At 44.0% G+C, this 70541-nt stretch overlaps 7 protein-coding genes across 9 annotated transcripts; 3 read left to right on the top strand and 4 right to left on the bottom strand.

Annotated features, from left to right (window-relative positions):
* The first annotated feature begins 8457 nt into the window (after positions 1-8457).
* On the top strand, positions 8458-13169 carry LOC127314754 (uncharacterized membrane protein At1g16860). Of its 2 annotated transcripts, XM_051345274.2 has the most exons (6): positions 8458-8721; positions 10026-10193; positions 10314-11327; positions 11792-11947; positions 12248-12459; positions 12572-13169. In XM_051345274.2, exons 3-6 carry the CDS (start codon positions 10443-10445, stop codon positions 12762-12764), a joined length of 1446 nt encoding a protein of 481 aa, XP_051201234.1. In that variant the 5' UTR covers positions 8458-8721; positions 10026-10193; positions 10314-10442; the 3' UTR covers positions 12765-13169. The 2 variants fall into 2 exon arrangements, with proteins under 2 accessions (XP_051201234.1, XP_051201233.1); XM_051345273.2 differs by lacking the exon at positions 10026-10193.
* Positions 13170-13457: 288 nt separating this feature from the next.
* On the bottom strand, positions 13458-14441 carry LOC127312538 (BTB/POZ and MATH domain-containing protein 1-like). Its single transcript, XM_071824111.1, has 2 exons — positions 14190-14441; positions 13458-14141 (listed from the first exon to the last, which is right to left on the bottom strand). The coding sequence occupies exons 1-2, from the start codon at positions 14439-14441 to the stop codon at positions 13458-13460; spliced, it is 936 nt and encodes a 311-aa protein (XP_071680212.1).
* Positions 14442-17896: 3455 nt separating this feature from the next.
* Positions 17897-20017, top strand: LOC127315701 (uncharacterized). The gene is made up of 3 exons (XM_051346173.2): positions 17897-18487; positions 19524-19634; positions 19739-20017. Exons 1-3 carry the CDS (start codon positions 18014-18016, stop codon positions 20015-20017), a joined length of 864 nt encoding a protein of 287 aa, XP_051202133.2. The 5' UTR covers positions 17897-18013.
* Positions 20018-28587: 8570 nt separating this feature from the next.
* On the top strand, positions 28588-32225 carry LOC127315700 (uncharacterized). The gene is made up of 11 exons (XM_071824110.1): positions 28588-28688; positions 28804-29287; positions 29388-29543; positions 29638-29865; positions 29948-30506; positions 30585-30805; positions 30890-31090; positions 31188-31316; positions 31396-31508; positions 31590-31665; positions 32220-32225. The coding sequence occupies exons 1-11, from the start codon at positions 28588-28590 to the stop codon at positions 32223-32225; spliced, it is 2274 nt and encodes a 757-aa protein (XP_071680211.1).
* Positions 32226-43147: 10922 nt separating this feature from the next.
* LOC139833767 (protein FAR1-RELATED SEQUENCE 5-like) lies at positions 43148-46230 on the bottom strand. The gene is made up of 5 exons (XM_071824109.1): positions 45460-46230; positions 45295-45366; positions 45066-45188; positions 43475-44973; positions 43148-43169 (listed from the first exon to the last, which is right to left on the bottom strand). Exons 1-5 carry the CDS (start codon positions 45646-45648, stop codon positions 43148-43150), a joined length of 1905 nt encoding a protein of 634 aa, XP_071680210.1. The 5' UTR covers positions 45649-46230.
* A 3412-nt stretch (positions 46231-49642) lies between these two features.
* Positions 49643-50686, bottom strand: LOC127312537 (BTB/POZ and MATH domain-containing protein 2-like). The gene has a single exon (XM_051343060.1). The coding sequence runs from the start codon at positions 50684-50686 to the stop codon at positions 49643-49645; it is 1044 nt and encodes a 347-aa protein (XP_051199020.1).
* A 7297-nt stretch (positions 50687-57983) lies between these two features.
* Positions 57984-65882, bottom strand: LOC127314753 (FACT complex subunit SPT16). Of its 2 annotated transcripts, none has more exons than XM_051345271.2 (2): positions 65626-65882; positions 57984-61659 (listed from the first exon to the last, which is right to left on the bottom strand). In XM_051345271.2, exon 2 carries the CDS (start codon positions 61625-61627, stop codon positions 58289-58291), a length of 3339 nt encoding a protein of 1112 aa, XP_051201231.1. In that variant the 5' UTR covers positions 61628-61659; positions 65626-65882; the 3' UTR covers positions 57984-58288. The 2 variants fall into 2 exon arrangements, with proteins under 2 accessions (XP_051201231.1, XP_051201232.1); XM_051345272.2 differs by lacking the exon at positions 65626-65882 and adding an exon at positions 65383-65529.
* Between the last annotated feature and the right edge of the window lie 4659 nt (positions 65883-70541).

Here is a 70541-nt window from a genome sequence, read left to right as displayed (position 1 = left end):
GGCGGTTCCACAAATAAGTGGAATTCAAATCATTTGCCTTATGGCATTTTAGCGTCAGTGTTATGTATGTGTGTTTCACCATTAAGATTTATAATAACTTATCCATCATACATAGAGTAATGTCATAATTTGAACAACTCATTGTTTTCATTTGACCAGAGCAAAATAACAATTATTAAGTTCTTTATTATAAATTCTAAGGGCTAGATAGAATGCCAACGATGAACATAATAACACTTTATTTTGTTTTAGACGTGCATTCCTATCATATTCATTGTCAGTCACTTAGGCCATTGTATTCTTGTATTGTGTTGTTTTGTATGACACTTCATACCAAACAATATAGTACTAATACCCAAGAATTTCATAGTGTGACCTAACTAGGAATACAACCATAACATGTATATCATTTATATACACCTGAGCTAGACTTTCTAGTCTTTTCTTTCTTTCTGCCAAAATATCTTATGCAGTTTCTCTTTTAGCTTTCCTCATTATTCAGAAAAACACTTCAACATCAATAACTTCTAGGTTTGTTGGTCAAATACCAATAACCTTGAGGTTCTTACTTTAAGTTGATCATCATATGACAAGTGTTTCAGATTTCATTATTAGTAACTTTGTAATATGATGAACAATTTCACTCATAATTTTATCCATTATATCATGACGACTTTCCGAGACCATGTCTGTACATGCTAGGCTCGTAAAGTTTTAACCTTAGTATTCGCATATGCAAATCTGGCTTGCACCCGTTGTATGCACACGTAGAATCTATCACACCCGATCATCACGTGATGCTTCGAAACGACGAGTCATAGCAACGGTGCATACTAAGGACGATTATTTCATGGATATGCGAATATTGTTAGTGCCCCAATAGTTGGAGGATTGGGACGCCTTGCATCTTCAACCTTCGTACATTCCCATAAAACTTATGAGTTTATGTAGTCTCACCAAATTATATTCTATCATCTTGCAATAAGGTCTTAGATATCACATATATCTCATACCTTGATTATTTCTGAAAACTAAATTTTCAGCTCCTTACTTTTCAAACAGATTTGAACTTCAAGTTTCTCGGAGACAAGATAACTTTAGGTACTAATTGAAACCATAGCTCTTTGAATCAACAATGTGAGGTTTACTAAAAGTTTGCAATAGGACTTAATCAATTCTTGATTCTTTAACAATACGGTACCAATCCGTAAAGTTTCTTGTCAGATTTTAACAGTATTTCTATCTCAATAACAAGACTAGCGCATGGTAGAAAACGGATGCCAATACTACAAAATTAATTCAAAATACTACTCAGACTATGTTTATGATAATTAGTTCATGTTTTAATCTAATTACTAATGAACTCCCACTTAATACAACATCCCTCATAGTTGTTAAGTGGTACACGATCCAAATCCACTACACCAAAACCGATCATCACGTGAGATGATGTAGCTTCAATGGTGAACATCAACATGTTGATCATATCATCCATATGACTCGTGTTCAACCTTTCGGTTTCCGTTGTCCCGAGGCCATGTCTGTACATGCTAGGCTCGTCAAGCAAACCCAAGTATTCCGCGTGTGCAACATGGCTTACACCCGTTGTATGTGAACATTGAGTCTATCACATCCGATCATCACGAGATGCTTCGAAACGACGAACTGTACAACGGTGCATACGAGGGGAGAACACTTTATTATCTTGATATTAAAGTGAGGGATCATCTTATAATGCTACCGTCGCGTTCTAAGCAAAATAAGGTGCATAAAGGATTAACATCACATGCAATTCATATGTGATATGATATGGCCCTTTTGTCTTTGCGCCTTTGATCTTCATCTCCAAAGCATGGACATGATCTCCATCATCAACGGGCATGATCTCCATCATCGTTGGCGTAGCGTCAAGGTTCATGGCGCCGTCTTCATGGTTGTTCACCTCATGTAGCAACTATTACAACTACTTTGAAATACTACTCAATATGAAATTTAAAGACAACCATAAGGCTCCTGCCGGTTGCCACAATACAATAATGATCATCTCATACATATTCATCATCACATTATGGCCATATCACATCACCAAACCCTGCAAAAACAAGTTAGACATCTCTAATTTGGTTTGCATATTTTACGTGGTTTAGGGTTTTCGAGAGAGATCTAATCTACCTACGAACATGAACAACAACGGTGATACTAGTGTTGTCAATAGAAGAGTAAATTGAATCTTCATTATAGTAGGAGAGACAGACATCCGCAAAGCCTCTTATGCAATACAAGTTGCATGTCGAACGAGGAACAAGTCTCATGAACGCGGTCATGTAAAGTTAGTCCGAGCCGCTTCATCCCACTATGCCACAAAGATGCAAAGTACTCAAACTAAAGATAACAAGAGCATCAATGCCCACAAAACCATTATGTTCTACTCGTGCAACCATCTATGCATAGACACGGCTCTGATACCACTGTAGGAGAACGTTGCATAGAAAACAAAAATTTTCCTACCGCGAACACGCAATCCAAGCCAAGATGCAATCTAGAAGACGGGAGCAACGAGGGGATGATCAAGACTAACCCTTGAAGAGATTCCAAAGCCTATAAGAATAAGCTCTTATTGCTGCGGTAGACGATCACTTGCCGCTTGCAAAAGCGCGTAGAAGATCTTGATCATGGTGCCACAATCGGGCAGCACCTCCGTACTCGGTCACACGTTCGGTGTTGATGAAGACTACGTCCTTCTCCCCGTTCTAGCGGGCAGCGGAAGTAGTAGATCCTCCTTGAATCCGGCAGCACGACGGCGTGGTGGCGGTGGTGATGGAGATCTCCGGCAGAGCTTCGCTAAGCATATGCGGGAGAGGTGGAGGAGGAGAAGTAGCTAGGGTTTGGGGAGAGAGGGGGGTTGGGCGCCGACCCTCTAAGGGGTGCGGCCAAGGCTGAGGCTTGTAGTGGTCAGCCCCCTCTCCTATGCCCCTCATTATATAGGTGGAAGCCCCAAGAGTTCTAGTCCAAGTCTTCGAATAAGACCCCAACACTAAAACCTCCCATATGTGGGAAACCTACTCAAGGAGGGAGTCCTACCCAAGGTGGGACTCCCACCTTTCCTTGAGGTGGGTTGGCCGGCCACCCTAGGGGAGTCCACCTTGGACTCCTCCCCTTTAGGGTTGGCTGGCCATGCAAGGTGGAGTCCCTCCGGGACTCTACTTTCCATGGTGATTTCTTCCGGACTTTTCTAGAACCTTCTAGAACCTGCCATAAATGCACCAGATCATTTCCAAACTTGGAATATGACTTCCTATATATGAATCTTATTCTCCGGACCATTCCGGAACTCCTCGTGATGTCCGGGATCTCATCCGGGACTCCGAACAAATATTCGAACTCCATTCCATATTCAAGTTCTACCATTTGAACATCAAACCTTAAGTGTGTCACCCTACGGTTCGCGAACTATGCGGACATGGTTGAGTACTCACTCTGACCAATAACCAATAGCGGGATCTGGAGATCCATAATGGCTCCCACATATTCAACGATGACTTCAGTGATCGAATGAACCATTCACATACGATACCAATTCCCTTTGTCACGCGATATTTTACTTGTCCGAGGTTTGATCTTCGGTATCACTCTATACCTTGTTCAACCTCGTCTCCTGACAAGTACTCTTTACTCGTACCGTGATATGTGGTCTCTTATGAACTTATTCATATGCTTGCAAGACATTAGACGACATTTCACCGAGAGGGCCCAGAGTATATCTATCCGTCATCGGGATGGACAAATCCCACTGTTGATCCATATGCCTCAACTCATACTTTCCGGATACTTAATCCCACCTTTATAACCACCCATTTACGCAGTGGCGTTTGGTGTAATCAAAGTACCTTCCCGGTATAAGTGATTTACATGATCTCATGGTCATAAGGACTAGGTAACTATGTATCGAAAAGCTTATAGCAAATAACTTAATGACGAGATCTTATGCTACGCTTAATTGGGTGTGTCCATTACATCATTCATATAATGATATAATCTTGTTATTAATAACATCCAATGTTCATGATTATGAAACTAATCATCCATTAATCAACAAGCTAGTTAAGAGGCATACTAGGGACTTCTTTGTTGTTCACATAACACACATGTATCAATGTTTCGGTTAATACAATTATAGCATGATATATAAACATTTATCATAAACATAAAGATATAAATAATAACCACTTTATTATTGCCTCTAGGGCATATCTCCTTCAGGCGCGGCCAAGGGGGGGCGCCCCCCTAGTGTGTGGGTCCCCTAGGGCCCCTCCGACTCCGCCTCTTCGCCTATAAGACCCCCCGTGACCTAAAACTTCGATACCAATAAGCCACGATACGGAAAACCTTCCAGAGCCGCCGCCATCGCGAAACTCCAATTCGGGGGACATAAGTCTCTGTTCCGGCACGCCGCCGGGACGGGGAATTGCCCCCGGAAGGCATCTCCATCGACACCACCGCCATCTTCACCGCCATCACTGCTTCCATGATGAGGAGGGAGTAGTTCTCCCCTGAGGCTGAGGGCTCTACCGGTAGCTATGTGGTTCATCTCTCTCCCATGTACTTCAATACAATGATCTCATGAGCTGCCTTACATGATTGAGATCCATATGATGAGCTTTGTATCACTATTAATCTATGTGCTACTCTAGTGATGTTATTAAAGTAGTCTATTCCTCCTCCATGATGTAATGTTGACAGTGTGTGCATCATGTAGTACTTGGCATAGGTTATGATTGTAATCTCTTGTAGATTATGAAGTTAACTATTACTATGATAGTATTGATGCGATCTATTCCCCCTTTCATAGCTATTGTTGACAGTGTGTATGCTATGTTAGTACTCGGTCTAAATTGCAACGGTCTATTATGCACTCTAGAGGTTACTTAAATATGAATTCCGAATGTTGTGGAGCTTGTTAACTCCGGCTTGAGGGTGCTCTTGTAGCCCTACACAATGAATGGTGTTTGTTATCCAACAAAAGAGTGCAGAGTAGTTTTATTATGTGATCATTGTTGAGAGTGTCCACTAGTGAAAGTAGGATCCCTAGGACTTATTTCTAAGCATTGAAACACCGTTTATTTACTGTTCCACTGCATGTTTACTCGCTGCCATATTTATTTCAGATTGTTACTACCACTCATATTCATCCATATTACTTGTATTTCACTATCTCTTCGCCGAACTAGGGCACCTATACATCTGACAAGTGTATTAGGTGTGTTGGGGACACAAGAGACTTCTTGTATCGTAATTGCAGGGTTGCTTGAGAGGGATATCTTTGACCTCTACCTCCCTGAGTTCGATAAACCTTGGGTGATTCACTTAAGGGAAACTTGCTGCTGTTCTACAAACCTCTGCTCTTGGAGGCCCAACACTGTCTACAGGAATAAAAGCGTGCGTAGACATCAGGGCACGCCCACGTAGCGCGCACGTTTCGAGTCGGTTACAGATAGCCCACGGTCTGGGAGCGACCTGAACCGACTAACTATGATGCGTCCGTCTAGGACTCTATTCGTTTTCTTGAACTGCAAAAAGAAAGGAAAGTCTCGGCTCGAGGCTCAATCCACTCACCACGAGCGCGGCGCGTGTCGAGTCGAGTCGAGTCGAGTCGAGACGAGCGAGCGAGGAGGAGGAGGAGCGCGCGTGAACCACTCCTATTCTTACTCACTTACTAGTGGTGGAACAACCCACCTTATAAGGAGGTCTAACTTCCTCCCAACTTTCCATGTGGGACTAAACTTCCCACCTCTTGCCACTCCCTAGTGAGCTGCCACCAACTTGGCTCAAACTCACAAGGCTGCCACTATGTGGGCTTTGAGATTTATAGGAAAATCTGAAATCTAGTATGGGCCAATGTGTATGGGCCCAATATTTCAACAATCCACCACCAGATCTCAAATCCCCATTTAGATATTTACCAATACTTGTTGCTTGTTTATATACCAGTATTTCAGCGGAGACTGTTAAGTTGAACTTCCGCCTAGAGACTTAAGCTACATCCATTCACACTTGAACAATGGTTTAAGCCTTGAATTGCAAGTTTTGCGTGAACAGGGTTTCACTCAAAGTCATGACCAGTACATGGCTGCCAGTAGCCTACCCCGCGGGTGAAGCATATGCGTCATACTTCATGGTCTCTTCATGAGTTTACTAGAGATCACCCAAATCTCATAGATTGCGACGTTTAACAATCGGACTCATATAGGTGTGTTATTTAAAGAATGCTCTGTAGGATAACATCTTTGCTAAAATAGCCAACATAAACAAATTAAGGCTTGTTGCCAACCTGCCTTACAACAATTGAGAGTTGTGCATCTTCACATAGAGAGGGTTACATAATATTCTCCTTAATTAAATCACTAGTTTGTTCTTCCCAGGTCCTAATTCACGGGATCTCCGATCACAAAGGTTGGGTTACCACTATGGTGTAATATCAACGGGTCTCAAATCCATCTCCCTCGATGCACTTTCTATCACATTACGTGATAGTCCCTTTGTAAAGGGATCTGCCAGGTTTTTGTCTGTTTGAATATTTGTAACAGTTATTACTCCGGAGTTTCGCAATTTCCTAATAGACTTCAAACGTCTCTTAACGTGTCTTGATGACTTCGTGTTATCCTTAGAATTGTTCACTTTGACAATTACAGTTTGATTGTCACAATTCAAAAGGATTGCCGGTATAGGTTTTTCAACCACAGGCAAGTCCATCAAGAGCTCACGCAACCATTCTGATTCAACAGTGGTTGTGTCCAAAGCAGTAAGTTATGCTTCCATAGTTGACCTTGTTAATATGATTTGCTTGCAAGATCTCCATGACACTGCGCCACCTCCAAAGGTAAATACATACCCGCTAGTGGCGTAGAGATCAGCTACATCAGAGATCCAATTTGAATCACTATATCCTTCAAGCACAACTGGGTGCCCTGAATAGTGAATCCCATAACTCATTGTACCACATAGGTAGCACATGACCCTATCAAATGCATGCCAATGATCAGTACCCGGGTTTGACATGAACCTACTCAACTTGCTAACAGCAAAAGAGATGTCAGATCTAGTCGCGCTCGCTAAGTACATGAGTGAGCCAACGATCTGAGAATATCTCAATTGACCTACGGCAATCCTCCGGTTTTTGCGTAATGTCACACTGGGATCATAAGGTGTTGGAGAAGACCTGCTATCAATATAGCCGAACCGGCTCAAGATCTTCTCAACATAATGGGATTGCGTTAGAGTAATCCCACTCTCGTTCTTAATAAGCTTGATGTTCACAATCACATCAGCTTCTCCCAGATCTTTCATATCAAAACACTTTGACAAGAAAGACTTGACCTCGTGTATTACTTTCATGTTTGTACCAAATATCAGAATATCATCTACATACAAACACAATATAACACCTTCGCCCCCACCATGGCGATAGTAAACGCACTTGTCAGCCTCATTGACAACAAAGCCTACAGAAGTTAAAGTTCTGTCAAACTTCTCATGCCATTGCTTAGGTGCTTGTTTTAGCCCATATAAAGATTTCAACAACTTGCACACCTTTCTTTCTTCACCTTTTACTACAAACCCATCAGGCTGATCCATATAAATTTCCTCTTCCAACTCTCCATTAAGGAAAGTTGTCTTTACGTCCATTTGATGAACGATAAGACCATAGGAGGCAGCCATGGACAGTAGTACTCGAATGGTGGTAAGTCTAGCGACATGTGAATAGGTGTCGAAATAATCTTCGCCTTCTCTCTGTGTGTAGCCTTTAGCTACAAGCCGTGCCTTGTACTTCTCAATAGTACCATCAGGTCTTAGCTTCTTCTTGAACACCCATTTGCAGCCCACAAGCTTGCATCCATAGGGTCGTTCTGATAGTAGTGTAGATATTTTCCGATTGGTGTAAGTTTAGTTACATGAATTTTCTTGTCACATGAAATTTAGCAAATGATACATGCTATAATTTTTTGCTAAGAGTTACTGGGTCAGATGAGTGATTAGTCAATCAAAACATTTCATGTATATATACATTTTTTTTGGAAACGGTTTGATGTATTTCTGGAGCAACATATGGACACGTTTTATATTTATTCCCTCTGTTTTTATTTATCTGGCGGTCCAGGTTTAGTCAAATTCAAATTTTATATACTTTGACAAATATCTATAAAAATATATCAACATTTACGATATAAAATCTATGATATTATATATTTCCATATTATATATATGTTATTATAGAAGTTGATATTTTTCTAAATCTTTAATCAAATTTTATAAAATTTATTTTTGACTAAACTTAGAACCAAGGTAAATAAAAACGGAGGGAGTTTTGAATGAAACATAGAGGAAAAAGTGCAACAGGGCAAACAACCGTCAATCCAGACAACAGAGGCGAGTGGTTTAGGTCCTTGCTGTTGAGGTCCACCAGCAGAGGCAGAGACAGAGACAGACAGACAGGCAGAGAGGAGCTTCCTTTTCCTCACGACGCCGACGGTGTCATCCAACTCCAACCCATCCTCCATCTCCGCCGAACAACCCTCCTCCCCCACTCCTGCCATTCCACCCAACAACGCTAGCCCACCCGCCGCCACACAAGGAGTTCTTTTGGCATTCCTACCCCGTCGCAGCCGGCGTCGCCGACTGCCGTGGAGTGGAGATCCACCCGGGCTGGGAGGACTGGTTTCTTCGGTTGGTGACGAACCCTAACTCGCCTTGATTGCTCTGGTAGTTTTGGCCTTCCGTTCTTGTTTTCTCTGCTGCGAGTGCGAGCAATTTGATTCAAACAGTATTTCTTTCTTAAACTCCCCAATCCCGTCCAGTTTATTTTCTTGCCGTTTTGTTCGTTTGCTACTTGGCGGAGTACTAATGGCCCACGGTATATTTTTCCGAAATGATTTGGGTCTCGTCATAGCTCCGTGCTGGCTAGATCTAGTGTTGGTCTGTATGAGCTTCGCAGGGATTTTTGCGCTCTTGTTCACTGAAAGATTTTCTTGGATCTGGCACTACTGTCTGGATCTGTAGATGCTGGCATTCCTGCTCTCCATGGCTCAACTGAAGCTTGTCAGTGTAGTCAGTAGATAATTTGCACTGGTTTGAGTTCTCTCTCAGTTATGTGTCATACTTATACCCTGCATTCGAGAGAAATGTTCTTTGGTGGAGTGGACTGTAGGTAATACGGTGTGTTGCTTCTTGTCGTAATTAGTATGATGACATGCACCTGACTGTCAGAGTTCTTTGCTGGGGCTTTAAGCTATACTTACTTTGAGATCTTATAGTGTCGGTGGCAAATTTGTTTGATTATTCCGCTTGCGATACTCGCCGAAATCATTAGGAACACCCAGTCATGCTTTTGATGACCATCGCTATCATTTGTTTTTGTGCGAATACTTTACCTTCCTCCACGAATTCTGCATGCTTTAGGGGTCTTGTCTCTACTCTTTAACTTCCTTTTCGAGGGACTAAGAATTACTTTATCACAACAGCGCGCCTTAGCCCAATATTTTGGCGGCAATCTGAAAGAGGCGCTGCTGAAACACAAGATTTACATCAGTGGCCGTTGCTTCTGTCTGGTTGGGGGCTGGGCCGTAATGTTCTGTGAATAAGAGTATAAGACTACGAGCTGGGTGTGTATTGTTAACCTGTTTAAAACTACAAAATGGACACATTTTCTTTACTGCCTTCTTATTGCTAGCTTTACCTGCCCATTATCCCAAAACTACATTTCCAAGTATTGGGCCATTTGTTTGATGGAATATTTTGAGTCGGCCATGAACTAAATCAAATGTTTGTGTGCTTTTATGTAAGAAAAGAGTTAGTTTTTGCTCTGTGCTGTCAACATGATGCTTGCATGGTGAAAACCAGGCAACGTCCTCAAAATGAATATGTCAATTTACTTTTGCTATCTTTGATACGATTTATTACGCAATTAGGGGCACTATGTTCTCCAAGTACCGGAACCTTCTCACAAACTTCAGCCGGTTGTGTTGATGCAGCTTTATGTTATCCGTGTTGGCTGTGACCTCATATATCCCTCTATAGGAGGAAGTTTGGACTATCAGCCCGTTGCCACATTGAACTACTAGAGCTTTTGCGATCTGTCGGGACTCATAAAAGTCTGTGAGAAGGTTCTACATCTAAAGTTCTTCCAAGTCCCATTTCTAGTATGTGCTGGGCGATTCTGTTTCTTAGTTTCTTTTATTCATACTTTGTGCAGATTTTTTTTTCAAGTCGCCTTTTCTGAATAGCATAGTTCTGAACTCTATGTGCATATTCTTTTTCAGGTGCTGATGCAAGGTGTTTGTTGCTGAGAATGCCGACATCGTGCTCCTAAGCCTGCTAGTCTCATTCAATACGTAGTACAACTACTTAAACATACTTGGAAGCCATATTTGAATCTACTGATTCAGAACATGGGTTCCCGGTTTCCATCCCACCAGTTAAGCAGTGGGCTTTATGTCTCTGGGCGACCGGAGCAACCTAAGGAGAAGGCTCCGGTTGTTTGCTCCGCAGCTATGCCATACACTGGGGGGGACATCAAGAAATCTGGCGAACTTGGGAAGATGTTTGATCTCCATGCTGAGAAGTCACGCAAATCTGGCCCTTTGGGCAATCAACCTTCAAGGAATACTTCATTTGGTGGTGCTGCCTCCAACTCTGGACCAGTATCTAGTGCTGTTGGTCGATCCAACTACTCTGGTACCATTTCATCAGCAACTGGCACAGGAGGTTCGGCAAGGGCAAAATCTAATTCTGGACCGCTCAACAAGCACGGAGAACCAACAAAAAGATCGTCTGGACCCCAGTCAGGAGGAGTGACACCAATGGCTCGCCAGAATTCTGGCCCTCTACCTCCTATTCTTCCTACAACCGGGCTGATCACATCAGGACCTATCTCCTCTGGGCCGTTGAACTCGTCGGGTGCTCCAAGAAAAGTATCAGGCCCTCTTGATTCTAATGTATCAATGAAGGTGCGTGCCACCTCTTTTGCTCACAACCAGGCTGTTACAAATCTGAACGTGGAAAATGGTTACTCGATCAAGGCCAGTTTGCCAAAGCCAGTACTCTGGGCGGTCATTTTGCTCTTTGTGATGGGATTCATAGCAGGTGGCTTCATTCTTGGTGCTGTTCATAATGCGATTTTGCTGGTAGTTGTCGTGGTCATATTTGGATTTGTTGCCGCACTCTTGATTTGGAATATTTGCTGGGGGACAAGAGGCGTGACTGGATTTGTCAGTCGTTATCCTGACGCTGATCTTAGAACCGCGAAAGATGGGCAGTATGTGAAGGTTACTGGGGTATGTGTAGTACTGATCACCTTCATATTTGGATTTAGTTTCCTACTTTATGTCATATTTCTGCTTGTTTACAATAGACTGTGAAATAATTCTTAAATTACACTGTTGATTCGTGGCTCAGCCTGCTAGCCATGTTATCAGTATACTCCTGTTAGTTGCGTGACAGTGTGTTTCTGAACTGTTCTATTAACTCATAGTGTATTAATATCACCAACTGTTTCTATATTAAGGCAGTTCGTACTTAGGTTTAACAAAAAACTTCAGATTATTTCCATCAAAAACTGTGGAGAAAGACATTAGCAGATAACATTAGCTACTACATGTAGACTAGCATGTTTATCCTTGTTCCTCCACAAGTTATGTTATTGTCTTGCAGTTAGCTTACAGATATGACGATTTAAGCAGTAGTACTTTATCTATATGAAGTAGTAGTCAGTCCTCATTTGTTATACTGAACTTGACAGGTCGTTACTTGTGGAAATTTCCCCCTCGAGTCCTCCTTTCAAAGAGTCCCAAGATGTGTGTACACTTCCTCCTGCTTGTATGAGTACAAGGGCTGGGACTCGAAAGCTGCCAACACCCAGCATCGCCGATTTACCTGGGGATTACGTTCTATGGAGGTCAGTTTCTTCCTATTATTTTTGATGTCTGAGGAGATGTGATACTAAGTTTGACATGGTGTATGATGACTGAGATACAAGGATTAGGGTGTCAAGTAGGATCCCATCTAAGCCCCACTTGTAGTGTATTTTGCCATTTCTAGTGTAAATTTTGACACTAAACTTTGAACTAGAAAGAGCAAAATACACTATAAGTGAAATCCCACCGGGGGCCAAGCATCTTACTAATTTGGAAGCATTGCAATTCTTATCATCTTAATTTTGTCTCTTACATTTTTCTTTCCTTTGCAACAATCACAGCGTCATGCAGTTGATTTCTACATCTCAGATTTCCAATCTGGGCTTCGAGCACTAGTCAAAACTGGATATGGTGCACGGCTAACTCCGTATGTAGATGAGTCTGTTGTTATCGACGTAAGTCCAGAAAATAAGGACATGTCCCCTGAATTTCTAAGATGGCTACGGGAAAGGAATCTCTCAAGTGATGATCGCGTGATGCGCCTAAAAGAAGGGTATATTATTTCCTTGTTTTTGTTTTTGCATCTGGAGCCATCTTAACTGCGGTCGCAACCTTTTGATTTTTTTTTTTATCTATGCCACTTGACATTGCTGTTCACAATGCAGATACATCAAGGAGGGAAGCACTGTGAGTGTCATTGGGGTTGTTCAAAGGAACGACAATGTGCTGATGATTGTTCCACCGTCTGAATCCTTCTCTACTGGCTGCCATTGGGGCAAGTGTATCCTCCCAACTAGCCTTGATGGACTAGTCTTGAGATGTGAGGATACATCAAACAGTGATGTAATACCAGTTTAGCTACCTCGTTCTTGAAGTTTGCTGGAAGAAAAAGAAGGAAAAAGTTGCATATCAAAATTTGTCCTTGGGTTTGTCTCGTTGGTTGTTAGGGTGGAAAATTTGCAGATGCGGGGTTGTGGTGATGGCTGTGTACAATATCGGTGGTCAGATGCTGGGGGTTTGATTGTGTAGTAGTAACGATTTTTGCTCTTTTTTTTGGTTGGGGCTATGAACCTGTAACATGGATGGCTCAACTACTACGGTATAGTTGTCTGGAGTTCTAGTGGAATCATCAGGTTCATACGTCTCTATTTTATCATTTTGATCTGTGCAATTCCAGCAATCAGGAATCATTCCTCGAATTCCCCTCTCTGTATCTATATTTCTATACATAATTTCATCTCATGGTAGGTATTTTTTCATCAAGATTCAAGAATGAGGATTTGTCGATGTACTTACTAAAGATTTTGTTCATGTGTCTTTTGATCACGGTTTGTGCACATGCTACTAGCGTACAAGGTAATTGCACTCAAGTCAGCTTGTGGTCAAGTCGCATCTTTTCCTTTTCAGAATAAAATTACCCCAAAATACAAAGGAGTAGTTGCAGCAGATGCGAAGAACGAGTGGGTAAGGGCCTAGGCACGCTCCTTTGTGTCAAAAAAAAAAAAGGTGACTATGCTCCTTGCTTGCGACTAACATATCCTCTGTTCTGCTCTATGCGAAGTGTTTGATATATCTGATGCAAGCATCTTTGAGCTTGGTGCAATGATGCTGGTCAGACAGAGCTAATGTGGCGGCGAGGCTCTTGGCGTCGAGGCTCTTGCAGAGGATGCTCTCACACATTAACTTCAACCTTTCCATGGCATACCTATCTGCAGCCACGAGCAAGTGGTTCACAAGCTCCTTGCTATCGTTGTTGTCGAAGTCATCCATTGCAGGCAGTGAATCTGTATATATGAAGTGAAGAAATGCTCGGAAGACAGCGGGCTGCATGTCCTCTATCTCTATGCACTGCTTCTCCTTGTCCCCCATCGGGCCAAAGAGCTCCGCATCGAAGACCGGCGACCGCATCGCGAGCACAATCTTATGAGCATGGAAGACCTCCCCGCCGCTGACCTTGATGGTCAGGTCCGTTCCTTTCTTCCCCTGCAGCAGCTTTGCAAGGTTATCTGACAAGTCCGACGGCGGCACTTGGATCTCGGACGTCTTGTAGGCCGGCAGGACCTGGGTTTCCTTGATGACGGTGACGTCGCACTCGATCACGAGGCAGTCATCGTGCAGGTACGGCGATGCCTCCAGGAGGTCCCTCCTCATGAACCTGGCAGCGCCCCTGGGAGGCTCGTTCTTACAGGAGTTGAACGGCGGGAAGGACGACGGCCGGGAGAAGAGCAAGGACGACTTCCCGGTGGCCTGGTTTGTGAGCCTCAGGTCGTAGAGCGCCCTCACCACTGATTTCTTGCTCTGGAGCTCGACGAGTACCGAGACATAATCCTTGTTCTCGGATCTGTTTCCTTCGGGACAGTAGAGGACGCACCAGTCGTAGCCGCCGACGGTGAAGGTGCCGGACCGGATGAAGTTCCCGACGCCGAGGCCCTTGTGCATCCTGTAGCAGGTGATCGTGAACACGTGCGTGCCCCGCGCCGTGTCCGGTATGCACGTCGACGCCGTGGTCGTTCTCGGCCTCTGCAGTGCTGCCATTGTCGGTAGTATACACAGTAACACAGAGGTAAAACTAGGGCGGTACGGTGTCCGCGGCGGCGTCGGCGTCGGCGGGCGGGCGGCGGGTGGCGGGCGGCGGCTAAGAGCGTTTTCGTCGATCTAGGGCAGGAAGGTGAAAAGGTGAAGATGACTCGATCAGCTGGAAGTTTAAATAAACGCGGAAGCCAATCAACGTGGTCGACTCGGAAGAGATCCACGGAACACGGTTACACGGAGTCCTTTTGAGCCCTGGCGGATTGAGGGTAGTCTTGTTCATATCGAGTCAGGCCGGTACTCAGATACCGGAGTGTATATTTTTTTCGATAAAGGGCGCTTTCATTACTTTTAAAAGTAGCACACCCGGCCTCTACATAACAAGATGCACACAGCCGCACACTCATAAAGTGATATAGTAGTACACACACAAGATAATTAAAAACCCAACACTGAAGGACTAAAACACGTAAGGACAGCTAAGACACAGAGGACTCTATCCTTCGATTACGCCGCCATCCATGTGGGAAACCGGAGTGTATATGGTATCTAGGATTTGCACATACGTTTTCCAGGGATCAATTTGCACATCACGACGGAGGAGTCGGAGTTAGTTGCATTGGAAGATGGCAAAAAAAAAAAAAGCTAGAATGTGCATTGGAAGGCAAAACTATATAAAGCCGTGATTCAGGGTTTTTTAGCGTGTTGGTGATAATGTATAAACAAAAATGATTCTATTTCTTTTCCAGGATAGCATATCGGCTGCTTGATCCGCCAGGGCTAGCTGCATTGGAAAGATATATAGGATCACCGTGTATATATGTGTAATGCAAGACCATGCATAGTACATGAAAAAAATATCTTCAAAAACATGACAACATTGCGCTCCACACAATGACACAAGAGACTGGGATAATGACTAATGTATCGTATACTACCTCCATTCAAAACTTAAGGCTTATATTTTTTTGAAAAGTCAAACCAACTAAAGTTTGATCAAATTTTTAGGACAATTTATTAATAAATATAATATTTTGTAGATACCATACGAAAATATATTTCATTATCTATTTTAATGATATCAATTTTGTATTTTGCATGTTAATGATTTATGGTAAAAGCTTAGTCAAACTTAACAAAGTTTAACTTTCTAAAAATAATATAAGCCTTAAGCTTTGGATGGAGGTAGTACATGAGTATTATTTCGTTACTTTTGTAGGACATGCAGATGTGCATACTTTGGCGGCACTGCATTTTCTTTTCCAACACTATACACATACCACGTGCGAAATTTTGTACAAAACAGATAGAAAGAGCAGTGAATCATATGGAAAGAAGGTCCTCCATAGCACCAAGACAGAAACATCAAAATCTGCTTACACTGCTCTTTTCGAAGGAACACCGAGGTCACCATTTCATATTCCAATTTGGAAATGTGGCCGCTCAAATGTAAAATTTTCGTCTGGCTTGCCACCCTTGATCTCTGTTGGACTGCTCAGCGTAGAATGCGTCACGGCCTCGTCGACGATGACACATGTGCCTTATGCGAGCAGAGTGTGAAACCATTGCCCATATAAATAGCCCCCCTTCCTCCCGTGTCGCTCCTGCTCGGGGCGACACCGGAGGACCCCCAAACCCTAGCCGCCCAGGACCTCCTCCCCCTCCCTCCCCTCCCTTGCCGCCGTCAGAGAACGACCGCCAAAAAGCCGGCGAGCGCCAAGGACGGCAGTGGCGAGGCTGTCGCGGCTCTGCCTCTCTGGCGGAGGGCTTTGGCGTCCGGGGCGGCGGCCTCGTCTGGTGTGGGCGGCGTGGTTCCTGGTGGCAGGAGACGCTCGCCGGTGTTGCTGGCCGCCCTGTCTGGTCGCGCGGGCGGCGAGGGGACGGTGGACGGTGGTTGCTGCTGCGTGGAGGCCACCCCGTTAACCTCCACCGATCTGAAGACGGCGACTCCACACCACGCAGATTCCACCCCTCTGTCTTTGATTTCTTCGGATCTGGAGCCGTCTCGGGACGATGGGGCTGGGCTCTGTCCGGGAGAAATCCCTGGCCGGCGGTGGCGGCCCGACGTTGGCGACGTCTCTGACGCCGTTCTCCTTCTTGGGGGCAATGTCGAGGTACACCCTTTTCCCCTCATTCCTTGTGCCCGGGTGAAAACCCCAAATCCACGGATTGGGCGGCGGCGGCGCTCCGACGTTGTTTTCCCCCTTGGAGGCGCCGTCTTTGGGTCTGCGGAAGGGGATATGTGCTGTGTGTGGTATGGTCGCCTGTGGTGGCGTCTCTCGGAGGAGTTGCTGTGGCGTGCTCGGTCGGATTAAGGTCTGGCCTTCATGGCGGCGCAACTGCCATCTTCTTGCCGTGTCTCCGGTGGTGACATGGTCCTACAGCTTGCGTCTTTCGGTTGATTGGTGCTGAGGTCGACGACGCCGGTCGAGGGAAGCTCGCGTGCAGAGGTGTTCATGCTTGTTGTTCGCTTCCCTGACATTTTGTTCTTGGTTGTGCATCCGCGCTCTCGGGTGAGCTGCTCTGCCTCCCGACGGTACGGCGCCCTTCGAACCAGGGCGAGAAGGCAGGGCCTTCTTCGGAGGTGGAAACGGATGTCTCATGGGCAATGTTGATTTGGAAGTTGGCGAAGGCGGGTTCCTCCGGTGGCGTGCTTGTCTTCACGGTGCTGTCTACTTCGTCTGATCTTTCCGACGGTCGATGGTCTCGAAGCCCAAGTTGTTTTCTTGTTTATCCTCTGTTTGCTTGTTGTTTTGGAACCTATAAGCTGATCTTTCAGCACCATGTACTTGCCGTTAAGACGTTATTAATTTAACGCAGGGCTACGGTCTTCTGTTTAAAAAACCATTGCCTGTATGCTCACACAATCCTTGCTACATCCTTGCTACCAAAAGAATGTGGCATACATTTCTAAACGATTTAATTATTTTAACATTCCATTATAAGTATATACCAGTTTGTGATTGAAGCAGCATAGCAAGTATCCCTTGGGAGCTTCTAACAAGAACGGTGCCACAACGCACACCAATAAATATTATCTAACCATTTTTGGAGAGAATAACCAGAAGAATTTTGACCTGTTGCAAAGATGTCAGTAAATTCGCACTGTACATATGGATGTACATTTGACCTGCATAAGATGGTATAGTTTACAAAGCCATAGCAATCCTTCAGATCTCAGCAATTATCACATCATTAGTTCATACTGTACTTTCTCCCTTTCTAACATCTGTCGTAACTCCGCTTAGACTATTTCAAGGGGACATTTTGTTTAAGCTTCCTGTGTCGGGTTTCCAACGGAGGCACAGAACAGTGGAATTCTAAAGAGTGGAGGAGACTAGGTGGGGTAGAGGATGACCAAAGTTGATGTGGACGGAGGTGATAAAAAGAGACTTGGGGGATTGAAATGGACATGGAGATCAGCGATCCCGCTTCTGCTCCGGTGCTCCCCCCCTGGCGAAAAGTGGAATGGTCAAAACACATCAACGGTTCAGATCACGCGATACCTGTTCGGATTGAGGGTTAGTTTCGTCATTTCACGTTTCTGACAGATACGTAAAGGCCCCGTACAAGCCCGTATGGCCCGCGACTGTTCTGTACGTATTCGGTCTACCGTCGTGTACGTGGCGAAGTCACGTGCGTGTACCGAAGCGGAAGGGACGTATAAAACCTTCGTCGGCTGCTCCGCCTCCCTCGCCCCACCATTTCCCCCCCAAATCAGGTACAGAGAAAACCCTCTCCCTCGGCCACTTCGTCTTCTCCACTCCGTCTCCAGTGCCAGTTCTCTTCTCCAATCCCTTCTTCTCCGCGCATTTCCGTCGAATCGGAGGCCGATGGAGGGTAGCAGCTCCACTGCGCGGGCGTCCGCCGCTACCTTGGTCAAGAACACCGGCGTGGCGGAGGCAGATGTGGTGCCGGGTGGATGGAGCCGTCGTGGTGCGGCCGCGTCGGGCGGAGGCTTGGTGCTGACGGTGGCGGATGAGCAGGAGCACGGACTCGGCGGCGAGATCGTGCCGGATCTGAATGTGCAGCCAATGGCGGAAGACCCTCTGGTATGTGCTATCCTCTCAACTCCTCAGCTTATTTGCCCTTATTTGATGGTGATTAGGGTTAGATCAAACCGAAGAACAGACGAATCATATATGAATTGTGATAAGGGCTTGATTACTGTGGACCAAATGGATCTAGCAGATTGTCCTATGGTTTGTGTATGTTGGCAAGGGTTTTTTTTAATCTGGTTTGACATCCGTGTGCATTCGTAGTTAAGGGGGATTTTATTGTCATGTGACCCCAATTTATATACCCTGTGCACAATTTATCTGGTTTGATTACCGCGTGCACAATTTATTTGTTAGTAGTATCATCAATTGTTTGGTACAGAGCTTCATTAGTAAGTTTTTATTACATGATTGCATAATTGCTTTAGGATTCACATTGATTTCTAAATCTATGGTAATGTTGTTGTGCTCCAGGAGTGTTATCTTGCTATGATGGCAACAACATTGACATAATAATTTGTTCCCTGCATTTATTTTGTAAAAAATATTATGCAGTCACAGGTTATGTTCAATTTTATCAATTAGTATATATACATGATTGTACACAAACATATGGGAAAATATGTAGTTACTATAATTGTACATCACCACAGTATGAATAATAGCATGTGTATCTATTATTTGAAAAGGTATGATTTGGCAGGACCTCCACTTATGGGTGTTAGAAGCTAAAAACCCCTAAATGCTGCTTAGTTAACATCTTATGGTGATAATTATTGCTTATTATTATGGTACTGCTGCTCCAGGGGCATTCCTCTATAGAATCTGGACTCTATTTCCTCTATGAAATTTATTATTATGAGCAACATTATGGTAAGGTGAAACATAATATTGACTATGATTACTCTATGATATTAAGATCAGTATTAATGATAGGTTGACAGAATTATGTTTCACCTTAACATAGTAGGAGAAATATAATATTATCGGCCTGTTATTGTAATGATTGCAATAAGGATTTGTAGTATATGTGTTATGCTGGTATGATTGCAATTTAGATTGACATAATAATCTGTATATATTCCATCAGCTTGGTGAGACCTCCTCTGTCCGCAAGAGGAAGTTTGAGGAGTTTGATGACTCGGAGGACTCTGGCCACTCCTACATTTCCAGCGAGGTCGAGTCCGGGGACGCCGTGTCGGTAAGAGAGCATTCTCAATATTGATTGTGCATGGTTGACAAGTTTATTGAACTCATTGCTGTACAATAGTTGTGACATATGATTGTGACATTGTTGTTTTGCAGTACAACTCAGATGCTTCATCTGATAATGAAGTCAGCAAGTACAATGTGCTGTCATATGAGAAGAAGGTGGAGGAGAAGATCTGGGCTGAGGGAATCAGTGCTTACATGAAACCTGATGGGAGGTACTATCGCAAGTTCCATCCCTCCAAGCAGGTTCCTAGGGATGGTATGCGTGAAGGACTTGTTAGCCATGTGAAGGAGGTGCACCCGAAGGATCTCCGCGACAAGGCGAACCATGCTGCCCTGAGGAAAGTACTGGAGTACTATGGTCAGGATTGACTGAATGCCTGAAAAAGTTAGTGAAGAAGTACATCATCAGTAGATATGATGATGTTAAGTAATGTATGTTATTAAGAACTGCTAGTTTATGTGTGCACCTTCTGTTATGGTGCGGTAACTATGTATGGACTTGCTAGGCATGTGAACTTTAGCTATGGTAGCTATGTATGCACTGTACCAGTGTGCTAGATGGTATGTAGCACACTGTGTTTGCTTTTGCTGGTTCTTCACTTTGTTATAAGATAAGTGAAGTTATGGATGGCTACAAAGTATTGTCAGCCTTTTTATCTACCATCCATGTTCTGTTGGAAAAATGGTAGTCCATAAATATTATCTTGTTTGCAAGGAAATGGTAATTCTAAAATTTTGCTTGTTTGAAAATTTGATAGTTCAGTAATATTGAGTTATGTACCAATTTGATCTCTGTCATAATGTATTCAATAGTTTAAAAAACATAGTAGATAAGTTACATGAATGAATAGCAAGCCGCTATGTGATGAGAATAGCAACCACCAATGTCATGAGAATAAAACAGAGTAGCAATTTCATATGTTATTTGTATCTGATATTTCATATGTGAATTTAAAAAATCGAATTTGTAAAAAGTTCATATACAGAAAAAGTACAAAAGATGCATTGAAGGTTGGCAGATCAACCCAACCTTGTATGTTTTCATTAATTTGTTTTCGAATTGTCCTTTATCAAAATATATACTTGAAAGTATACTGATTGAAATAAAATGGTAAAGTTTATTTTTAATTTTTTTAATAATAATTGATATTACATACATGGGAGCCTATAAAAAATTGAGGTGATTTAGAGATGGTCGAAAAAATCACTTGCTCTACGATGGACCGTTTGGTATAACTTTAGCCCCATTTTTTAAGCAAGTGATTTTTTCGACCTCCTCCAAATCACCTCAAAATTTATAGACATGGTATGTAACACAATCAATCATGGAATGTGAAGATATTTTTCATTTTTAGATATTCTGGAATAACTAGTGGATGCTCCATGGTTGGGAGGTGCCGATACTAGGGTTTTAGGGTCAAAATGGTGTACCATGGCCTAAAATAGATCCAACCACCTTGGGTGGGGCCAATATTTGGCACACTTGTGCATGGTGGTGTGCCCCACCCTTTTTGGCTTGCTCTTTGTAGGTTGGTTTTCACATTCATGGTGATCCCATGGTTGGGAGGTGCCGATACTAGGGTTTTAGGGTCAAAATGGGTCTACCATGGCCTAAAACAGATCCAACCACCTTGGATGGGGCTAATATTTGGAACACTTGTGCATGGTGGTGTGCCCCACCCTTTTTGGCTTGGTGTTTCTAGGTTGGTTTTTACATTCATGGTGATCCCATGGTTGGGAGGTGCCGATACTAGGGTTTTAGGGTCAAAATGTGTCTACCATGGCCTAAAAAATATCAAACCACCTTGGGTGGGGCCAATATTTGGCACACTTGTGCATGGTGGTGTGCCCCACCCTTTTTGGCTTGCTCTTTGTAGGTTGGTTTTCACATTCATGGTGATCCCATGGTTGGGAGGTGCCGATACTAGGGTTTTAGGGTCAAAATGGGTCTACCATGGCCTAAAACAGATCCAACCACCTTGGATGGGGCTAATATTTGGAACACTTGTGCATGGTGGTGTGCCCCACACTTTTTGGCTTGGTGTTTCTAGGTTGGTTTTTACATTCATGGTGATCCCATGGTTGGGAGGTGCCGATACTAGGGTTTTAGGGTCAAAATGTGTCTACCATGGCCTAAAAAATACCCAACCACCTTGGGTGGGGCCAATATTTGGCACACATGTGCATGGTGGTGTGCCCCACCCTTTTTGGCTTGGTGTTTCTAGGTTGGTTTTTACATTCATGGTGATCCCATGGTTGGGAGGTGCCGATACTAGGGTTTTAGGGTCAAAATGGGTCTACCATGGCCTAAAACATACCAAACCACCTTCGATGGGGCCAATATTTGGCACACTTGTGCATGGTGGTGTGCCCCACCCTTTTTTAATTTCTCTTTGTAGGTTGGTTTTTGCATTCATGGTGATCCCATGGTTGGGAGGTGCCGATACTAGGGTTTTAGGGTCAAAATGGTCTACCATGGCCTAAAACATACCCAACCACCTTGGATGGGGCCAATATTTGGCACACTTGTGCATGGTGGTGTGCCCCACCCTTTTTGGCTTGGTGTTTGTAGGTTGGTATTTACATTCATGGTGATCCCATGGTTGGGAGGTGGCGATACTAGGGTTTTAGGGCCAAAATGTGTCTACCATGGCCTAAAAAATATCAAACCACCTTGGGTGGGGCCAATATTTGGCACACTTGTGCATGGTGGTGTGCCCCACCCTTTTTGGCTTGGTGTTTCTAGGTTGGTTTTTACATTCATGGTGATCCCATGGTTGGGAGGTGCCGATACTAGGGTTTTAGGGTCAAAATGGGTCTACCATGGCCTAAAACATACCAAACCACCTTGGATGGGGCCAATATTTGGCACACTTGTGCATGGTGGTGTGCCCCACCCTTTTTTAATTTCTCTTTGTAGGTTGGTTTTTGCATTCATGGTGATCCCATGGTTGGGAGGTGCCGATACTAGGGTTTTAGGGTCAAAATGGTCTACCATGGCCTAAAACATACCCAACCACCTTGGATGGGGCCAATATTTGGCACACTTGTGCATGGTGGTGTGCCCCACTCTTTTTGGCTTGGTGTTTGTAGGTTGGTATTTACATTCATGGTGATCCCATGGTTGGGAGGTGGCGATACTAGGGTTTTAGGGTCAAAATGTGTCTACCATGGCCTAAAAAATATCAAACCACCTTGGGTGGGGCCAATATTTGGCACACTTGTGCATGGTGGTGTGCCCCACCCTTTTTGGCTTGGTGTTTCTAGGTTGGTTTTTACTTTCATGGTGATCCCATGGTTGGGAGGTGCCGATACTAGGGTTTTAGGGTCAAAATGTGTCTACCATGGCCTAAAAAGTATCAAACCACCTTGGGTGGGGCCAATATTTGGCACACTTGTGCATGGTGGTGTGCCCCACCCTTTTTGGCTTGCTCTTTGTAGGTTGCTTTTTACATTCATGGTGATCCCATGGTTGGGAGGTGGCGATACTAGGGTTTTAGGGTCAAAATGTGTCTACCATGGCCTAAAAAATATCAAACCACCTTGGGTGGGGCCAATATTTGGCACACTTGTGCATGGTGGTGTGCCCCACCCTTTTTGGCTTGGTGTTTCTAGGTTGGTTTTAACATTCATGGTGATCCCATGGTTGGGAGGTGCCGATACTAGGGTTTTAGGGTCAAAATGGTGTACCATGGCCTAAAACATACCCAACCACCTTGGGTGGGGCCAATATTTGGCACACTTGTGCATGGTGGTGTGCCCCACCCTTTTTGGCTTGCTCTTTGTAGGTTGCTTTTTACATTCATGGTGATCCCATGGTTGGGGGGTGGCGATACTAGGGTTTTAGGGTCAAAATAGGTCTACCATGGCCTAAAAAATATCAAACCACCTTGGATGGGGCCAATATTTGGCACACTTGTGCATGGTGGTGTGCCCCACCCTTTTTGGCTTGCTCTTTGTAGGTTGCTTTTTACATTCATGGTGATCCCATGGTTGGGAGGTGGCGATACTAGGGTTTTAGGGTCAAAATGGGTCTACCATGGCCTAAAACATATCAAACCACCTTGGATGGGGCCAATATTTGGCACACTTGTGCATGGTGGTGTGCCCCACCCTTTTTTAATTTCTCTTTGTAGGTTGGTTTTTGCATTCATGGTGATCCCATGGTTGGGAGGTGCCGATACTAGGGTTTTAGGGTCAAAATGGGTCTACCATGGCTTAAAACATATCAAACCACCTTGGATGGGGCCAATATTTGGCACACTTGTGCATGGTGGTGTGCCCCACCCTTTTTTAATTTCTCTTTCTAGGTTGGTTTTTGCATTCATGGTGATCCCATGGTTGGGAGGTGCCGATACTAGGGTTTTAGGGTCAAAATGGGTCTACCATGGCCTAAAACATACCAAACCACCTTGGATGGGGCCAATATTTGGCACACTTGTGCATGGTGGTGTGCCCCACCCTTTTTTAATTGCTCTTTGTAGGTTGGTTTTTTCATTCATGGTGATCCCATGGTTGGGAGGTGCCGATACAAGGGTTTTAGGGTCAAAATGGGTCTACCATGGCCTAAAACATACCCAACCACCTTGGATGGGGCCAATATTTGGCACACTTGTGCATGGTGGTGTGCCCCACCCTTTTTTAATTGCTCTTTGTAGGTTGGTTTTTGCATTCATGGTGATCCCATGGTTGGGAGGTGCCGATACTAGGGTTTTAGGGTCAAAATGGGTCTACCATGGCCTAAAAAATATCAAACCACCTTGGATGGGGCCAATATTTGGCACACTTGTGCATGGTGGTGTGCCCCACCCTTTTTGGCTTGCTCTTTGTAGGTTGCTTTTTACATTCACGGTGATCCCATGGTTGGGAGGTGCCGATACAAGGGTTTTAGGGTCAAAATGGGTCTACCATGGCCTAAAACATACCCAACCACCTTGGATGGGGCCAATATTTGGCACACTTGTGCATGGTGGTGTGCCCCACCCTTTTTTAATTGCTCTTTGTAGGTTGGTTTTTGCATTCATGGTGATCCCATGGTTGGGAGGTGCCGATACTAGGGTTTTAGGGTCAAAATGGGTCTACCATGGCCTAAAAAATATGAAACCACCTTGGATGGGGCCAATATTTGGCACACTTGTGCATGGTGGTGTGCCCCACCCTTTTTTAATTGCTCTTTGTAGGTTGGTTTTTGCATTCATGGTGATCCCATGGTTGGGAGGTGCCGATACTAGGGTTTTAGGGTCAAAATGGGTCTACCATGGCCTAAAACATATCAAACCACCTTGGATGGGGCCAATATTTGGCACACTTGTGCATGGTGGTGTGCCCCACCCTTTTTTAATTTCTCTTTGTAGGTTGGTTTTTGCATTCATGGTGATCCCATGGTTGGGAGGTGCCGATACTAGGGTTTTAGGGTCAAAATGGGTCTACCATGGTCTAAAACATATCAAACCACCTTGGATGGGGCCAATATTTGGCACACTTGTGCATGGTGGTGTGCCCCACCCTTTTTTAATTTCTCTTTCTAGGTTGGTTTTTGCATTCATGGTGATCCCATGGTTGGGAGGTGCCGATACTAGGGTTTTAGGGTCAAAATGGGTCTACCATGGCCTAAAACATACCCAACCACCTTGGGTGGGGCCAATATTTGGCACACTTGTCCATGGTGGTGTGCCCCACCCTTTTTGGCTTGCTCTTTGTAGGTTGCTTTTTACATTCATGGTGATCCCATGGTTGGGAGGTGCCGATACTAGGGTTTTAGGGTCAAAATGTGTCTACCATGGCCTAAAAAGTATCAAACCACCTTGGGTGGGGCCAATATTTGGCACACTTGTGCATGGTGGTGTGCCCCACCCTTTTTTAATTGCTCTTTGTAGGTTGGTTTTTTCATTCATGGTGATCCCATGGTTGGGAGGTGCCGATACAAGGGTTTTAGGGTCAAAATGGGTCTACCATGGCCTAAAACATACCCAACCACCTTGGATGGGGCCAATATTTGGCACACTTGTGCATGGTGGTGTGCCCCACCCTTTTTAATTGCTCTTTGTAGGTTGGTTTTTGCATTCATGGTGATCCCATGGTTGGGAGGTGCCGATACTAGGGTTTTAGGGTCAAAATGGGTCTACCATGGCCTAAAAATTATCAAACCACCTTGGATGGGGCCAATATTTGGCACACTTGTGCATGGTGGTGTGCCCCACCCTTTTTGGCTTGCTCTTTGTAGGTTGCTTTTTACATTCATGGTGATCCCATGGTTGGGAGGTGCCGATACAAGGGTTTTAGGGTCAAAATGGGTCTACCATGGCCTAAAACATACCCAACCACCTTGGATGGGGCCAATATTTGGCACACTTGTGCATGGTGGTGTGCCCCACCCTTTTTTAATTGCTCTTTGTAGGTTGGTTTTTGCATTCATGGTGATCCCATGGTTGGGAGGTGCCGATACTAGGGTTTTAGGGTCAAAATGGGTCTACCATGGCCTAAAAAATATGAAACCACCTTGGATGGGGCCAATATTTGGCACACTTGTGCATGGTGGTGTGCCCCACCCTTTTTTAATTGCTCTTTGTAGGTTGGTTTTTGCATTCATGGTGATCCCATGGTTGGGAGGTGCCGATACTAGGGTTTTAGGGTCAAAATGGGTCTACCATGGCCTAAAACATATCAAACCACCTTGGATGGGGCCAATATTTGGCACACTTGTGCATGGTGGTGTGCCCCACCCTTTTTAATTTCTCTTTGTAGGTTGGTTTTTGCATTCATGGTGATCCCATGGTTGGGAGGTGCCGATACTAGGGTTTTAGGGTCAAAATGGGTCTACCATGGCCTAAAACATATCAAACCACCTTGGATGGGGCCAATATTTGGCACACTTGTGCATGGTGGTGTGCCCCACCCTTTTTAATTTCTCTTTCTAGGTTGGTTTTTGCATTCATGGTGATCCCATGGTTGGGAGGTGCCGATACTAGGGTTTTAGGGTCAAAATGGGTCTACCATGGCCTAAAACATATCAAACCACCTTGGATGGGGCCAATATTTGGCACACTTGTGCATGGTGGTGTGCCCCACCCTTTTTAAATTTCTCTTTGTAGGTTGGTTTTTGCATTCATGGTGATCCCATGGGTGGGAGGTGCCGATACTAGGGTTTTAGGGTCAAAATGGGTCTACCATGGCCTAAAACATATCAAACCACCTTGGATGGGGCCAATATTTGGCACACTTGTGCATGGTGGTGTGCCCCACCCTTTTTTAATTTCTCTTTCTAGGTTGGTTTTTGCATTCATGGTGATCCCATGGTTGGGAGGTGCCGATACTAGGGTTTTAGGGTCAAAATGGGTCTACCATGGCCTAAAACATACCAAACCACCTTGGATGGGGCCAATATTTGGCACACTTGTGCATGGTGGTGTGCCCCACCCTTTTTTAATTGCTCTTTGTAGGTTGGTTTTTTCATTCATGGTTATCCCATGGTTGGGAGGTGCCGATACAAGGGTTTTAGTGTCAAATTGGGTCTACCATGGCCTAAAACATACCCAACCACCTTGGATGGGGCCAATATTTGGCACACTTGTGCATGGTGGTGTGCCCCACCCTTTTTGGATTGCTCTTTGTAGGTTGGTTTTTTCATTCATGGTGATCCCATGGTTGGGAGGTGCCGATACTAGGGTTTTAGGGTCAAAATGGGTCAAAATGGTGATCCCATCCAAGGTAAAACATATTTTATTAATGTTGTCCATATTTACATATCAACATTGTTCATGATAAGTATAGACTATAATTTTGTTGTTTAATTTCGTTGGCCCAACATGGACCAACCAAAATGCCATATGCAACAATAATGAAAGTGAAAAAATGTTATTAAAAAAAGGCACAACCCGAAACGGCGGATGGAAACGCACCATTACGATCTTCACGCACGCCACGATCTTATCGTGCATGGTTTGCGCATGGCATGTTCCGGAAATGACGGACGACGTGGTCGGCCTATAAAAAGGTGTTCGTGCTGCCGTCATTGAGATCGTGCAAACCCTAGCTACAGCCGCCGCCACCGCCACCGCCACCGCCACCGCCCGCGCAGTCGCCCTCTCTATTCTTCTCGCCTCCTCCGTCTCCAAGGCTCTCATCCCCGCCACCGCCGCCATCTGCAAGGCACCCTCACCTGAGACCGCCGTACCCAGGAATCTTCTCCACGCCAGGCCCAACACCGTCACCTAGATCTCATCGGAGACAGACCAAGACGGTTCCAACACTGCCTCGTCAAGTAAGTACACATCAAGAACTTCGTATCTACATCGTATGAAGCAACTAAAATTTGTATAGTTTAGAGTCGCCGCTCCTCTAGAGTCGCCGCTCCTCTAGAGTCGCCCCTCCTCTAGAGTCGCCGTGTGTCTTCATATTTGCAGTTGTTAGAATAATTTTCTTAAGTGTTGAATCTGATTAGGACTTGGAGTTGTTGTGCTGGTTGTGTGCATGCATGTGCACACCTGTAGTCAATTCGTTTAGGTTAAGTAAAACTTTAACATGACTTCATGCCCGAATACGTCGGATCCAGTCAATCCTTTGTCAGCAGTTTTCCTATATATGCATCGCTCTTGTAGCATGAAAATAGAAAACACTGCAATTATCGGTTTTTAAGATGTAAATTTTATTGAGGGGTTTCATATATAGGCCGGGCAGATGTTTGCTCTCAATTTTTTTGTATAAAATTTCACCATGATTTGTCTGTTGAAAGCATATCATCTCACACATCGTATGTACAATTAATAATGTCATCCCACACATCGTATGTAAAATCATGTTGTATTCAAGTCTCCCTCTTGCACATTTAATTTAGTTTTTTGTACGTGACATATTACTTTCGTAATATAGTGTTTTTCCTTGATAGAATGGACGAGCTTAGGGGTGAAGTTTGCTGCAACATCGAAAAATGGTGTAGGCTCATGGCCCGTCTTACCGTGGATCAACGTGCTAGACTAGCTCTAACTAATTTAAGAAGTATGATGATGATTCCTTCTGTGAAGATGCGTACAATATTGATCAGGTACACCTTCTCACATGTATATTACGTAATATTTCATCACATGTTCATATGTCATTTGTAATTCGTGGATTATTTTTGCATAGTACTTATTGATTCATCTTCATTTTTGTTCCAGGTTCATGCTTGATGTTTTTGACCCTGCCACTGGTACATTCGAAATAGGAGAGAACAATGGCGTGGTGTCTCTTGGTTTTGTTGATGTTGAGTGTCTCCTTGGTCTGGTTAATGAAGGATTTTCTGCTGGGGAAATACTTACCGAGGAAGGTGAAGACGTGAAGCATCGCATCCCACCACAGTTCATAAGCAAATCAACCGGTAACATCGTTATCGACGAATTAATTGACGACATCATTAAAAGTAAACTTGCCGATGATGACTTCCTGAGGAGGGTAGTGCTAGTGCTTCTGGGAACAGTACTTGCTCCTATGGCGACGAAGATTGTCCCACACAAGTTCTATGCACTAGTAGAAGATGTGAACCGAATCTCAAAAATCAATTGGAATGCATTCACTCTTAGGGTTCTGTTGGATAGCATTAGGCTGGTAAGAAAAGGTAGACAAATCCGTCAGTGGCCAAAAGGGAACTTAGGAATGTTGCAGGTATGTATGGTCTTATGTCGGAGTGTTGTGCATACTACATCTCACTGCATTTTTCACGTATAGATAATTAATTTACTCTCCTTTGTTTACATGCATGCAGTACTTGTACTGGGAAAAATGTCAGCCGCTAGAAGGCGACTGTGCATTTAATCCTAAACTGTCCATGCGCCCTCTAATGAGGAACTGGAATGAAGCAGCTGCCACGCGGAGAGACAATTTTGACTATGAGAATGGTCGAGGTCGTGGTAACGTGAAGGTACTAATTTCAGTGTTACGAATAGGCACACTTAATTTTGTAAATAATCAATTCAAAACTGTAGTACTTAACTCTTGCATTATATAACGTGCAGATTGATGAAAATATCACTGAAGAGTATCGGATGATGGAGCCAGTTGTGCCAGATCCTGTGGCTGCTCATCAGAATAACGCCAAGCCCGCGAGTGCTGTTCCAAAAAAGAAACAGGCTCCAAAACCCATTGATAACGGTCAGACGGAAATTCTGATAAATCGTTTAACGGGTTACCTAGATGCACAATTGCAGAAGATGTTGGCTACCATCCCTGCCTTATGTGCTCAGGTGAAACGCCTAATTGTTGTGTCATTTTCTTTTGTTATTGAAAATGCAATCGTTCATGAACTTATATATTTTTGTGTTGCAGAGAACATTGGAGATATTTAATAAGGAAGGCGTGACTTACAAACCAGCAGCCGCACCGGTTTCCGGTAACATGGAGGACCAGGAAGATGTCAACTCTTTCCGGAACGGCCCTCGTGATAAAAAAGAGTTCATGTACAAGGAAGAGAGCGATTCAGCAGGAGGTGGAGATTCTATTCGTATCATTGACATGAACCTGGCTGATGAAGTTGATAAATTGGAAAAAAAATTAAAGGAGCCTGCTAAGAATGGTACTACCAAGAATGCAAATGATGCTATGCGCACACCTGACAAGGCTGGTGGACTGAATGGTACTCCAGCAGGAAAGCCATTTGGCGATGTTGATAGCACACCGGATAATCCGTTCATCATTGAAAATGCTGATCCGGTGACATCAGATTCAGAAATTGATCTCGACGCAGTAAGTATTAGCAAGTTCTTATCTAAATCAAAGGAAGATGAGTTGGCTGGGAAGAGGAAGCGAACAATTCCCAAAAAATTTCAATCTCCCTATGCTCTAGACAGACGCACCAAGCGTCAAGTCCGTGGTTCATCCACAAAAGGTAGTTTATTTGTCCCATTATTTTTAATATTCTCTATAAGAAATGTTGTATTTGCTAATCATTTTCATATGCATGCAGCTCTGAATTTCGATGATAAATCTGGAGCAGATAAAAATGCAAAACCGGATGCATCATGCGATTTGACGGCTGAACTTGTAGACGCAGCTATAGTCTTCCTCGAGCTTGCATCTCGCTCAGACCAGCACAAAAAAAAGACTGTTTACCGGAGTGGCCGGGGCGATGAAGTTAACGCTGAGCGGCTACGTGTTGTTCTCGACGAAAAATGGTTGTCCGATGATGTAAGTGTGTAGAACACATCTATTCCATACATTTAATATTTACATGTATGTTATTAACATATAATGTCATTATGTTATTCGCAGGTCATTGATGGTTACATTGGGCATTTGAACCTCCGTGTTGGGGATGATCGCTTCTTGTGTCCAGCATGGAGATCAAAATATCTAGTAGACCGGGCAATTGCCGGAGACAAACCCAAAGAATCCAGCAAGAACATGGATAGCGCGATGGTAAGATCTGGCGCGGTTGGTAGAGTGTTGACGGAATACACCGTCCGTGACAAGGTACGTAATATATGATTGTTATAAAATATTGTAGTACTCTGCTAATAAACTTGCCGAATGACATCTCATTTTTTTCATATGTTCTAATTTTTTGCAGGTTTATTTTCCACTCAACATTGGCAATACACACTGGACGACCGTTGTCATGCACACACCGAAGCAAGAATTCCAAGTTCTCGACTCGCTTTATCCTCTAGAGTTTACGTTGGAGACTGTTGAGGCACTTGTAAGTGAAAAACAAATTGTCCACATTACTTGTAACACACTGAATTGCGCAAATTAGCATAACTGTTATCTCTCTACAGCGGCGCCAAATTGCAGATGATATGCAAGTGGCCAACGAAATCACGAGTGGAAATCATCCCGACGTTTCAAAGTGGCCGATATTAGAGTACGACATGCCGCAGCAACATGACGGGTGAGTTAATGTTACACCAATTTAAGTTTATGATCAATACATGAGAGGATTAACGTTATCGAGATTTTGCATTTACAACAGGAACTCTTGTGGATTGTTTGTGATGGAATGCATGGAGCATTGGGATGGGGACCGGATGACTGCAGAGATTTCACAGGTTTGTTAAAAATCGTCTGTATGTACACCCTTGGATTAACAAAAATGTGTTACATCTAACCCATATTTCGTAATATTGTTTAGATCAAAATTAATGGAAGGCGAAGACGAATTGTCGCTGAAATGATGTTATCACCTTCGAACACGTTAGAGATGGTGAAAGAGAGAATTCGGTCCGTCGCTTCCAGGATCAACAAGAAGACATAGAAAATGGAAGATAAAAGTTTGAGTGGTTAGGTTTTAGTCCCGAAGAAGGTTTCCTGACCATGAATAGCTTTTTTCCTTCTATCAACTATGTTATGTTGTCAAGTGACCATGAATACTTTTTTCGTTTTGTTCAAGACATATGGCTATCCTATTATTTTGTTTGCTTAATCATATATTCTTGTTTCTTGTTTTATTGAGGTGCACATACAGACACACACGTACATATTTTTTGATCATGATTTCTTGATGATTTTTCAGTTGCACACAAACACTGAAAGTAACATTTAAGCTACATACACAAACACAGTGTACCAAGTCGGTATCATTTTCGTTGTGCGATTTTTTCAGGTGTAGACACACGCTTTGCATTTGTAAAGAATCATACACCAACATAGTAGCCTTTTTTCAGCTACACACTCACACACACTAGAATTTTTCACGTACACACATCAATTTCGTTGAAGATTTTTTCAGGTGCACACACACACTTTGCATTTAGTCAAGTAGTTCAACCCATTTACAAAACCGTAGTATCAACATACACACTTCACAGAACATAGATCTATCTAGGGTGTGTTTGGGGCAGCACCACTCCAATCTATCTTCGGCTTCTTCTCCTCTGGCCACTCGTCCCAGTGGCCCCCACGAAAACGAGGAGGGCTTGTTTGATAACACATGGGAAAACTCCAGGACGCGGCAGTCCAATATTCATGCCCATCAGTGATGCGAGTGTGTGTCCACGCTTCATCCCCACTTGGGCGCTTGGTGCCAGCCAATTCTTTTCCTTTGCTGCTGCTCGATGAAGAAGCCTTTGTGCCGCCCGTTGAACTGGGTTGCAATGCAGTTGGTGTTGCTTGCGGAGGTAGCCGGTGGCGCTGTCCATAGTTGCATTGACGGATTATATGGTACAGTTTGTACGCCACAAACCCATCTCTGGCTGCATACTCCAGATTAATTTCATCGAGGGGATTCTTCTCCCAGAACTTGTCTTTGGACAGATGGGAATTCTTTCTTCATTCCTTTGTAGCTCATATCGATGAGTGCGGCTGCCATGTCAGCCATCCCAGTCCTGTCGCGTTCAAGCTGGAACAAGTCCTGCAGATCGATGTGGTACTCAATTGGTATCTCAATATTCCAACTTCGCTGCATTGCTATTCTGTCATTTCTGATATCGACGCTAGCAAAGTGGACACCACTGCGTAGGAAATCCATGAGTTTGGGACACCACGGTTGGCTACTGCTCCACCATAAAAATGGAAAAGATTAACTGGTAAAATATTGTTGGGAAAAAATGCTGAAATTGAGTTGTGAAATGCAATGAAATTATGTGATAATATTTCATTCCTACGTGTCATTTAACATTTTTTGTCTGAACTTGAATGGAAGTACATATCATGGTTCATATCAGTACATTCAAATGGATTTAGAAGTTCAGATTTTATCCTTAAAGATGAATGAGTACCAGTACTATGTTTGTGAGGGGGATTTACCATAACTACAGGCACATGAGTAACTAAATAACAACTAAGTAACCACATCAAAAATATCAAATCACAGAAATGAACTAGCATGAAGCATCAAATCAAGATGATAGAGGTTATGTAAAACCGGGTTTCATATTTCAAGTTTGCAAGAGCCACTGTAAAAATCAAATATACATACCTTGACCATTGGTAGACCAATACGTGATCTTTCATCGCCAGTTGGACGACGGCGATCCGATAGTCACCTTTGTACTCCGGGTCGCAGTACTCGAAGTCCAGGCCCATGAACTTGTATTCATCCTTGCTCAACCACTGCTCGTACATGTCCACAATCTCGGCTGCTTTATGGTTGTCGTCGGTGTAGACAACCTCAATCTCAGTTTGATGTGCGACAATCTTCCGGATTTCAGTTTTGTGACTGGTAACCTCCCATTCCTGATCCGTGTCACTGCTCTGATTGCTAACCTCCCTTTCCTGATCCATGTCAGTGCTGTGATTGCTGAACTCTCTTTCCTGGTCCATTTCGAGAGGTAGACGAAGAGGGCAGTGTGGAGAAAGGAGGAGAAAGAAGGGGAGGGAAGATGAATCGGTGGGAAATGCACTGCAGAATAAATGGCAAATGAGGAGGAGAAAGAAGGGGAGGGAAGATGACTCGGTGTGAACTGCCCTGCACAAAAAATGGCAACTGCCCAGCCGAAATTAAATCACGTTATGTGGGAACACACCGAAATGGGCTACCTTTTTACGCGGGCCCTGCACAGCTTGAAGCTACGCAATATGGCCTAGATTTGGTGCATGATGACGCCACTTTTTATGCAGTGCTTATGTGATCGATTAATAGCAAACACCACTATTTCATGACAATAAAACATGCGTAAATCATTATTGAAACATAATATGCAGCACACACTAATGTCATGACAATAAAACATGCGTTAACAATTAATCAAACATAATATGTAGCACACACTAATGTCCATGTTTCATGACACAGTTGTCATGTGTAAGCATTTAAAATACGTGGTGATTTCATAGTTGATCAACTAGGAGCTTCAGACCACCCTCCTTGCTACCACGAAACCAGAATATGTAGATGTCACCAACTTGCATCTTATTTTGCTTCACAACATCCATCCAATTTGAGGTAATCATGGCAGTTTTCCCTACTTTGCTCAAGACCATCCTAACTTTAGCAACTTTTCTATTCCTGGAAAAGACTTGAATTTCGGATGGTAATTTCAGATTCTTCACAATGTACTCCATGGTGTAGGCCTTTGAGAAGTACTGCAAAAGGAGTCAATGAGCAATCATTTGTTAGCAAAAAAATTTGACATACGCTTGGACAGTAATGATGGCTTATGATTTATTCAAAAATTGATTACCATTTTGGCTTTGCCCTTGATGATGATTGAATTTTTTATGGTGAAGACATAGAGGGGTCTACTTGGGTTGTGCTTACAAAATACACGCTTCAGTCTAGCAAGTTGTTCATCATCCATCTCCACCAGATTGGCAAACACACAGAAGGAGTCAAAATCTGCATTCCCCATAATTCCTGGACCTGAATGCATAATTTTGGATAGTAATGAACAATAATATATGTACTGAAACATTTTTGTTGGAAGGATCATTCTTACCTCTCATAGTAATTCTTTTCTGCGCATCCCCAGGAGCAACAACTTCAGGTACGTGAGCGTCCATGTTCACCTTCATACCATTACGAGTGATCAAACATAGTTATAAAAAATGCATTTAATGTAACATTCATGATAATCTATGACATATGTTACATGACAACTTCAATAGTATGACCTCAAAATGTACAAGATTCAATCTTTTAGTACTGCATGTTACTGTAGCAGATCTAGGTGTTGTCGACAAATAGATGAGAATCTGATTGCAGTTACTGTAGCAGATCTAGGTGTTGTCGACAAATAGATGAGAAACTGATTGCAGTTACTGTAGCTAATGTAGGTGTTGTCGACAAATAGATGACAAAAATGAATGCATATTAGGCCCGGGACATCGATGAAAAACAGATCTAACATGGCGCATGTCTTGGGCAATAATTGCTGCAGCTAATGTATGAGATCTATGTGTTGTCGACAATTTGATCAATTGTCAGAAACAACCGCACGGAGAATAGAGGGGAGATAGATGAGCAACAGAGGGGAGATAGATGATCTAGTTCCGGACGGATATGCATAGGGTTTTATCATACCTCTCACCGACGACAGCTCCACAATGGTACGCAGGTGTCGGAGGCGGCGACGGCAAAAAAATGGGAATAATTTATCAGGCAATCCCACGATTAGGGTATAAGAAAGCGTTGAGCTTGTATATAGGTGCGGGATGGGCCGTCAGGCCATTATTTTTTAGCTTTTCAATTTGGGTAATACTGGGCCACCGGAACTATTAAGTTATCCTAATGCGGCCCGACTGACTCAACTCATTTATATTTTTATTCTGTAATTTTGTATTACAACATAAAATTGGTACACCTATGCACATTACAGTGCAGACATAGCTACTGTGGAGAGGAGGGCAACCAAGGCGACGCAAAGTGCTCAAAGATGCAACCACCAGCATTCCAAAGCCATCAGCAATTTTCTCGGCACAATTATGCAGATGACAAGTTGCACCAGATGATGCATATGGATGTAACATGCAACCACCATCATTCCAAAGGCAAGACATAGCTAAGCATCAGCACACCAATACATACATTATACTTAATTACATAACTTAGTTCCACACATATTCACAAAATAAGACCATCAATATAATAGATGGTCACACTAGGTAAATAACTTAGTTATTTACAAAACTAACTTTGTTCAACACTCATTACTGACATAGTTCAACGCCATAAAGCAAAAGCAACAACATCACATCAGTCCACAACATCTAGGCATCATCCTCGACAGAGAGCACCACCAAAGTCCATAATGTTGTACCCTAATCTGCCTAGAGGTGCCAGAGATGGCTAGCTCCTCGGCATGCTGCCTCAGATGATCAAGCTTGCCACCCTTCGGCTTCGACTTGTGCCATGGACAGAAGTACTTCCCACGCTTCTTGAAAGGCAGGTCCCCATTATGCAGCTTCTCCAGGAGCTTCCTTTTGAATGACCCCATGTTCCTGCTGTCAACCGACTCCGCAGAATCCTGTGAGTCATACTAGACAAGAACAATGTGTACAAATTACAATTACAGATGCAAACCAAACAAAATGAAATAGATGGAAGGGTACACAACTAAATATATTGCTCACCTCCAGCGAGCCATCAGATTCCTCCAAGTCCTGGTATGGACCATCCACAGGCACCACCACCTCCTCCTGGTTTGCAGCATCAGCATCAGCAGGTTCTTCCTCCTCCTGGTTTGGTGGAGGCACAGGTTCCACCACCTCCTCCTGGTTTGCTGCATCTGCGATGAGGTTCTTCCTCATGCTGGTTTGGAGGAGGCACGGGTTCCACCACCTCCTCTGGTTTGCTTTGCATCAGCGATAACAGGTTCTTCCTCATGCTGGTTTGGAGGAGGCACAGGTTCCACGTCCTCCCGCTTCCTCTTCCTAGACCCTTCGCCAACCTACATACCAAAAAGATAAATCCACACATTAATCCCCTCAAGGAAAAAGTCATCAAAATAGTTTGCATACCAAAAAATCAAAAAGGAAACAATAATCCATATCATATTTAACATTCTTTCATTGTATCATCTTATGTATACTCCTAACTCCTAAGTCCTTATTATTAATTACAAACAAGTAATGGTAATCATGTCATACAGAAATGCTTTATTTATTATTACGTAATAGAAATGATTTTGATCAACATTTATAAGTTGCTGTATTTTCCTACGGCGCAGTAAATAAATTTGATAATAAAGTACCGAAACATGGAATTTATAAGCTAGGTTATGTGGACCATATCATGCAATTAGTAGTACCTATTGCAAAAGTAAAATACTTAAAAGGGTTAGACCTAGTGTAAAAACTAAGAATCACTATCATGATTTGAGATTCTAACTTGTGTTATGCATTTGTAATCAGGCATAGTTCATTTACATCAACTACTCCCTCTGATTTGTACAATAGAGATCCTTGTGCAACTATCCAGCACATGAACAAAATGAACAAACATCACGGCACAGCATAGAACATTAGTTAAGCTCCATAGTTGCTACCGTGATAACGTCAGAGTAAACCCCGAGCATAACCTACCCAGTATCAACATTATCAGAGCAAGTAATTAAGATGTTGTTTGGATAAGGTAGCCTGGTAGACCCGTTAATCCACAGGAAAAAAAGGGGTAGAACGAGCAGTTACCTCCATATGCAAGTCCGGCTTCACCTCCGAGACGTCGCCGGACGCCGGCGCAGCGAGCAGATCCGGCACGGCCTTCTCCGCCAAGGACGACGAATCCTCCTCCGCAGATTCCTCCGCGTCCAGATCCGCCCGTGCCGCGACCACCGGGCCGACGACGACCGACCCGATGACAGAGGCATCGACGACGGTGGACCTCGCAGCGACCGCCGTAATGCTGGACTCTCCACCACCGCCTTCGCCTCCAACCGCCTCCGCCGATGCAGCAACATCGACGGCCGCCAAGTTCTCCAGATCGTCCGCGCCAACTGCTACTCCCGCAGCTTCCATCACCGCCGAATCGACTGGATCGGCGATGCGAAAACCTAAACTACCGGCGGAGCGAGGTAGATGGAGAGGGAGAGGGGTTTTTTGGCGGAGAGATTCTCGGAGAGGTGGGGAACGGGGGGAAATGGCCGCAGATGTGGGAGACGAAGCTTTTATATGCGCAGACGCCTCAGGTCCCTCGCCAGGTAGCTTTACACGTCACCATAGCCTCCTCTCCCTTGCCACGTTGCTCTACATGTCATCGGTTTAGGAGCTTTTTTTTTTTTTGAGAAACACAGTACAAACACAGACGCTCATATACACGCGCATACACTCACCCCTATGAACGCACACACGCACACCCTACCCCTATAAGTACCTCCGGAAGACTGAGCCGGCGGATATGTTTGCCAAACATTACTTCAAATACACGATTAATATTTGTATTAGATTAGTATCATTATAAAGTGTATTTTCAATGTGAATCCAACGATACTATATACATATATTATAATCAAGATTTTGTTACTCAAATTTTAGGGGAAAAGTTTGTATTGGCGCGTGCACCTTATCCCTAGTATCGGCACCTCCCAACCATGGGATCACCATGAATGCAAAAACCAACCTAGAAAGAGAAATTAAAAAAGGGTGGGGCACACCACCATGCACAAGTGTGCCAAATATTGGCCCCATCCAAGGTGGTTTGGTATGTTTTAGGCCATGGTAGACCCATTTTGACCCTAAAACCCTAGTATCGGCACCTCCCAACCATGGGATCACCATGAATGCAAAAACCAACCTAGAAAGAGCAATTAAAAAAGGGTGGGGCACACCACCATGCACAAGTGTGCCAAATATTGGCCCCATCCAAGGTGGTTGGGTATGTTTTAGGCCATGGTAGACCCATTTTGACCCTAAAACCCTAGTATCGGCACCTCCCAACCATGGGATCACCATGAATGCAAAAACCAACCTAGAAAGAGCAATTAAAAAAGGGTGGGGCACACCAGCATGCACAAGTGTGCCAAATATTGGCCCCATCCAAGGTGGTTGGGTATGTTTTAGGCCATGGTAGACCCATTTTGACCCTAAAACCCTAGTATCGGCACCTCCCAACCATGGGATCACCATGAATGCAAAAACCAACCTAGAAAGAGAAATTCAAAAAGGGTGGGGCACACCACCATGCACAAGTGTGCCAAATATTGGCCCCATCCAAGGTGGTTGGGTATGTTTTAGGCCATGGTAGACCCATTTTGACCCTAAAACCCTAGTATCGGCACCTCCCAACCATGGGATCACCATGAATGCAAAAACCAACCTACAAAGAGCAATTAAAAAGGGTGGGGCACACCAGCATGCACAAGTGTGCCAAATATTGGCCCCATCCAAGGTGGTTTGGTATGTTTTAGGCCATGGTAGACCCATTTTGACCCTAAAACCCTAGTATCGGCACCTCCCAACCATGGTATCACCATGAATGCAAAAACCAACCTAGAAAGAGAAATTAACAAATGGTGGGGCACACCACCATGCACAAGTGTGCCAAATATTGGCCCCATCCAAGGTGGTTGGGTATGTTTTAGGCCATGGTAGACCCATTTTGACCCTAAAACCCTAGTATCGGCACCTCCCAACCATGGGATCACCATGAATGCAAAAACCAACCTACAAAGAGCAATTAAAAAAGGGTGGGGCACACCAGCATGCACAAGTGTGCCAAATATTGGCCCCATCCAAGGTGGTTTGGTATGTTTTAGGCCATGGTAGACCCATTTTGACCCTAAAACCCTAGTATCGGCACCTCCCAACCATGGTATCACCATGAATGCAAAAACCAACCTAGAAAGAGAAATTAAAAAGGGTGGGGCACACCAGCATGCACAAGTGTGCCAAATATTGGCCCCATCCAAGGTGGTTGGGTATGTTTTAGGCCATGGTAGACCCATTTTGACCCTAAAACCCTAGTATCGGCACCTCCCAACCATGGGATCACCATGAATGCAAAAACCAACCTACAAAGAGCAATCCAAAAAGGGTGGGGCACACCACCATGCACAAGTGTGCCAAATATTGGCCCCATCCAAGGTGGTTGGGTATGTTTTAGGCCATGGTAGACCCATTTTGACACTAAAACCCTTGTATCGGCACCTCCCAACCATGGGATCACCATGAATGCAAAAACCAACCTACAAAGAGCAATTAAAAAAGGGTGGGGCACACCAGCATGCACAAGTGTGCCAAATATTGGCCCCATCCAAGGTGGTTGGGTATGTTTTAGGCCATGGTAGACCCATTTTGACCCTAAAACCCTTGTATCGGCACCTCCCAACCATGGAGCATCCACTAGGTCTTCCAAAATATCTAAAAATGAAAAATATCTTCACATTCCATGATTGTTTGTGTTACATACCATGTCTACAAAATTTGAGGTGATTTGGAGGAGGTCAAAAAAATCACTTGCTTAAAAAATGGGGATAAAGTTATACCAAACGGTCCGTCGTAGAGCAAGTGAATTTTTCGACCATCTCTAAATCACCTCAAATTTTTTTTATAGGCTCCCATGTATGTAATATCAATTATTAATAAAAAACATTTAAAAATTAAGTTTACAAGAATATTGTGGGGTACACCATGGTTAGTTGCACCCAGACACCCGAAACATAGGGTTTTAAGCGGAAACATGCATTTTTTGGGTAAATCAGGTAGATGGGCATGCTAGGGTGAGGCCACACTTGCACATGCCTGCACCATTCACTCTACAAGAATATTGGCCCCATCCAAGGTGTTTGAATCTATTTTAGTGCAAGTTAGACTCATATTCACCATAAAACCCTTTTCGCCACATCCTAATTCAAAAATATTCATAATGATAAAAATATCATCACATTCCATGTTTATTTCTGTTACATACCATGTGTGAAAATTTTGAGGACATTTGGAGGAGGTCGAAAAATAGGTTGCTTCAAAAAATGGGGCTAAAGTTCCGAACGGATATGCATAGTAGCCTTTTTTCAGCTACAAACTCACACACAGTAGCATTTTTCAGGTACAAACAAAAACACACTTCCATTTCATCTGAAACCACATTTAATTTTTCATCCACACACCGAAACACACTTGCATGATATTTTGACATGACCACATCATTGGAAATAATTTTTTCATCTTGACATTTCCAATTACACACGACTAATTTGAATATGTTGCAAATAAAACAACTACTTGAAATGCTTGCATATTATTCCTACTACTAACCCAAACATTGCAACACACATTGTTGCTAGAAAGCAAATAATATTGTCCTTAGACTTCAACACTTTTCTCTGCATTTTCAATTGTATCTTCAAGGTTTTTTCTTTGTCTTCATTTTCGTTCTGCACCTTGTTGATCTTCTCGGATAGTTGCCCTATCACATATCTTTCTCTTCCTTTCCATTCACTGTCAACCCACTCTACATACGCGCATGTATGTATTCCCTGAAAGAAAACATATCATATGAAAACATAGCATATAAATAAAGTTCAAACATGAAATTATATGGTTTGAAAGTATACCTCATATGGACAACCCAAAAACCGTCTTCCAGTGTCGTAACCGTCGTTGCAAACACGGCGAGCAGGGAACACCGAGTGGCCACACCTGTTCTTTGTGTTCTTCTCAATACCGTAGTACAATGGATCAAACTCGTACTGCGGCAAAACATCAACAAACTGAACCATGCCTTCGTCATCATCCTATATTTCATCATAGCAGATTATGGGTTATGGAAGAATTCTTTTATAAAACAGCAAATAATCAGGTACTAACCGGCTCAACTAGGGTATGTCTTTGCCGCGGTCTTCATCTTCCCTCTGTTGTAATGCACAACAGATGTAAGCTTCGCCCATCCGTGGTCGCCGTCCATCGGATCCGCTCTATCCGATGAGTTCACGATCGCGTGCGGCCCGCCGATCACCCCGCGGCGAGACATAGGCAACACAGACGAACCCTAACAGCGAGTTAGGGAACACTTTGTTAAATAGAAACGGCCCATCGAGTTAGGCTTTATATTTAATTGGGCCGCCAACTCTATCGGCCCAAGACATGCTATACCCACCACGTAAAGCTCAACATCCACGCATGCAAAAAAAATTGTTGGTTTATTATTTTAACATCATTTAGGAAAGATAATTCTTTGTGTTATCACAAATTTGTAATGGAATCGAAAATATTACGATTTATTGTGAAACATTATAGGAAAGAATAAAACTATAGTACAGAGAACCAACATGAAAGCAAACAATAATATAGAAAAAATTGAAGAAAAAAACAGGATACATAAAAGAGAAGCCACCGAGTAGAAATCAGCTTTACAAGAATTGAGTTAATTGACTCATAAAAAGAGAACATAGTTCAGTACAAATCACTCATAAAAACATAATAAACACAGTAATCCTTCCATGATTATTGAAGTTCAGCAAAAGAACATACAATTTCACATAAAAAGAGAGAGGTAGTTCAAATAGTCGCGACGATTACATAGATTAGCACAAAAGACACTAGAGTGAACATATCCACCACTTTACAAACAGTAGGTTCATCGTCTGAAACTTAAACCCCTACATCTATAAGAGTTGCCATTCAACATAAGATGATGCATGAGTCCACTGCTGATGCCGCCAGTACATATATAATGGTAACAGTTCTTGTACTACCTGCATTGGAAATTACATGCTAATTATAAAATGCTACTTTTGTTGAATTATGTAAGTAGGACAGCTTATAGGCACTCACTTGTTGTTAAGTTTGCATTTCTTGCTGCGCCGGTTGTGACCTGGCTCTTTGCAAGCCCCGCACTTAATTTTGTGCTCGTCGTACGATAGAGGTCTTCCATTTTTAGACTTGGGACGGTTGTCATCATCTGAATTATGTGTACCTTTGCTCGATACTTTAATAGGATCCTGGACCTTAACCATGTTTCCTTCTCGGTCCTCCACATGTTCAACTGCTAATGAGCTTAGACAAATCGGAACAGCACCCACCGTACCCTCCTTGTCGTACTCAATCGCCTTTGCTATCACGTCCTTTAAAGCATCCTGTAATCGAGCCCAAAGTGTTGGGTGTTTGCATGCTGCATGCATAGCTTGCGAGGATAACACAACGACCTTGCTATATTCAATTCTATCCGCTGTACCTGACCAACCTACTCCAAACATATCACTCGTTCGCCTAGCAGGCAGTCCATTTCTTGCGTCTTTTGATAACCGACGAAGAACACAACACTTTGGAATTTCAGATATTTGCAGAACACATAGAACATGGAATATATGTTTGCAAGGGAGTCCTTTTCGAATCATTCTCCTGCAGCTGCACTTTATAGTTTCTTTAGGATTTCCCGGTGTATATTCCACGGTGAACTGCCTCTTTGGTTTATTATGCCATGCCACGACAAAAGTTTCAGACCCACATCCCAGCTTTCTTTCCAAAGTCACTATGCCGCCAACTGACCTCAAATCTAGCTGCAATATATAGAAGTTTGCCGGCGTAAACACGTGGGTAGCAAATACCTCCAGATCCCTGCAGCTTGTTACGGGCACAGGTAATGTCTGTGAGGCCGTGCAGTCATCATGTGCCTCGTTCTCACGGATGCGGGTAATGCAATTCTCATAGTGCAATATCATGTCCACCAAAGTCATTTCTCCATCAAGGTGCAGGTGAAGGCAGGAATTCAGACTTTCACTCCGCTGGTTGCTCTTCATACCAAGCCAAAAACCCTCTGTCAGAAAAGCTGCAGCCCACAGGTGCCTCTTCCTGTACATCCTCCTCAACCAAATTTCCGTGTTCTCTGTCTTCCATCTTTTTAAAAAAGCCTGCCATCTCTGCTCAAATTCGGCTATGGACGTGCTATAGTACAACATAGACCGGAACTCGCCCAACGACTTGTGACTGAGATGGATCTTCATATTTTTTTCAACATGCCAAGAACATATGCGGTGCCAGACATCGGGAAATACAGTGCGGATTGCCCTAATCATCGCTGAGTCGGCGTCCGTAATTACACTCAAAGGCTTCTTCTGACACATTGCCTTCAGAAATGTTTGCAGCAACCACACATAAGTTTCTTCTTTCTCATCTGAAACTATGGCACAACCAAAAACCGTAGTCCTACGGTGATTGTTTAGACCAACAAAAGGTATGAATGGCATACGATAGCGATTCATCTTGTACGTGCTGTTAAACACAAGCACATCTCCATAGTCCTCATAGTCCTGTACAGACTGCGAGTCACACCAGAACATTCTCTTCAGCCGTCCTTCTTCATCCAAGTCATAGTCGAAATAAAAACTTGGGTCCTTCTCCTTTCTGCTGAGCATAATGCCTATGGTCGTGGCAGCATCACCCTTCGCAAGTAGTTTCCTCTTTTCCTTGCCGCAAAGGTTGTACAGATCCCGTCGGACGTACCCAACGCCGCCATACCATCCACTTCTGCTAATCATGGAATCCATTATGGTGTGCTTCCTAATACCTGCAGCTCCCATAGCTAAGATCTCAGCCTTCTGATGATCTCTGATTTTTCTATGCGACCAAAGAAAAGGTGTTTCATCCGCTCTTGCTAACGTATGACTGTGCTTGTCATCAAAACTATCAACATACCAGAAACCAAGTTTTTCATTCAGCTTCACAGTCATGTGCGCCTCACAGTTGCATCGAGACAGTGGTCTGAGCCTCCGGCTATGTCCCTCTTCGGTCATCAACTTTGGATCACGCTCACCTTCCCTTGAACACAAAAAACGCCTGTAACGCCTATGTTTCGTAATTTTTTTGCTATATCTGACCTTATCCAATCTGATGCTGAATCCATTATCGTTGGCATAGCTGTTGTAGAATTCGAATGCAGCTTCTTCACTAGGAAAAGTCATCTCCTTTATCATCATGTACAACTCTATCGTATCCTCTGCCTGACAAGCTTGACTGAGGTTCGCGTCATCACCATCATCAACATGGGACTGTCACATAAAAACATAGCAGTCAAACTCTAATTTTTTTATGTGGCTATTAAAAAAAATTTGGTTTCCACAAAAAATTAACCAATACGTACCTCATTGCTATTCGACGGCTTTGCTTCCACATAATGTTTGCCAACTACTGACTCATCATAAAAACAATTCTCCATGTCGGATTCACCATAATAGTCATACACATTTTCAAGTCCAAATATTTCCTGCAAAAATTTAAGAGAACAAGTAAATGTACCTCATTACTGTTTCCCACTTTCTAATGGTAATCTCATTTCATTGCATATCAAATAACAATTACACTACATGTACCTCATTGCTGTTTTCATCCAACTCAACATCATCACTAATATCTCTCTCATAATCATTGTCAATGTCGTCCATCTACATATTCAATGATAACATGACAATGTTAAAACATTTATCCTTCTGCATTTGCTTTCCATGAAAAAAATTGAATATATCAAATACACTTACATTAATAATTGCTTCCATCCCATGCTCTGAGCTCATGGAATTATCTGACCTTGAACCAACGAAAATATTCTCCCTCCCTGACAAAGATTCATTACCAAGCCCCGTTCTAGAATTATCTGACTCATCTCCATGAACTCCAATTCCAGGAACATTCTCTACCTCACAAACAACAGACATCGTCTCATCCATTTCCTAGCTACAACAAAAATCTCAAATTCAGTACATCCGCATCAAATTCTTTCACAAGTTAAAATGACCCAACAAGAGGTGAGTTATCATGTACGTACCTACCAATCGATCGATGCGCCGGCCGGAGTAAACCTACACCCACCACAGGGGTCGATCGATGCGTCCGAGGAGGAAGAAGCCGCTAGGCCACGCTCAAGGGCAAGAGGAGCCGGCCCTAACCCTAGCCGCGCTCGCCAACACTTATCTGGTTGGAGCGATCAACGGCGACGGCGGAGACGGCCGGCGCGCCAGCGGCAGATCCCACCCGGGAGGAAGAGGAACCCTACCCCCACCAGCTCGGTTGATGCGTCGGGCTCGCGCTAGGGTTCCAACTAGGAGTAAAATGCTCACGGCGATCGCGGCAACAGAAGGGGACGTGCACGACGGCGGAGACGGCCGGCGCGCCGGCGGCAGATCGATCCCTCCCGAGAGGAAGATCAACCCTACCACCACCAACTCGTGCTCGCGCTAGGGTTTCCGACGACGGAGGAGTACAACTTCTTCTCACGACGATCGCGGCAACAGAAGACACATGCACGACGATCGGCGAGTTTTAAGCGGATTAGATCTTAATTAACTGCTCACGTGATCACCTTTTTTTTTAAACGTCACGTACATATACCGTATCCATACATATGGGTATAGACGGGCTGGATATGGGTTCGGGCTAGCCCAACGCTTAAAAAAAAAAACTCAATATGACCCCTCAACTTCACTTAGGGGGGAGCACCGGAGCATCCCTCCAGCGATCCATGTGCCGGAACCTTAGTTACTCATTTTCTTCTGCTTTCTTTCTCCTTGTTTTGGTTTCTTTTTTATGTTGGGTTTTATATCAAGCCTACTCCAACTTGCTTGGAAAAAAGGCTTTGATGTTATTGTTGTTGTTGTTGTTGTTGTTGTTGTTGTTGTTGTTGTTGTTGTTGTTGTTCTCAAGGTGACCACGGGTGGATATAGGAGGGTGCCATGGCAACCCAGCCAAAAATTCAAAACAGTATGTAACATATAGTATCTACTAATCTATACTTAACACCAGATGTCTAACGATTTGTTGAAATTATGATGGAAGCAAAAGCATCAAAATCTTTGCATCGTAGAATTTTGTAGAAAATGTTGCATCATATATTTACCAATAATACATTTCTAAAAGATTTAATTATCTTAACATTCGATTATAAGTATATATTGTACCAGTTTGTGACTGAAGCAGCATAGTAGTATCCCTTGGGAGCTTCTAACAAGAATTGTGTCTGCATTCTGAATTTGAATAAATATATTGTATCAGGAGAACCATTTTTTGCAGAGAATAACCAGAAGAATATTTACCTGTTGCAAAGATGTCAGCAATTTCGCACTGTACATATGGATGTATTTTTTGACCTGCACTAGATGGTATAGTTTACAAAGTCATAGCAATCCTTTCGGATTTCAGCAATTATCACCTCCTTAGTTCATATTGTACTTTCTTCCTTTAGAACATATGACGTAACTCTGCTTGTCTGTTTAACAACACAAATAACTAATGGCATTCTCAAGGTCTTTAAGGAATTGTCAAATTAATAGAACTACACACAGTCGTAATAGACATTTTTACAACACAAATAACTAACGGCATTCTCAAGGTGACCACAGGTATCTATTAATCTATACCTAACACAAGATGTCTAATGATTTGTTGAAATTAAGATGGAAAAAATACTGCTAACCGGCAGGCTTAGAATAGATCGAAGCAAGAATCTTTTAAAAAATAGTTCATAGCCTACCAAATTGGATTGGCTAAATGCATTGGAAAATTATACTTATTGGAAATTCCTTTATATCAGGACACCTTGGTACACCTCTAACCTTGGAGAAAGGACGAGATGGCAATTCATATCCCCTTTTCTCTGCTGAAATCAAGTACAACCTCTGTTCATAAAAGGATGCCATAAGTTCATCTAAATTTGAATGTATCTAGACACTCTTTAGTGTATAGATATATCCGAATTTAGATAAATCTTCGACATCCTTTTATGAATGGAGGGAGTATCTTTTTAGAACCTTAGCCAGTTGTCACCAAAGGAAAAGGTAACAGGGGGTGCTTGGTTCACGACCAGAAATTGCAAGGCCAAAGTTCAGCTCATTTGGCAATAGTATGGTTGAGTACCAAAGCTTGGCTCACCACAGACTAATAGAGCATATAAAGGATACAGAGAGCAGAGCTTCAGAATGCATGGTATGTTTGACAAGGTATTAACTTGTCAATGCCTATGGATTGTAGGCTAGGGTTTAGTTAGAAGTAGAGGGTAAGTAGATCTCGAAGGTTTCAGCCGAAAAGTACTCGACGATTGTGAAAATTAGGGTTTGTAAACAATGATTCGATGCCTTCCTCGTCCCTCGACTCCCCCTTTATATAGGAGGCGGAGCCGAGGGATTCGTGTTGTACAAGTTACAGAGTCCGGGATGGTTTCTAACTCATCCCGCAAGATTACAAATAACACTTCCTATTACAACTCTAGCTTTCCTTAATAACATCTTGGGCTTCCGAATCTTCTTATTCTTCGGGTAGTGGGCCTTCAGTAAACCCCGGGTACTATCTTCGGCAGGCCCATTTGGGATGCCTATGTCAATGTTCTCCATAATGAGGTTGTTGTTTCAGGCGACACTTCAAGAAAAATTAAGTAAGAAAATTAAATTATGCAAGAAACAGCATCAACTCTCACCTCCTATAGATAGCATGTAAGTTGGAGAAGGAAAACAGCAAACCTATTATAAACCCTGTGGAGTTTCTCGAATTGAATATACAAATAAAGAAAGCGACAAAGAAAACAAACACAAATATTGTAATATGGTTTGAGATTGGAATTTCTGTTACTAATTTTTAAGTTGGAAATTCAGTCCATTCATCGGACAAATGATGACGAAGGCATATATTGTATGCATTGAAGTGCCACTTTGTCAAACCTGTTGTGTGTGAGAGATAAACATGAACATACTGACCTATAACGCAGTGATGCCCCTTTTATCCAGAATACACTTCTAAAAGCACATTGTTTTGCTAGAAGAAAGCACCAGAAAGCACAACAAATAAAACCAACTGCAGAGAAAACCAAGGAAAACTGAGAAACAGATGTTAAGCTAACACAATCTACTGATCTGAATTAAGGTAATCTCAATAATGATTTTTTCGCATGGAGATAAATTGTGCCAACCTTAAAATTTTCCCCAGGTGCCCCAACTACAGAAACATATTGAGGCACACATAGTAACCTTAGAAGGTGATTTTTATGCCAACATGCTATCTCAGAAAAACAATTGAGGTAAGCTATTGTGGTTTGCCTCAGGCAGAGTGCTGCATTACTGACTTTAGCATCTGGCCCTGCATGTTTCAATCTGGTTCACTCAACATTCCCTTTCCAAAATACCCTTTATGGTCAAAATTGTAGAACAAAAACCAATTGCATATAAGAATTTACCTGTACAGATGTACTGTGCCCTTCAAAGTGGCACATAAATCAGATTGTTAATTCCATCGTTTTTGTGCAGCCAATCATGTCAAGAAGCCATTTGTAACATAGCTTGTCTCTCATTAAAATCTAACAGCTAGCATTCAATTAAACGTTTTTTATACATATAATAGATTATCCCAAAAGTGATAACTTGGGACTCAAAGCTTATCGTTCTCAGATGATTAAGCCAGAAATCAAAGTGAGCAGATAACAAAAAAGGCACCTAGTGAGCTAAAAATATAGCGAAACTCAAAACTGATCCCAGGTGTACTTATATAGGACGGGCCAGACATTACATTGGAGACATAGAATTTTATAAATCCAACTCATCTACTCCAAAAGATCCCAAAAATTAAAAGATACAACAGTCTCACGTTAACCCAAGATGTGCAAAATAAATCACCAAGACTTGATTGTTTCACCTAACCCAACATAAGGCAGCGCCCTCTGGATCATATCAGGTTGGCATACTAAATTTTACGGGACTTGGCTGCCCTCTCAAACACATCTACAATCACATCGGGACAAGATCTTTTTAGGTGTACATACCCTTGGCTTGCAACCACATCATCGATCCTATTTGAAGAGAGCATAAATTCAATGCAAGCATCTTTGAGGTTGCTGCAATGATGCTGGTCAGCTAGGGCTAATATGGTCGCCACAGTCTCGACATCAAGACTCTTGCATAGGATTCCTTCACATATCATCTTCATCCTTTCCAGGGCATACTTATCTGCAGCCACAAGCAAGTGCTTAACCATCTCTGTTTTGTCATCATCAGCAAGGTCATCCATGGAAGGCATCGAATCCGTGTAGATGAAGTGAAGAAATGCCTTGAAAACAGTAGGCTGCATGTCCTCAATGGTTATTTCCTGCCTCCCATTGTCCCCCATCGGGCCGTCTAAATCCGCATCGAAGACCGGCGACCGCATTGCAAGAACAACCCTGTGTGCAGGGAAAACTTCCCCTTGAACACTGAAAGTGACGTCGGCTCCTTTCTTCTCCGCCAACAATTTTGCAAGATTTTCCGACAAGTCGGACGGTGGCAACTGTTTTTCCTTGATAACCTCAAGGTCGCACTCGATTAGAAGGCGGTCGTCCCGCAGGTACTTGGACTCTTGTTCAACAGTCCTCTTCATGAACAGCAGGCATCCCCAAGCATTTGTATTGTCGAATAGTTGTGGCAGTCCCGGGCAGCGCACCACATGCGACTGCCCCGTAACCGGATCCACAAGCTTGAAGGTGTAGAGCGCCCTCACCTCGGCGTTCTTGGTCAAGAGCCTGAGGGAGACAGAGACGTAGTCTTCAGGCCCCTTTTCTCTGTATCCGTCCGGGTAGTAGCGGATGCACCATTCGTAGCCGCCGACGGAGAAGGCCTCGGAAGAGAGGTATTTGGCTCTGCCAAGGCCCTTGTGCAGGCTGTAGCCAATGACCTCGAACGCGACCGTGGCCCGTGCCGTCTCCGGGGTGCACCTCGATGGTACCCTCACTATGGGACTCTGCGATGCTGCCATCGTGGGAGTTGGGAGAAGGATGGGGTCCCGGGCAGGCCGGCGGAGATGCGAGGGGAAATGGGAAGCGGCGGAGCGACGGGAGAAGATGAGCCGACAAGGGTTCGGGACGAGGGTTATGACGAGTGAGGAACGTTCTCTTGATTTTGATCCGACGGACGGATGTTGGGACCGTCCCGACCGTTTACTGGAGAAGAAACCTTGACCTAGGGGACCACGTCGTAAGCCTTGTGTTTACTTACAGTGGAGATCGGGTTTGGACGCGAAAACTCGTTTTCAAAGGCAAATATACGTGTATGAGTGTCATCTATCATAGATTATGCTTTGAGATTGGTGAGATTACTTGTCCTCTTTTTAACAAAACTGAAATATAATTGAAACAGATTTAAGCAGTAGAAAATGTTTAAAAAGTTTCACAAACACGTGAGCAACATATGTGAAACTTTATAAAATATACGTTGAACAATAAATAATTTTTCACAAGTTTGAGACATGTTTCACAAATTTCAGACATATTTCACAAATTTTTAGAAACTAGATCAACACATGGGTGACGTCAGCGTGACGTCATCACTGTTGTATCTACCGGAGCCGGTAAAATCGTTGTGTTCGTTTGGACGGGCTTGTAAATCTCCCATACTTTGCTCCCATACTTTTGTTTACTCGTAGCATCTCCAACAACAGCTTTATACCGCAGCGTCGTATCGAGCGTTCACGGTGCCAAGCCGGCTGCTGTCGATCTGATATTCAAAAGAAGATATATAAATTTTGAACAATTTTTTAGATGTAGTTTTGGACAGCGAACACACTGTAACACACTGAATTTTTCAGATATTGTAGTTTTGGGCGGCGAACACACCGAGACAACTGAATTTGTTCGACACTACATTCACACAATGAAACACATTTAGATGCACAACTTTATCGGAAAAATTCAGACGCACAAACACGACCTAAAACTAATCACAGTCGCTGCCGCTATCGGTGTCCTCCTGTGTCTCGAATGTGTACATCCAACGCTCGTCGTCGAAAGGAATGGCGCGGTGCCATCTTCGAGATGGCGGGGAAATGCCTAGCGGGAGTCGGCGGAGGCGGGGACCGACCGGATCTGCGATGAGAGCGGCGGGGGAGGGCTTTGGTGGCGGGAATCGGCGGCGTTCACGGGGGGCGGTGGGCGGGAAGACATTTAAGGGCGGTTGGGCTGCGCACCAGCGTCTAGGGTTTGTAATACACGGCATCGTGTGCCGTCTATATGCACCATGAACACTAGTTTATTCGGGCACGCTGAATCTTTTTTGGGCCGCCTGTATATTGCTGGGCTTCTGCTGGAGCATTGCCGCGCCCGCAAAAAAAGTCATTTTTCCGGCGCCGCTCTTAAATTCTGATATTGTTGGAGATGCTCCTATCCTAGTTCAAACGGGTAATTCCGAGATATCCCCGTAATTTTACATTTTTAAAAATTATAAAAGTTTTATCGTACTAGCATATTTTTGGGAAGGTAATATTTAAGGTGATGGAAAGGAATTTGATGAAACACCAAATCTCCTTTCATCCCAAATACCTTGGGGATGAAAATACGAGAGAAATAAACTAGGCTTAAATCTTCTTATTTTTCGCCAAGTATTTTCAGGAAAAGTATTTCAGTGGGATTGACACCAAATACTCACCTGCCTGGCTGTCTCCAAACCTTTCTCATAGAAAAAATACAGGAGAAGTAAACAAAGCCTTAAAGTTTTATAAGGCCTAGGAGAAATCGACAAGATTAACAAAATACTACTCCCTTCGTCCTGTAAAATTTATCTTAGATTTATTAAAATTTGGATGGGTGGACCGCTCATTTCTCCCCCTCCCCTCTCTCCTCACGCTACAGTAGCTGAGTGTCTCTCACCGAAGGCCGGGCCGATCCGATGGCCTCTCCGCCGGCCTAGCCGGTCGGATATGGCCTAGGAGAGGCGCCGGAGCTAGGTTAGTGTATAGATCTAGGTTTGCTTGGCTTTATGCCGGAGTTTGGCACTTTGCCGGGAGTTGGCTGCTAGATCTCTTGGCCGAGATCTGGAGCCAGCCTGCAACCTTCTTCTCCGACGAGTTACTCCGGCGGTCGGAGTCAGCTGCGGTGAAGATCTGGGCGGCGGGCTACTCCAAAAATAAAGGGCCCTTATCCCGTGCCAAGCACAAGCTTCTCTAGGCAGTCCTGCTCCTTTCTCTGGCCGGCCGTGGCGGCGAGGGGGGAAGAGGAGTTGCGGCTGTTCAGGAAGCGGTGGCTTGGAGACGGCGGGGATTTGTTGCTGCGTCGGAGAGCTTCTTTGCTCTCGTTTCTGGAGTTCTTCAGCGGAGGACTCAAGCCGGTGATCTCCTCCGCCCTGCCTCTGCTCATCATGGTCGAAGGGCGACCCTCGTAGGCCTCGATTCGATGGTCTATCTACCTCCAGGCTTCATGCCGATGCGGAGGATCTTCAGCTCCGGTTGCTGCGCACCTTCCAGTGGTGCTGGCCCAAGTGGTTCGTCCCCGGTGCCGGTACTCCTAGCGCGGCGGCGGAGCTCAGTGCTTGATGGTGGAGAAGGATCTCAAGGACCCGATTGCTTTTTATCTTTTTGTCCTGAGGACCTTGTTGTAATTTCTGGGGTTGTTTCTGCAGTTCCTGGTTTGGCTGGACTCCCTTGTAACTTCTTCATCCACCGTTTATATATGAGGCAGCATCCGGGTCCTTCTGGACCCGTACCCGTTCAAAAAAAAATTTAAAATTTGGATGCATCTACCGAACTTTCATGAAACAGGGAGTAGAATACGAACAATCTATATCTATACCTAATAATAAAGGAGCTAAGGTTTCTGCCAAAATTTTCGTCCAACTTTTTTTTGGACGGATTTACCCTCCCACCAAAACACATATAACGCACAATGCCACCGTGTGTACCGGTTCGTCTTATTTTTTTTCCTCACACATCGTCCTCTGCCAAGAACCTTATCTCGCACTCCCGATCCAATCCGGCCGTGTTTTTCTCAGTTTTTTCCCTCGTCCACCGGATCCGGCCGAAAATTGAGTCTCGACCAAGCAGGACTCCTCTTCTTTCCTTCTAGGAGCCTTTAAATATGGAGCCATCCCTTCATCAGATTGATCGACAATCCAGATGGAAATCGCCGAGATACTCCTTCAATCAGCCAGATCTGGGCGGAATTAAAATTGGTACCTCTCCTTGATCGATCGAACAGTAGGTCGGAGGGGCTAGGAAGGGGATCGCTCGCGTTTGTCCCCCGCTGATTACGGCTGACCTGTCTCGCTCAGGGCTCAATCTGTTGTTGGCCGCGGAGAAGATTAGGGGAAGATCGGGCCAAGGGGGAGAGAAGCTGAGATCGACCGCGTTAGACTCGAGAGGCCCCGGCAACGCTTACATGGAGCTCGTTCTGATCAGGATGCACTCTGTGGGTAACTGTGCTCGCCTCGATTATGAGGAGATAAGCGGGTGATCTCCGACTTATCTTCCCATGGCGGAGAAGAGGTGGTGGGATAGCATGACATCCTCCTCCCATCGACTCACCCGTGCGCTTATTCTTGCACCGCCATTGAATCTGTGTGCCCTTCTCACCACAAATCCTTTCCCTGGTCTCCTTCTCTACCGAAAGATGGCGGCGTGGTGACGTGGTAGGCGGGCGGCCGGAGGCGCGCTGGCCGGCCCTGCTTTGGGGGAATCAGGGGAGGTATTGGATCTATCCGAAGTTGGCGTTGTCATCGGTGTCGGTGGATCTGGCTCCTGGACCCTTCCTTCTTGGAGAAGACGCAGGATTGATTTCCGCCCTTGCAGAGGCAGTGGTGGAGCCGGACAGGTGGTCTACGCCCGATGCAGAGGCCCTGCCCCTCGATTCTCCCGATCCAGGTGTTCAAGATCGTGGAGGGCCGCCGGAGTTCACTAGGATGTGCACTGCGCCTTTGGAGGCACTCGACGACGACGACTCGTCCCCAGTCTATACGGTGCTCTCCCGGAAGCAGGACGGTAAGTCCGCCATGGCTCGCCACACCTCGCGTGCAGGCCCTTGCTCAAATTGACCCCATGGCAAAATCTGTTAAGCAGATCCAACTTCTCGGATGCGAGTACTGAAGTGCTTGTCAGAGTGAAATAATTTTACATCTGTTTTTGTCTCTACTCTCTAGATTGGCGTGGTAGCTTTTCCATGGAAGTCTCCCGTTGGAATATTTAGAATCTACATGTTTTGGTGCAGAGTGTGTTCTCTGAATTGGCGACAAAGCAGCTAGGGTAAATCGGGAGTGATTGGCTGTTACTTCTCCTGAATATGAGCGAACCTGGTTCTGAACTTCTACTCAACCTACAGGCGCGGATGCGGTGTGCCTCTACTTTGATTTTTCTCTCGCGCTTTTGCTGATACATTGTTGTAGATAGTGCCTGCAGAATATATATATGATAATCGTATTATGTTTCAGAAGTAATCTCATGTAGATATAGTCAGTCAAATCTAACTTTTAATGGAATTTGGTTACTTCCCCTATTTTTGGTCAGATCTGTTTGTATGTCTGATGTACCTTTATTGATTACTTAAAAATGGAAGCTATAGCTATACTTATTTATTACTTAGATATGATTGGGGAGTTAACCATCTTGTGCTAGAAATGTTCTGAGCGAGCATGTGATAGTGAAACCAGATGTCAAAAATTGTTGATCGAGCATATCTCTGATGATGGTATACAACCAAAATCACTCAGCCAATAAGATGCTTAGGTTCTATAAATTTTCTTTTCAACTAATGCACACTATTTAGTTTGGCACCATTGTAAGGCACCCGGTGCAACGCACAAATAAAGTGTTGTTGGCAAGTGGAAGGAGCATCGACGCAACAAAACTATGACAGCAGGCTGTGGAGTCCAGGTACATCTCGGTCTGCTTTACCGCTGTTGGTCGGACTTTCTTATTCCTCTTCTTTGAACACGCACATTAGTTTTAGATTTAGTCTCATCACAGAGGACAGTCGTGTCATGTTCATGCATCCCGTGAGACTTTGATAATGTAAGTGTTCATGAATTTTCCTCATAGGTTCGAATATAAAAAAATAGCAAATATTCCTGAATCCAAGAGACTAGAATAATCCGTCAAAAAAAGATTAGCGGGCATGTTCTATTAAAAATTCGATCAAATTTTGAGAGATGTTGGAGATGGATGGAAAGGTTCGCTGCAACGCGCGGGCATTTTCCTAGTCTATATCTATACCTAATAATAATAAAGGGAAAAGCGTTTCTCCCTTCGTCCGTTGATTTCTTGTTGGTCCGTTTCGTCCGTGGTACTTGGTCCGTCGCCTTTCCTTCTACCGATCCCAGAAAAAAACGTCGAACAAAACGCTTCTTTCCCGGATGGAATAAAACAATTCGTGTCGGTTTCAGTAGTCTAACCCATATAGGAGTATATTTCCCGCCGCTGCCTCCTCGATAAATCAGATTGGATCGACTCCCGTCGAAAAATTTATGTACCGCACGGAAGGACGAGGCGCAGAGAGAATCTATCCCCCACCTCGATTTACAGCGGAGACTCTCGATTTGGATCGAATCCGGTGAAAAAAATCTGCCCTGGCACCTCGATTCCCAGCGGAAACAAGGACGAGGCTAAGCAGAGAACAATCTGCCCCGCATCTCGATTCCCAGCGGAAACAAGGACGAGGCTAAGCAGAGAACAATCCTACTGAAACCCTCGATTTACAACGGAGACGACCAGCAAGCACAGGCCAGGCAGAGGAAGGACCTGGACGTCTGGACATCAGCGGGAATCACGCACGCGAGATGGCTTCTTCGTCGACCAAGGCCGCCTTCACCGACTTCCTCTCTGCCGAGCCGAAACACTCAGGTATGGTTCATCAGTCTTCAGCCAACCCGAATCTTTTGTCTAAATATTCCCAACTAAAGCTACCACAGTTTGTCTAAATATTCCAAACTAAAGCTACAGCAGCCATGAATTGGAACGGCGCCGCGAAGACGACGACATGTCTGTACTGTATTGCCTCCTTCCTTGGGGAGGAGCGGACCCATCTGTATCGCCTGCTATATGATCCAACGAAGGAAGTGGCCCAGTCGCTTTTGTTTTTTCTCCTTAGAAAAAACTAATCTAGCATGGTTGTTACGAGATTTATTCGTGAAACTACGTCACTGTTTAAAAGATATTTTTTTGCAAGACACTGCGCTTGTATGTGTCCTCTGTTACCAGGAAGAGAGATATAGAGAATATAGAAAAGGAGAGCAAAGTAAGTTGTTGTGTCCACGCTGGCTCTTCCGTGACGACAAATTCACAACGTGTCTTTTCAGCCTACCTACTCCGGATTGCGCGAAATTGGCAAGAAATAATGTCTTGATTCATTTATGTACTATGATCAAGGTTTAAAATAGCGTGCTAAATGAAATAACGTCGGCCTTCTTGTCTATGATCAATCTTATAATGGTCTTCGAATTATGGGTTAATTTAATTAAAATTGTAAAAATAATTGCATAGTACTTATAAGCGTAGATTGTTTGCAATAAATATTAGTTCCTGACTGATCACCCATTTATCGAAGAGCTTGATGCTAATTGGTAAAGCTTAATTTAATGTTATATTTTGTATAATTAAAGATGCTCTTAAATTTGAAAAAACATGATCAATTTTCATTAATATAAAATTTATTTATATTTATAATACTCACAATATGAAAAATCTTATGCAATGCAGGCAAGCAATTTGGGATGCAATTTCAAGTCATGGATGTCAAGGAAAAAAGAAGAATAAAAGATAGAGAGCGACATGCCCGGTTGACTGATCAAGAGAAGCAGCAAAAACTAAGAAAACGCCGTGAAACTTATAAGCAAAACAAAAAGATGAAAAAGACGAAAAAATATGCAGATTTAGAGCCAGAACAAAGGAAAAAAGTATGTGCACAAAAAAGACAGAAATATGCAAATATGCAACCAGCAGAAAAGAAAGCTAGATTAGAACAAATTATAGCTAACCGTGAGTTCAGACGCAACACGCCATGTAAAGATTCGATTGCGATGGTGAACCCTTTATATGTCTCTACATAGTAAATTGGTGCATTTGCGTTTAATTAATGTGTACCTAGAGGTTATATGAATATATTGACATATTTTTTTATCCATTTTTGCTAATTTGGAGCAAAATTTAGGCAATGCTTATATTTTTCGATATAAATCTGACTATTTTTGAACCGTTGCAACGCACGGGTATTTTTCCTAGTTCCCTCACTAAAAAAACTAGAATACGAACAAGCCTAACACGATGCTTCTGCACACGGAAACGACGCCACAAATATAGATGAAACAGAAAAACATATGGTTCTGACAAAACAGACATTATACAAAATAAGGTCAGCATTTCTAGCAGAAAACATTGCTGCTACACCACCGAGGATACACTGATGAACCAACTTAAAACCAATACATAGGTCTGAGATCCTCCAACACACAATTCAACAAAGTTTCGACTATCTAATACTACTGCTGAAAAAGAGCATCGCGGTGATCTGGAGAAAGAGCCAACAAGGCTTCTGATACAACCAACCAAAAGGGCAGAGATTCAGCGCACAACCTCAAGCAAAGACGGGTGACTCCGCCACACAAATCACCTGAACTTCGGCTTCTTTAAAGGCCCTCCCTTGGAGCTGCCCCGATCTGGCGGTGGACGAGATTTCATGCCGCTACTACGTTCTGGCGGTGGACGAGGCTTGCTGCTGCTAGCATTTCCGCGTTCTGGTGGACGAGGCTTGCTGCTGCTGCCAGCATTACCGCGTTCTGGTGGACGAGGCTTGCTGATGCTAGTCAGGTTGCCACGTTCCGATGATGGGCGGGGCTTGCTGAAAGTCTTGACCTTGCGACGCCTTCTTTCTTCCTCGCTGTCTGATTCTGCACCATGATCCCTGTCTGCATTGGTTGCCTCCCGTTCCAGCTCATCCCAGGTCTTGCCTTTCTCTTCCTCAGAGTCTACTTCCGAATCCTCCTCCTCGTCATCATCTGATTCCACCAAAGACGCACTGTCGGAATCATCTTCTTCTGATTCAGACTCGGGCTCAGCATCAGAAGGCTCATACCCCTGATCTGATTCCTCTGATTCCTCCACCTCAGAATCACTTCCCTCCATATTCAAGAACTCCCAGCCACCATCATCAACAAACTTCCGAGGATCATCAATGATAGTTTTCAGAATAGGACGCCAATTCAAGTTCAGCCTGCTCTCATAGTATTTGAGATCAGTGGTGTCAAGCCACTCCTTTATTGCATCAAGTGATGTCGATGGAATGGAATCGATGCGAAGAACATCCTTCTTGAAGTCCTTAAGCACGATAGCCATGTCAAAGTTCTTCGTTCCAAAGCCCACCCTCTCTAGATTAACAATCTCTATCTCACCGAGTGTGACCACCAGGAAGGGAGTCTCAATTAGCTCAACCAAGCAAGTTGACGTTGGAATGATGAAAGCTGAAGCTTTGTACGGGACCCCATGGAATCCAAGCTCTCTAAGCGGGATATCAAACTCCAGATCAAGCCCCTTGAACTGTGGCTGCGACCAGTGGTCATTAACCTTGTTCACATAGTTCTGGAACTCCATGTTAATTCTGTTCTTCCGATCCCTCTCACGCTGCTCCTCTTCAATCTCATCAGGATCAAGGGCCGATCTTCTACTGCCACCGACAGTCTGAACAACATCCATCACTTCAACGTAAAATTGAACATCCTTAGTTTTCTTGTTTCCAACCATGATATGATTGTGCAAATGGAAATGAAGGAGGGTGATCATTTCTTTTTCTGCTGGCTGGAAGAAAGCATGTTTTACATTCCCGTACATGATATCCACACGCTCATCAGCCCTTGAATTGGAATATCTGAAACCATTAACATGAGCCTCAAGAGTTCCTGTCAACTTCCTCCCACGACCACCAGATGCAGGCCGTATCCACACATCGTTAAGCCTCATTTGCTTCAATTTTGTGCTTGCCTGCTGCAGTTTCTCCTGAGTAACAAGGGTGGCCCTTTCAGCTCTCTCTGACTCCCTTGAAGCAACCTGCCTCCTCAATGTTTTGATCTGCTGAACAACTTCACTGCTATGCCGTGGATCCTTTGATCGGAATGTGATCTCTTTCAAGTAGATAGCTCCTTGAGACTTCAGATTGTTATCATTTGAGAATGGCATGCCAGGTACATTAAAGAAAATGCGGATGGTGCAGGTGCGGTTGTCTTGGTGGCTAGTCACACTCTTAACAGTAGAAACATGGAAAGGGACCATACTGCCATAAATAGGCAAGAGAACAGCTTCATTCCTCTGATCTACTTGTATCACCAACTCTCTTGAATAAGGCACATCATTAACATTCTTGTATGCAACAAGCTCATTCGAAGCCTTAGAAGGACCACGTCCGTTACCGGAACCAGAACCATCCCCAGCAAGCCTTCTAGCAGTCTCTTCATTCTTTTGACGAGCAAGTTCAGCCTGGTGCTGTCTCCGGAGCTCTTCCTTGGACATCTCCTGGTTGTCCGATCGAAGTGTCGCCTTGGATGGTACTGCTTCCAGGCCATTCGGCTCAACCTTAGGCCGTTTAGGCTTAGGAGTATCTTCCTCATCTTCATTAAACGAGTATGCAACATCTTTAACAGCCTTCGAGCAATTTGTTAAGATCTCTACTGTCTTGTCACTAACCAAAGCTGTATCAGCTAATAACAAAGAAAACTGTTTTGTCTTCTCATTGTTTGTTTCTGCTTGGACATTACTCAAACCAAGACATACATTGAAAACCATGCCCTCTTTTATCAGACGGTCATTCTTTGCATTTAAGTTTAAGCCAGATTCTCGGAACTCAAGGCCCATTCCAGTTCCAGCTGACTTTGTTAGATTAGGAAGTAGCTCAGGCGCATTCTTCTCAAAGACTGCAACTGCAGCCTGATAAACTGCGCACATCTGATTCCCTGGCTTACATGCTGCTAAAGCAGCTTCCTGGGCTTTCAAAAGTGTCTCATATGCTTTACTCTGTGTCAGGGTAGCATCTATCAGAAATGTTCTGGCAACATTGGAACAATAGTTGCTGTACCTGGATCCAATTGCACAAATGATAACACTTGCAGAGTCATAGTAGAGATAATCATCATTGCTGGAGGCACCTGGCTTAAGATCGAACTTCCCCCCGCTTTGAAAGACAGGAGGATAGCATATATCAATATTTTCAGCCTTCAACTTTACCTTGGCCTTCAAAGGATCAAGAATAATCTTCTCTGTGTCATCCATCAGTGAGGAGTGTGAGACTTTCCTCTCCTCATCAATAACCTTCTCCATGTTTGGAACCACAAAGTTCTTCATTACAGATGAAGTTAGATAAGCAGCCTTTTTCACACAGATAATCTCCGTGGCATCCTTCACAGCAAAAAGCTCAGAAAAGCCATTTGTGACATCAATAAGCTGTACAGATTCCCCAGATAGCTTTTCTGCCCATGTTTCGAGAAGCTTACCCTCAGGTGCCTCTTTTGCAAGGTGACCAACAACTGGGGTGTCAGATTTCGACTGAGCACAAACGGCTTGCAGTATGTCATCCATCAGGTCAATGCCATCCCCATTCTTACCCTTCACGTGCAAGGCAATATCAGCACCAACAGCCTCATTTGCAGCATTCTTGAGGGTTCCAATGAGATTTGCTTTCTTCTGGCTGCATAAGAAATGTATTTGCTTGTGCGTGAAAACAATAATGGTTTCTGGAAACTCGTATCCAAGTAACCAAACATCCAGAGCTGAGGACTTCAAATAACGCAGATCGTCGGAAGAAGGTGGAGTAGCAATAGCAATGGCATCAGAAGAACCCCAAAGATCAGAATTGTTTACATTCCAATGGTCATAGAACACCTTCAGTCGCTTACTGAAGTTCTCTAAATTGATTGTATAGGCTCCTGCTGATCCTGACTTTGCTTTACCATTATCAGCCATCTTTAGCAATAAGCTCACATTAACCAAGCCAACTGCAGGAAAATTGATCCATAGTTAGCTAATGCAGCAAGCATTTACAATTACAATTTTACATTATGAAATGCTAATGAACAGATATACAGAAAATATATCAAATCCATGAAAAATACCACAACAGAACAGGTGGAGTGATATCACAAATTTTGATCTTGAGAACAAAGCTTGCAAACTGGTTTATTTATTCTGAATTAGATGCTGTCAAATCAAGAAAAAACTAGTCTTGACTCCTAACACTGCTCATTGCTTAGCTTCGCAAGATCATTTGTTATGATACAAAACAAGATGTATCTCCATAGTAAATTATTGCAATAAATTTAGAGTGTCCAAAACAAATTAAAATCTCATCACTAGGACAGGCATCAACTGCCATGTGAAGTCAGGTAATTTCTTTTATTAAGGGTCTCGTAGTTTTAAGGAAAGGAACCACCATATTGCGTAAAAAACTAATTCATCGTAACATGGTGAGTATTGAAGCTACCAAGGTATGGACCAATAGGAGGCCAACACATGGCTGTTACTAATGAATAGACAAATATCCAGAAATGACATACTGCGGCTCCTACTTGACTTTCCAAAAGCAAGGAACGTATAAATTTCTTACTCCCTTCGTACCAAAAAGGATGTCGCAGATTTGTGTAAATTTGGATGTATCTATAGTTCTATACACTGAATCGCGTCTAGACACATCCAAATTTAAACAATTTGGAACATCCTTTTCGGGGCGGAGGGCATGTAACACTGTTTTCTTTATCTGCCTACTGATTACTTCTTAGTCTAGTAATCTTGATGTCGTAGACATAAATCTGCGGAAAATTAGATGGCCTTTAGCATGACTGGTAATCAATGGACTACAGCCCTTGCAGTAGATTCATTACATCAATATTTTGAAATATGCAGACTTTGGACGCATGCATAGAAGTGTGCCCAAGGATTCAACACTTCTTCAGAAAAATAACAACATGTGGACAGTTCTATACATATCTCACACATGGTTGTAATATGTGCAATGCATAATCTATTTACATATATGCTAGCGCTAAAATGAAAAATGATATCTTCACTATTAATTAGGAGTTAGGGTTGGTACGTCACTTTCAACACCAAACATCAGAGAAATCAGGACCATCAAATAGCCATCGAAAACACCCACTAAACATTGGGAGAATCAACACTGTCTGATGCTTTTTTACCGCCGTGCACCCTCCTCTCCTCATTAGCGCTAGAGGAGATCTTCTCTTTCCTTGTTTGCGCTGGTGCATCAAATCCTCACCAAAATTATTCCCTCCCTAAAATCTAACTTATTTACTTGCTACAGATGATTACTTCCCTAGAATATCTCAACAGAATATAAATCGGCAGAACCACTCCTGCCTTGCCTCATTCATGTACCATGCCTCCTAGTAGGAGTATAAACCAAACTCTATCTTTTCAATGAAATGAAACGCAAAAGTCTTATGCGTTTTCACGAAAAAAATCATTCAGAACATGAGCTCTTTTAATATGCTCCATCGTACCACCTAGGAGGTAAGAGCATTGACCAAATCTAAACCATTGATTCTTATAATAGGTGGGGCCAAGTTATTTTGCATGTGTATGAAACCTGTTGTAGCCGGTGGAACCCTCCGGTACTACAATTCCAAATAGGAAAGAAAAGTATGTCATGTTCCCTAATGGCATTCTCCACCATTAAATCTCTCCACAAATTTTGTGCCCATGGAGGCAGTACCGTGACTTTGTTTGGCTGCCACACAATGACATGAGCCATGTTTTTTTTTCTTAATGCGTATTTGGCCAGGCGCAGTGGTAGAGTGTCTCCACTTGTGTCCAGGAGATCCTGGGTTCGAATCAGCCTCCTTGCATAATAAAAGGCAAGGGAAAGGCCGCCTAGAAATACCCTTGCCCATACCCCACGATGTGTGGGAGCTTTCAGCACTGGTAGCCCATGCTACTTCTTCATAGTTGGAAGTTTCCTAAGTTTTTTCTTTTGTTTCTCGTCACAAGATATTTTTTTAATGTCGGACCAAATATATACTAGTTATAATTTTTATTCTTTTCGCCGAAGATATACATCACAAAAATGTGTAGAAAAATGTTACCACCCTAATACAAAAAAATATTGTCATGTCAAACTACCATTGCTAGCATGGCGCATACTTGTTAGACAATATCTTTCCGAATGGTCTCCATATGGTAGGGGTATACCAAAAATAAACCGTACTGTCATTTATTGATACTTTCCAATTATATTTTTTCCTTTTGTCTAGGGCTTAACAATTATAAAACATGCTAATACTTATTTAAGAGGGTCGGGTGAACCTCTCTTGGGTAACCTGCTGCCTCCTTAAATCTAGGCCCTTAGATTGAAAAAACAGACAGTCCAAAATTGTTGGGAGCATGTTAAAATTTCTCTCAGAACATATGTCTAGCAAAACTTCCCTTCTCTCACAAAATTAGCGCGTGCAACATATCACTACCAAAACACTAGCCCATTGCTCGTCTCCATCTCTTCGACGATATCACCACCATCAGCACCGCTGCAGCACGACTTGCTTCTCCAGAGTACACACATCACCGACATCGTCTGTAGAATTTCTGCGAGGTCACCGGCACTGTGTCTCATCTGCGTCCTGCGAACTCTCCTCACAGGCCAGCAAAAATAGGTGCACAATGCTCAACCTTATGTTCTTCAGATAAACATAACATTTTAGCTCAAAGTGGTATAACTGTATCACATGCAGCACGGACAATTCTCACAGCATCTATCAAACTACTTCTAGCAACCTATCAAGCAGACATGCGAGGGTTTACAAATTAACACATCTAATGTCCCAGGATGTTTTCTTACCAGGTACAAAAATATCTGACATAATGAATGAAAATGCATCAAGGACTTCCAATATCTGCTATACATCTGGAGCTTCGCGACATGGGCTAACTCACAGGAGTTATCAGGTCAGACTAGACTCGATTCCATTATACATTCTGGAAGTTTACTACTGTTTTCTATTAGACATTTCACCAGAGGGAAAGGGTTTGTGATGGATGGCTGTTTTCATTTTATGTTTGTATAGTTACTCCAGACGTTTTTGTCGCTGGCTAATACTCTCCCTGAGCAATATATACTACAAAAAAAAATGAATCAATCAATTACTTACTAATAATGTGTATGTTCTTTCAAAACCAAAATGAGACACGATACAAGAGTGGGTGTGGGCAAGGGGCAAATAACCAGGGTGGTTTGCATTGGTAGTTGCTGGTGTCCTTTTGGGTGATATCAGCATGAATCCATCATCCCTATCAACCACTGCTAGGACTATGTTGATGCTAATTGCATACCTAAGTGCCCAACAGGCAACATACCGCCACTCTCTCCGAACTCCGAAGTTACACCCCGCTGGATCCGGAAGATCGGTGATCAGCGCCATCGGTCCTTGTCACAGTTAGAGCACTCTCTATCTCTCATGATATGAACTACTAGTCGGCGGAGCTGGAGAGAAAACCAGGGATGCGGCATGGAAACGACTAGGTGATTTGTCAAGCTAAAAAAACCAACATCGGAACGCAAGTGCCGACGTAGGAGGACTAGGGAATACATTGGCGGTATTGTTGGCGTGGAACGAGTACGAAGCACAATGACATAGAGGAAAAAAAAAACTTGAGAGCCCATAGCTGCGCAGGGCCATTCAACTAGTAAGTCAGAAACATGGAAGAAGTACCTTATATATGATCGCCCGCAGTAAGCAGTGTAATGGAGACTCGCAGTCTACAGTTAACGAAATTCTCCAATCTACGATCTTGGCGCGACTTCTCCTACCTAAGACGAGATGGGAAACCTAGAGCTCGAAAGGGGATGTTACTTCCATCTTGACCAAGTCACGGACCCAGAGGTACCCGAATTCGGCGGCGACGGTGTGCAAGAAAGGGGATAATCGAGAGGAATGGGAGGACACGGAACTCACCGCTCTAGGGCTGACGTTGGGTAGGGTGGGCCGCCGGCCGAGAGGGTCTCCGGCGTTGCAGGTCTGTCGGAGCGCGAGAGGGGGATCGAGGAGGACGGGGTGGCCGCCGATCGCGAGGGAGGTCGTGGGTGGCAGCTGGTTGCCGGCGAGGAGACGGCGACGTCGCTAGAGGGGCTCGCTGAGGAACGCGGGAGCGAGATGGGGGAAGCGTCTGGTAGAGGGGGGGCACTGGCCGCTCGCTCGGACAAGGCAGGCACACACAGGGTCTAGTCTAGGGTTAGGAGGACTAGACCGTGTCACGTGTTTCGACCGTGCCAGGTTACTCCTTCCTTGGGTCGGAAAGACGAGAGCGGCTGCGGCCCAACAACCACATCGTTTAAAGCATTTCCAGCCGCTGCCTCCAAAGATTTTACAAAGATTTTTAGGTTTGTCCGACATTTTTTCATTCTTAGAGCATCTCCACTCGTTGGCGCTCTCCACGCTTAAATCCGGCGAAAGTTTCGTCCGGATTGGAGGAAAATAGGTCTGGGGAGCGCCGAAGTTCCAGCCGTCCCCCCGGCAGGACACCCCCAACTTGGGACATTTGACATATTTCAAACAAATTCGACATAAAATTTAACAAGTTCGGCAAATAAGATTTAGAAAATTGCTCATCCTCTTCGTCCGAGTCCATGGCAGGCGAGGCAAATGGACGAACACCTGACGGGCGTGGTCGAGGCAACCCGAGCCGCGAGCGACGAGGAGTAGGCCAAAGTCGGAAAACAGGCCGGCGGAGGAGCAGCCAGATAGGCCTTCGTCGAAAGACGGCGGAATATAGGCAGGTGGAGAAGGAGGGACGACGGAATCTGGGCAACAAGTCGGCGGGGTGGTGCCGGTGGCGAGAGAGATACGAGGGGTGGGGGAGATTTTGAGCGAGGTGGCGGTGGGGTTCGTGTGTCGAGCCGCCGACAGATCGGGCCCTTCCCCGCTTTTCACTCGTCCGGAGTCCCCGATAGATCCCCGGGGGACCGGGGATGGCGTGGGCTCGCCGGATGGATGAAGGGCCAAATCCGGACGAAAACGAGGAACCGGGGGCGCGACTGGGTTCGCCGTCCGGATGGAAAAAACGTCGCTCGGGGGCCTCGTCGGGGAGACGAGTGGAGATGCTCTTAGACGTGTTCTAAAGACCATTCCCGTCCAGCGCGGCTCAATACGATATTCGGCGCCGACAGCCTCGTTGGCCGGAGGAACACGTGAAACAAGGAGGGGCGCGTCCATTTCTGGGTGTTCCCGGGCGTACCCTCTCGGCCGTCGTTGATGGCATCCACAGGGACGCCGCAAGGTTGGAGATGTCAGCTTCTCAGTCGCCATCTCCTCCTACCGCAACACGCTGACAACCGAGGAGGATGTACTCGTCCTCCTCGAACTCTTCTTCTTCGGGGTCGACGCGATCAACACCTTCTTTGCACTACGCCATGCCGTACAGCGTGCCGAAGCGCAAGGTGAAGGAGGAGCTCATCTACGCGACGCCCCCCGCGATTCGGAGGCGCGGCGGCAGCAGCATCACCATCTGTGAATCAGCACGGCAGCAGCAGAGGCGTGCCGGTGGCGCCCTCCTCGTTCGGAAGCCGGAGGTGAATGAGGAGCAGGACGACGAGGAACCCGCGAAGGCCGCGCAGATGGCGGAGTACGAGCGGCGGCAGCGCCTCATCGCTAGCAGCGACGACCCCGATGACTACCCAGGGTTGCACGCAGTGTACATGGCGTTGCTGAATGACAATGATGCCTGGAGGGGTGACCTCGACGCGGCGATCGCCATGTCCATCTGCGATGTTGGGATGCCGCTCGTTGACTTCACCAACGACGGTGAAGCTAGACCCAGCAGCGCGGTGAAGGACGAGCCCGACGAGCGCGGCAAGCAGGACGTCATCGACGACGGCATGTACAACTTCCACCAGTACGATGACCCCTCTGGCCTCCGCAAGTACTATTAGATTAGGGTTTAGGTTTAAATTTCATCGAATTTCGTTCAAATCTATGTAATATATATCGAGTTTGAATGAATTCGACTATTTTTTATTAAATTTTAAAAATCTCAATTTCTGTTTGGGGATGCGGCTGGGGAGCGACGTCTCTCAAACGCGGCACGAAGAAAAAGCGTCTCCCAAACGCTAAATCCGGCGCCGTTTGGGGGATGCGGCTGGAGATGCTCTTAATAACTTCTTTTTGGTTCGTAATTTCGTACGGTGCATGCTACCTATGCTATTTTTACTGTCTGAGGTCTAAGTTTGGTCATAGTGCATACTGCATAGTAACTTCAACTAGTGTCATGCACATAACACGAGGTTATGTGAAAGGACGAGATGTCTCCTAGAAGGGGGTGAATATGCGTTTAAAAACTCTTACGAATTTATCTTCTAAGAATGCGAAATTAAACTAACATTTAGTTTACAAGCACAAACCCTAATTATGCTAAGCTCAACTAAGTGTAACACTAACAACTAGAACTAATCAAGATAGGCACAAGATATATGTAGCACAAGTGATAGCAAGATATATGTACTTCAAACACGATGGCTATCACAAGGAAAGAGAGCCCGGGTATAAAAATAACCGAGGCACGCGGAGACGAGGATGTATTCTCGTGTTCCCTTCCTTTGCAAGAAGGTACGTCATGTTTGGAGGAGTGGAGGTCCCACGAAGGATTTCCCAACGCCATGAAGGCTCACCCTATTCTCCGAGCCCACCCACGAAGGATGATGGGCCTTTCCTTATGGTTAGCTTTTCCTTCACTCTGGAGATGGCAAGCTCCACAACCACTTCACAAGCTCCATGAAGGAGAAGCCCGAGCATCTTCACAATCTTCCTTGAAGAGATCACCGGAGCACCAACCACCAAGCCAACTAGGAGGTCTCCCTCCAAGAGTAACAAGCTCACGGTCTCTCACTCAAACTAATCGTGGTGGAGAGCTCAACACTATGCAATGATGCAAGCAAGAACACTAGAGGTGTTCAAATCCTTCACACTCAAATCCCACCCAAGCAACAAATGCTAGGATGAGATTAGAGAGGAAGAACAATGGGGAAAGTCAACAAAAGACTCCAAGATCTAGATCCAAGGGGTTCCCCTCACGTAGAGGAGAAATGGATTGGTGGGGATTGTAGATCTAGATCTCCTCTCTCAAATCCTCAAGAATGGGCAAGGTAAATTCACATAGTTGCATATCTAGAGAATTTACCTTTGTGTCAAGCCTAAATTAAAAAAGAACTAAAAATTGGTTAGCACCTATTCACCCCCCCCCCCCCACCCCCTCGGTCTAGGTGCGGCATACGATCCTTTCAGCAGTGCTCGTTCTGGACGAAAGAAACATACATTATTTTCCTAATTCTTTCAGCTACCAAACATACAACTTTTAGTACAAACATGTATACGCATGCATACTGATTTTTTTGGCAAAATTAATGGGTGTACATCTGTGCACCCATGTACCTACATAGCTTCGCCTATGAGTATAGGAGTTATGAGTCATCCCCCTCTTCCCATCAGTATTATTTATAGGCTCTTTCCCAAAAATGCGCTAATCGGGTACCAGCCGAATCGATCCACAAGCTTGACTTATTTGATTAGTATTTCAAAAATGAAAAGGATAACATAGCCTCGAATAAAGTAAATAACACACTTGCACTAGTTATAAAAATCAAAGCATCTAGCAAATTCAATTGTGGTGTTGTTCTTATCAAACGATAAATGTGTGTTTGGTTTCCTACAAAATGTGTTACAAAGAGTTGCTAGATATTTTTTGGTAAACAATCTTTCTCAGCCGGCTGATCCATCAGCCGGTTTGCTTGGGGCGCTCGGAATGTTTGTTGACCACACCTAATTCCCGTATTCTCTCTCATTTTGCGAATTTTTCCTCGATGTTACATACCACATTGCGATTTGTTATATGTGTAAATAATATTTGGTGTGTTAGTACGGGTAAAGTGGTACAATGATTTTGGTACATATATTACAGAGAGATTGCACCAAACGTTACATATGTATTCCTATAATGTTGGATAAATTAGACAAAAATGTTGGACATACTGCATAGAAATGTTTGCCGAATGATGTAACATTTTCAAAAATACTTCAGACGCAAAGAAAAATGTTACATTCGAAATTATTTTGTACCATTGATGTTTTTTTTTTGCACCATAATTTCGCCACTCGACAAACTACAGAAAAAATTGGAGACAAATGTTACATACTCTGAAAAAATGATATATACAAACCATTTTTGTACCATGATCGAACGCGCGAGAATCACTCAGCTAAATGGGAATCCGATGGCTAACAAGAGGGCTGATAATTGGCCTTTTTACAGCCGGTCGTAGGCTAGCGCTGGCCATATTTATTTCAATGTTTGTCTTTTTAATCGTTAACCGTGGATCGAAAAGCATAATAGTAGTGCCACATATATATGGACATTCTACAATGCTAGGAAGTAGGAAGAAGTGTTATGGAAATGCACTTTTGGTCTTGGCGGCATATGATCTGCAACCAGAAAAACAATTTAAAATATCAAAAAAAATTCAGACAAAACAATCGCGCATATAGAGGGTGTTTGTTCCTGGCCATAATTTTTCAAGCCAAAGTTTGGAAATTTGGCATTGATTTGATTCTTGCCACATTTTTAGGCTGCCACACTTTATTATCTATATGGCCCACCTGTCATGGATGTCGTGGTATCGTCGCGGCATATGCCATAGGGTGGCTAAAGAGAGTGGTTCATACTATGGTCTTACGGCGGTATCCGAATGCGGGTATGGGCACGAGCGACACGGCGACGTACCCAGGTTCGATGCCTTCCTGTGGAGGTAACACCTCTACTCCTGCTATGAGTGTATAAGATGTATCACAGTACAATGGTGCTCCTCGAGCTGTATCCGGCTGCT

Source organism: Lolium perenne, chromosome 7, assembly GCF_019359855.2.
Source record: "Lolium perenne isolate Kyuss_39 chromosome 7, Kyuss_2.0, whole genome shotgun sequence".
Taxonomy (NCBI): Eukaryota; Viridiplantae; Streptophyta; class Magnoliopsida; order Poales; family Poaceae; genus Lolium; species Lolium perenne.
The sequence above is the reverse complement of the archived record's forward strand: the minus strand, read 5'-3'. Positions and strand labels throughout refer to the sequence as shown.

What these genes read in the sequence shown, in the direction of transcription:
- LOC127314754 (XM_051345273.2), top strand. Translation starts at nt 10,443, where the DNA reads ATGGGTTCCCGGTTTCCATCCCACCAGTTAAGCAGTGGGCTTTATGTC. An exon ending in GGGGATTACGTTCTATGGAG is followed by an intron (nt 11,948 to 12,247) that starts GTCAGTTTCTTC and finishes CAACAATCACAG; the next exon opens with CGTCATGCAGTTGATTTCTA. An exon ending in GTGATGCGCCTAAAAGAAGG is followed by an intron (nt 12,460 to 12,571) that starts GTATATTATTTC and finishes TTCACAATGCAG; the next exon opens with ATACATCAAGGAGGGAAGCA.
- LOC127312537 (XM_051343060.1), bottom strand. Translation starts at nt 50,686, where the DNA reads ATGGCAGCATCGCAGAGTCCCATAGTGAGGGTACCATCGAGGTGCACC.
- LOC127315701 (XM_051346173.2), top strand. Translation starts at nt 18,014, where the DNA reads ATGGCCCGCGACTGTTCTGTACGTATTCGGTCTACCGTCGTGTACGTG. An exon ending in CAATGGCGGAAGACCCTCTG is followed by an intron (nt 18,488 to 19,523) that starts GTATGTGCTATC and finishes ATATTCCATCAG; the next exon opens with CTTGGTGAGACCTCCTCTGT. An exon ending in AGTCCGGGGACGCCGTGTCG is followed by an intron (nt 19,635 to 19,738) that starts GTAAGAGAGCAT and finishes GTTGTTTTGCAG; the next exon opens with TACAACTCAGATGCTTCATC.
- LOC127314753 (XM_051345271.2), bottom strand. Translation starts at nt 61,627, where the DNA reads ATGGCTGATAATGGTAAAGCAAAGTCAGGATCAGCAGGAGCCTATACA.
- LOC139833767 (XM_071824109.1), bottom strand. Translation starts at nt 45,648, where the DNA reads ATGGATGAGACGATGTCTGTTGTTTGTGAGGTAGAGAATGTTCCTGGA. An exon ending in TGGATGAAAACAGCAATGAG is followed by an intron (nt 45,189 to 45,294) that starts GTACATGTAGTG and finishes AAATTTTTGCAG; the next exon opens with GAAATATTTGGACTTGAAAA. An exon ending in ATATTGCAGCTAGATTTGAG is followed by an intron (nt 43,170 to 43,474) that starts GTCAGTTGGCGG and finishes TGTTTGGAGTAG; the next exon opens with GTTGGTCAGGTACAGCGGAT.
- LOC127312538 (XM_071824111.1), bottom strand. Translation starts at nt 14,441, where the DNA reads ATGGCAGCACTGCAGAGGCCGAGAACGACCACGGCGTCGACGTGCATA. An exon ending in TCCAGAGCAAGAAATCAGTG is followed by an intron (nt 14,142 to 14,189) that starts GTGAGGGCGCTC and finishes GCCACCGGGAAG; the next exon opens with TCGTCCTTGCTCTTCTCCCG.
- LOC127315700 (XM_071824110.1), top strand. Translation starts at nt 28,588, where the DNA reads ATGGCCCGTCTTACCGTGGATCAACGTGCTAGACTAGCTCTAACTAAT. An exon ending in GGAACTTAGGAATGTTGCAG is followed by an intron (nt 29,288 to 29,387) that starts GTATGTATGGTC and finishes ACATGCATGCAG; the next exon opens with TACTTGTACTGGGAAAAATG. An exon ending in AATACACCGTCCGTGACAAG is followed by an intron (nt 31,091 to 31,187) that starts GTACGTAATATA and finishes AATTTTTTGCAG; the next exon opens with GTTTATTTTCCACTCAACAT.